Raw genomic sequence first — 72089 nt, 5'->3', positions numbered from 1 at the left:
ATCATCGATATGGGCTTCTGGAGCCGAAGGTCCACTCGTGTACCCATGATGACTGCATGACACAAAGCTTTACACCTCACCTGGGCCCGTCAACACCAACATTGGACTGTTGATGACTGGAAACATGTTGCCTGGTTGGATGAGTCTTGTTTCAAATTGTATCGAGCAGATGGGTACGGAGACAACCTCATGAATCTATGAACCCTGCATGTCAGCAGGGGACTGTTCAAGCTGGTGGAGGCTCTGTAATGGTGTGAGGCGTGTGCAGTTGGAACGATATGGGTCCTCTGATATGTTTCGATACAACTCTGACAGGTGACATGTTTGTAAGCATCCTGTCTGATCAGCTGTATCCATTCATGTCCATTGTGGATTCCGACACACTTGGGCAGTTCCAGCGGAACAATGCGAATCCCCACACATCCAGAATTGCTACAGATTGGTTCCAGGAACTCTCGTCTCAGTGGAAACACTTTCACTGGCCACCAAACTCCCCAGACATGAACATTATTGAGCATATCTGGGATGCATTGCAATGTGCTGTTCAGAAGAGATTTCCACTCCATGTGCTCTTATGGATTTATGGACAACCCTGCAGGATTCATGGCGTCATTTCCCTACAGCACTACTTCAGTCACAAGTCGAGTCCACACCACATCATGTTGTGGCGCTTCTCTGTGCTCATCGAGGTCCTACATGATATTAGGAAGGTATACCAGTTTCTTTGGCTCTTCGGTGTATGTGCAAATTATTGCATACTCCAGAAAAACTTCCCCAGCTCAGAAAAAGAAGAATAAAGTGTGCAGAGGAATCGGTAGTAAAAAACAGATATACGTGTCGTATGACCATATAACATTGTGGAACTGTGCCGTTTAAATGAAATAATGTGATGAAATAAGAAGTAAGTGGACTATGGCTACAAAACCTCCATATATTTTATTTAGGTATTATCAATTGTAAATACTACACTTTAACCAAACAAAAAATTTATGTTGTTCGCAGTGCACTAAGTCTTGTCCTATTGATTAAAATTGGGGCAAATTTTTACAGTATTGTTATTTTTTCCAAACCATTTTTGTTTTGTGTAACTGTATGATACAGTAAAAAAATCCAGTTAGAGGACTTAAAATGATAAGCTAATTTGAGTAAGATATAAATTTTCAGGAGCTCGTCAGTGACATACACAATTAATGCTTCAGTAAATTAATTCTGTTTTCTCTCTTAAGTGGGTCACACTTCTCATTCTTGTGGATATGTAGGTCTGTAGATCTCACAGGAAAAATTGTGCATCAGTTGTGTTAAATCCAGGTGGTCTTAGGTGATCAAATGCTACACATTCCATACTAATATCCTTTTTCCATACAAATTTTCTTTTTATGTCTTTTAACAGTTTTGTTTATTGAAAATGTACAGACATTTGAGGTCATCAAATTTTTTTTCTGTTTTTACACACACACACACACACACACACACACACACACACACACTTGCAGTGATACAGTTTTTATCTGTAATTATGATTGTTTCATCCTGTCTAATCTAGCACAAGGAGTACAGGGAATGTCCCCATTTTCAAAGACTGGCACTCTTTGTGAGCATATGATTAAGTAACAAATACAGTTAGCAGCATGAATTACCAAGAAATTGACACTTCCGACATTCTGTTGGGAATAAAATACAACCATAATCAATCAGAAAAAGTGTCTTGTGCAGTTGTAGACAGAACACAATTGTCACACGTCTACACCTCCTTTCTTCTTGTTGTGTGTAACTATCATTTCTGCTTTGTCCATATCTTCATCAACACTGTCATCATGGTGGAGACTGATTACAAGTACATTTTTGCCTTTCTAAGGAGTAAATGGTATGAGTGTGTGAGATTTTCTGAAGGCGAATTTGTACCCTCTGGATGCTTACTTGACTTGGTGAATTCAAATGGTAGTTCAGTCTTGTGATTCTTAGGTTCAAAGAGATGACAGAAAAGGAAAAAATATGGTGACTACTGTGGGGTTAATATGTACCAAACATCTAATACCTTTGTAGTTGTGACAAAAATGACCAGAATTGAACACTTTACATGGTAACTGTATCAACATTTAACATACTGCATGAAAATCTCACTCCTATTAATGTATTTTGAAATACCCAATAAGAGAACTGAGTGGTGAACTAATGAGTTGAAACAGTACCAGTCCAATACAAAAATGCCATCTTCATTCACACTGTTAATCTTTATTGAATTCTATTTTTATTATTTATTTATTTATTTCATGTTTCGTGAAGCCAGATAGCGAGCGAATTGCAAGGATATGGAATGTGTCGTTTGTTCATAGTTCTGATATAATTTACATCAATATGATAGAGATACAATGTAAATAAGATATCACATATGGAACATATATCAAATTAACAGAAAATGTGTGTTACACTGAGGAAGGATGAATAAAATATCCAGGAAGCAAGGTTAAGCTAAATATTACAATAAATTAATACATAAGTACCAAACCAAATTTTTCTATGTCTATGATAGTGTTCACAATAAAATTAAAAGTATTGCAAAAAAAAAACTGCAATTATTTTTGCTCATAAATTCATCGGCCATATACAAAGATTTCTCTATTAAGTAGTCTCTTTAGAACTTGTTAGAATTTTGGCAGTTGTATGGAGACATTTGATGTGTGGTGGGAGTGCATTAAACAGCTTAAAGCTTGAGTAATAAACTTCTTTTTTTACCCATTTAGACTTTTTCGTTCAGTGTGCAGACTGTTTTTGATTCTTATTTTGTACTCACGATGTTTTCTGCTGTTTTTATGTAGAAATAAATTATTACAGACAAATGTCGACAAGGACATAATACATTGTGAGCAAGTGGTAAGGAGCCCCATCTTTCGAAACAAGCACATGCAAGACTTTCCGTGCTGGACACAACTCATTCAATATTCTGGTGTTTTTTTTTTTACATACAAATTATTTTTATTATTATTATTACTATTAATTTTTTCCAATAGATTAGGTCCCTCAGAATATAGTACTATAAGACATTAATGAAAGCAAGTAGCCAAAGCAGGAAGCCTTAATGGTATCTACTTCAGCCACTTAAACAATAATTCGTAGTGCAAATATTCATGAGCTAAGTCTCCTAAAAAGATAAAGACCAATTACATTGAACCTAGGAATTTTGTATCCTCAGCTTTTTGTATTGGCTGGTCTGTACACTTTATGTTAATTTTTCTGTGACTTCTTTGTGTTGTATGGATCGGATCCTTAAATAGTGGGTTCTATGTGAGAGACCATTTGAAGAAACCCAGTTTAAAATTTCAGTGAAAACTGTTCATAGTATGTTTGAGATTATTATCTGACAATCCATCAGTGAGAATTGTAGTATCATCTGCAAAAAGGGTAAATTTACTTTTTGTGTTGCATCAAAGAGGGAGGTCGTTAATGAAAATGTGAGCCTTGTGGCACACCAAAATGTAAGGTCCCTCACGCAGATGACGCACATTCTCCAGATGAGCCATTCAACAGTATAATCTGTTTTCAGTCCTGTACATAGTGAAGCCATGAACCAACAGTAGTATCTTAACCATAATATTCTGCCTTTTTCAAAAGAACTTCATGATTTACACAGTCGAAAGCTTTCAAGAGATAGTACGAAATACTTCCTAGAGACATTTTTTTGTAATGGATTTCAAAACTTGAACATTAAATGAGATAATTGCTTGTTCTATAGAAAGACCAGCACAAAACACAGACTGACTTTTGTTAAGAATATTGTGGAAGTTGAGATGATCGACAATCAATATGTGCATGAGTTTTTCAAGAATTTTTGAAAAGATAATTAAAAGGGAGATGGAGTGATAGTTTATGCCATTATTTTTCTCACCTTTTTCAAAGATAGTTATAATTACAGCAGATTTTGTTGTAGAACCAATGTAATTTTCTGTGGTAAAGCTTTGATGTAAATCACATTGACCATATGCAACTTTTATTGACTCTCTTAAAATATTATAGTTAATATTATGTAAGGTATGTTACAAGTGTTCATTTGAAACACAGTGGTAGTGTTTTTTTGTTTTAAAATGGAAGCTGATGAGTCAGGTAATTTAAATAGTTTGTTTATACCAAATGTACATGGTATTAGATATGTGATGTATCATGAAGAAGTAAAATGAACAGTGTGCATTGATGAGAGTTAAAACAGTGAGAAAGATGCCATCAGACTTTTCACCATCCAAGAAACTGAATGTAAATTAACTCATTAAAATTATTACCCAGTATACTTGTAGTTTTAGAAATATGTAACTTTTGAAGTATGCAACACAGCTACCAAGTAACTATCTCAGTTGGTTACTTAATAATCATAATCTTTCTGAATTTGTTACATGGATACATTGTTTGAAATATATGGTATAAAAGCAGGTGACCTCTCTCTCTCTCTCTCTCTCTCTCTCTCTCTCTCTCTCTCTCTCTCTGTCTCTCTCTCAAGGGCTGTTAGATACATTAATACATTAGATGATTGGAGAAAAAATGACTAGAGATAGATTACTGAGTAAGTCAGTTCCATTGTTTATGATAATTTATGTAAGAACACAAAGAAAGGAACACCAAGGAGAAAATGAACAATTTTCAGAAGGTTATGGATTGAATTCTGAAAGCTGTTATCTTCATGTTTTTTATAGTATTCAAGAATTACAATATTAGTGAAGTTACTGAAAGCACACACATGAGCAGCCTACTGAGATGGAATAGAGTCCCTAATCACTTGTTCAACTAAATATTTGCAACAATGAAATAAAAAAGATGTGCTGAGTTCTGTGTTTAAGGTATTTTTCTAGGTGAGAAACGGGATATAGAGCAGACTAGTTCAGAAGGGAGTCTTGTGAACATGAGTATCATCTAAAATTACTGAAAAGAAGAAAATTTGTTGTTACAGTTTAATCATGATTGATTTCCATATTATTTTAGAAATTGATTGATTAACCACTAATTGTTATAGATTTTACTGGATTTTGGTCACATTGCGTTTTATCCATAAATTAAATAGATTTTGGAAAAACGATTCACTATAAAACCCCTTTATTGTTGAGGAAGTAATTCTAGTGTTTGGCTAAGGGGACTATGTGATTATGATTGATTGCGACTTAGTTATCCGACACCAATAAATGCCAGTAATGGAGGAGCATATGGTTAGTACATTACTTTTCTGGCCATTATTGTACATGTTCCAAATTAGAGGCGGTGCTTCTGTTCCTCTGTTCAGTGTTTGTTAGTTGTTTGGTTTCATGTTCCATGGGTCATTTGCATGATTAATCGTAATTATGTGGAACAAGTGTCGGAAGATCCATGTGGCTTTTCGCTGATGATGCTGTAGTATACAAAGAAGTTGCAGCATTAGAAAATTGTAGCGAAATGCAGGAAGATCTGCAGCGGATAAGCACTTGGTGCAGGGAGTGGCAACTGACTCTTAACATAGACAAATGTAATGTATTGCGAATACATAGAAAGAAGGATCCTTTATTGTATGATTATATGATAGCGGAACAAACACTGGTAGCAGTTACTTCTGTAAAATACCTGGGAGTATGCGTGCGGAACGATTTGAAGTGGAATGATCATATAAAATTAATTGTTGGTAAGGCGGGTACCAGGTTGAGATTCATTGGGAGAGTCCTTAGAAAATGTAGTCCATCAACAAAGGAGGTGGCTTACAAAACACTAGTTCGACCTATACTTGAGTATTGTTCATCAGTGTGGGATCCATACCAGATCGGGTTGACGGAGGAGATAGAGAAGATTCAAAGAAGAGTGGCGCGTTTCGTCACAGGGTTATTTGGTAACCGTGATAGCGTTACAGAGATGTTTAGCAAACTCAAGTGGCAGACTCTGCAAGAGAGGCGCTCTGCATCGCGGTGTAGCTTGCTCGCCAGGTTTCGAGAGGGTGCGTTTCTGGATGAGGTATCGAATATATTGCTTCCCCCTACTTATACCTCCCGAGGAGATCACGAATGTAAAATTAGAGAGATTCGACCGCGCACGGAGGCTTTCAGACAGTCGTTCTTCCCGCGAACCATACGCGACTGGAACAGAAAAGGGAGGCAATGACAGTGGCATGTAAAGCTCTGTTGGGTGGCTTGCGGAGTATAAATGTAGATGTAGATGTAGAAATTCATATTAGACATTGATATGTCAATACAACTTCATGCTGATTATATACCAAATTATTATTATTGGATATAAAAGAAATCTACTCACCAAGAATGGCTGGAGAATACACATTTTAAAGGTATTACAGTTTGCAAGCTTTCAGAGCGAGTGGCTCCTTCTGGCAGACAGATTGAAAGGGAAGAAAGGGGATGAAGCAGGACTGGTGAGGTTTAGGAAAAGGGGTAGAGTTTGGAAAAGTTGCCCAGAACCCCAGATCAGTTAAGACTTACCAGAAGGTCTCTCCCCAATATTTGCAATGATTTGAAGTGCAAAAGTGACTGAAGTAAGTTGTTTTAGGAGTTCCAAAATATGTTTTTTCCAGTAATTCTCATCAATATGGACACTTAAAAAACATTATTTACCATTTCTTCTGTTGCTGTGTGTATGTTTGGATTGATTAGAATGCTAGTGTCATCCTCAGAAAGAACAAACTCTGCTTTTTGTATGTTACACAGAGGGTCATTTACCTATGCAAGAAACTATAGTGGATCTAGATTGAGCTTTGTGGAACCCCGCATGTGCTTTATCCCCAGTGAGAAGACTCTCCCCTGCTTACATGTTGTTGTTGTGGTCTTCAGTCCTGAGACTGGTTTGATGCAGCTCTCCATGCTACTCTATCCTGTGCAAGCTTCTTCATCTCCCAGTACCTACTGCAACCTACATCCTTCTGAATCTGCTTAATGTATTCATCTCTTGGTCTCCCTCTACGATTTTTACCCTTCACGCTGCCCTCCAATACTAAATTGGTGATCCCTTGATGCCTTAGAACATGTCCTACCAACCGATCCCTTCTTCTGGTCAAGTTGTGCCACAAACTCTCTTCTCCCCAATCCTATTCAGTATTTCCTCATTACTTATGTGATCTACCCATCTAATCTTCAGCATTCTTCTGTAGCACCACATTTCGAAAGCTTCTATTCTCTTCTTGTCCAAACTATTTATCGTCCATGTTTCACTTCCCTACTTGGCTACACTCCATACAAATACTTTCAGAAATGACTTCCTGACACTTAAATCTATACTCGATGTTAACAAATTCCTCTTCTTCAGAAACGCTTTCCTTGCCATTGCCAGTCTACATTTTATATCCTCTCTATTTCGACCATCATCAGTTATTTTGCTCCCCAATACTACTTTAAGTGTCTCATTTCCTAATCTAATTCCCTCAGCATCACCTGACTTAATTCGACTACATTCCATTATCCTTGTTTTGCTTTTGTTGATGTTCATCTTATATCCTCCTTTCAAGACGCTATCCATTCCATTCAACTGCTCTTCCAAGTCCTTTGCTGTCTCTGACAGAATTACAATGTCATCGGCGAACCTCAAAGTTTTTATTTCTTCTCCATGGATTTTAATACCTACTCCGAATTTTTCTTTTGTTTCCTTTACTGCTTGCTCAATATACAGATTGAATAACATCGGGGAGAGGCTACAACCCTGTCTTACTCCCTTCCCAACAACTGCTTCCCTTTCATGTCCCTCGACTCTTATAACTGCCATCTGGTTTCTGTACAAATTATAAATAGTCTTTTGCTCCCTGTATTTTACCTCTGCCACCTTTAGAATTTGAAAGAGAGTATTCCAGTCAACATTGTCAAAAGCTTTCTCTAAGTCTACAAATGCTAGAAACATAGGTTTGCCTTTTCTTAATCTTTCTTCTAAGATAAGTTGTAAGGTCAGTATTGCCTCACGTGTTCCAGTATTTCTACGGAATCCAAACTGATCTTCCCCGAGGTTGGCTTCTACTAGTTTTTCCATTCGTCTGTAAAGAATTCGTGTTAGTATTTTGCAGCTGTGGCTTATTAAACTGATTGTTCGGTAATGTTCACATCTGTCAACACCTGCTTTCTTTGGGATTGGAATTATTATATTCTTCTTGAAGTCTGAGGGTATTTCGCCTGTTTCATACATCTTGCTCACCAGATGGTAGAGTTTTGTCAGGACTGGCACTCCCAATGCCATCAGTAGTTCCAATGGAATGTTGTCTACTCCGGGGGCCTTGTTTCGACTGAGGTCTTTCAGTGCTCTGTCAAACTCTTCACGCAGTATCGTATCTCCCATTTCATCTTCATCTACATCCTCTTCCATTTCCATAATATTGTCCTCAAGTACATCGCCCTTGTATAGACCCTCTATATACTCCTTCCACCTTTCTGCTTTCCTTTCTTTGCTTAGAACTGGGTTTCCATCTGAGCTCTGGATGTTCATACAAGTGGTTCTCTTGTCTCCAAAGGACTCTCTAATTTTCGTGTAGGCAGTATCTATCTTACCCCTAGTGAGATAAGCCTCTACATCCTTACATTTATCCTCTAGCCATCCCTGCTTAGCCATTTTGCACTTCCTGTCGATCTCATTTTCGAGACATTTGTATTCCTTTTTGCCTGCTTCATTTACTGCATTTTTATATTTTCTCCTTTCATCAATTAAATTCAATATTTCTTCTGTTACCCAAGGATTTCTTCTAGCCCTCATATTTTTACCTACTTGATCCTCTGCTGCCTTCACTACTTCATCCCACAAAGCTACCCATTCTTCTTCTACTGTATTTCTTTCCCCCATTTCTGTCAATTGTTCCCTTATGCTCTCCCTGAAACTCTGTACAACCTCTGGTTTAGTCAGTTTATTCAGGTCCCATCTCCATAAATTCCCACCTTTTTGCAGTTTCTTCAGTTTTAATATACAGTTGATAACCAATAGATTGTGGTCAGAGTCCACATCTGCCCCTGGAAATGTCTTACAATTTAAAACCTGGTTCCTAAATCTCTGTCTTACCATTATATAATCTGTCTGATACTTGTTAGTATCTCCAGGGTTCTTCCATGTATACAACCTTCTTTCATGATTCTTAAACCAAGTGTTAGCTATGATTAAGTTGTGCTCTGTGCAAAATTCTACCAGGTGCCTTCCTCTTTCATTTCTTAGCCCCAATCCATATCCACCTACTACGTTTCCTTCTCTCCCTTTTCCTACTACCGAATTCCAGTCACCCATGACCATTAAAATTTCATCACCCTTCACTATCTGAATAATTTCTTTTATTTCATCATACATTTCTTCAATTTCTTCGTCATCTGCAGAGCTAGTTGGCATATAAACTTGTACTACTGTAGTAGGTGTGGGCTTCGTATCTATCTTGGCCACAATAATGCGTTCACTATGCTGTTTGTAGTAGCTTACCCGCATTCCTATTTTCCTATTCATTATTAAACCTACTCCTGCATTACCCCTATTTGATTTTGTGTTTATTACCCTGTAGGCACCTGACCAGAAGTCTTGTTCCTCCTGCCACCGAACTTCACTATATCTAACTTTAACCTATCCATTTCCCTTTTTAATTTTCTAACCTACCTGCCCGATTAAGGGATCTGACATTCCACGCTCTGATCCGTAGAACGCCAGTTTTCTTTCTCCTGATAACGACATCCTCTTGAGTAGTCCCCGCCCGGAGATCCGAATGGGGGACTATTTTACCTTACTTAACATTGGTTGATTTATTATGTATTAATTTCTGCATGCTTTTATTTAGATACGACATTATCCATTGGTTTGCTTATACCAACAATTCCATAAAACCTCAGTTTTCTGGGACAATATTGTGATTATAATTAAATGCCTTAGATATATCACAGAAAATACCAACTGATGCTATTGTGTTATTTAATGCTTCTAAATTTGGTAAGTGAGTGTGTAAATATTAATAAAGGAATTTCCATTATTTTTGATAAAGGAAATTAATTTTCTGCATGAGTCCATCTGCAATCATTGTTATTTTGTTAATAAAACTAATCACTTATTAAAATTTCTTCAATTATTGAGATGTGTCAACTACTGTCATCACCAGAAATCTGCTTTGTTATATAACAACAACATACTAACAAAATACAATAAATTAAAAGTTTAAAAAATAGTTAAAAGTACATACATGTACATATTGGTGATCACAGACACTGTAGATCGTGCGCCGACCTTCAGTGTACCTCCACAGATGGCGATCTTCTGCACTTGGATACAATTCTCATGGACAACCAGCTGCTGAAGGTCGTTTCGAAGTTCATCTTTCCATTGCTTCATTGGTCTTCCTATTGACCGAGTTCCATAAGGTTTTCCTGTATGCACAGCTCTGGCCCAGCATATGTCTGGTCTGTCAATGCGCCCTGCCAGGCTTATTCTCCACACTTTCATCTACTGCACAATGTTTGGTTGTTCATTAGGTCATAGAGTTCCTGGTTCTTTCTCTGTTTCCAGGTGTTCTCTTTGGGGTTTGGTCCAAAGATCTTCCTTGTGATTTTCTGTTCGAAGATCAACAGGCTCTTTGTCTTTTCTGTGGTGCTTAAGGTTTTTCTCACAGGTAACTACACTGGTACTATGACTGCATTATAGACTTTTTAAAGGGCCAAAACTAAAAAGCTTGGTTAAAAAGGATTATAAAAATAAAAGTTGTAAAGCTCTACCCAGAGAACTAAAATACGATCAAAAAATAAGGTAAAGTCTGTATACAGAATAAAACACTGTAATTGTTAAATGAAAATATTTTGGATGGCAGCTTTATCTTTCATAAGCAGCAGCAACTTGCGTCTCATGGGAAGGTGTTTGGTTCACACCAATGGGAGCACTGCGAGCCCAGCAGGTGTAAGGCGAGGTGTGACACATTCACCAAAAGGAGATCACGCCACTGTTATTAATTCTTGAAAAATGTCAAAAAACCAGTTAGGGCTAAACAAATGCTGTTCGTTTAGAATTGTTTGTTGATCTCTAATTTTGTGGATAAAAATTTGTAGGTTTCCCAGTATGTTTAAGCATGTCCCTTTGAGGATCTGTCCAATACTTTGATGCATTCGCGTATCAGGCCTAAATTATGCTTTGGAGTTTTTAAGTGCACCATCAGTACACTACCATTCCTGTCATAGGATGTTCTCTGAACCTTGTCATGACTTTCTTTTTGATTTGTTCTATACAAAACTTATCAGCTTATTTTATAATGTTTATGCATTTTTGTTTTGCATGCTGGTATTCCAGATGCTATGCATTTATTTATTGATTATCATATTTGTTCATAATCCATTGTCGCTATTTGAGTTTACGTATTGTCATTTGGAGATAGTGAGTATAGGTGTGGACACAGAAATTGGAGTGCCACGTGGAGAAATTGGAAAATTTCTGACATAGTCTTCTGTTTGAATTCAATTGAGTGGTGACAGCAGCAGAAGTAATGGGAATCATTTGCGTGGGAAGACCTTTGGGGTTCTATGAAGATCGTTTAAACGCATTAATGATGAACTGTGATCATTCTACCATTGTGCAACATTTGCAAGCAATGGGAAAGGTTCAAAAATTGGGTGTGTGGGTACCGCATGCACTTAAACCAGAATCAGCAGGTGGCCATATGTGCATCTCTTCTTACTTGTCATTAGTTGGCTGGTGAATGACACTGACTATTCCTATCCTGTATTGTTACTGGTGATGAGAAATGGCACCTTTATGCTAACATAAGGGAAAGAAAGGAATGGTTGAGCCCAAAGCAATAATTCCCCATAAAAAGACCTGCACGTGTCCACAAAAGATAATGTTACACATCTGGTGGAACAATGACAGTGTGGTGTACTATGAATTTATTTCCGAAGGTGTAACCATCACTGCTGGCAATTATAGTCAACAACTGGAATGTCTTGCAGATTTAGTCCAAGAACAATGGGCAGGAATGCTGCATGAAGTGATGCTACTCCATGATAATGTGATAATGCCTGCCCACATCCTGGTAGACTGACGAAAAACACTATACAGGAGTTGGGTTGGCAATAAATTCTCATGCACCTTATTCACCTGATCTTGCACCCTCAAATTTTCACCCTTTCCACTATCTATTGAACAACCTTCAAGAAACTTCCCACATTTCTCGATGGAAATGTGCTCTGAAAAGGCTCGACGAGTTCTTCGCCTCTAGACAACATGATTTCTATAGTTGTAGAATCGAAAAATTACAATCATATGGTTCCATTCAAAGTAATCATCACAATAACTGAAACAGACATCCACGTGTGTCTTTCTTCAGGTCACCAAAGATGTGATGAAGGATCTGGGCTGTATGAAGGATCTTGCAGTGTTTCCCAACCAAATTGCTGAAGCATGGCCTTCATGCAGTTGGCAGTGTGGTGCAGGCATTATCATGCAGCAGGATGATTCCATCAAATAGCATTCCAACAGCCTTAGGGCAGAATGGCAAAGCCAGCTGTGGGAACATCCCACATCTCACCTGTCACAGAAATCCAAAGCTGTTCACACAATTTCTGGTAAGGTCATGGTGACCTCTTTCGACTGCAGCAGCCTTCTGCTGATGAGAATACCTCTCAGAAACTACAATGCACCGTAAAGTCAAAATCCCCTGTTGTGGTATGTATTCAGTTTTCATCTGACTGTTCGTTATACTTAAAAACAGTGGGTTCTAAACCATGCCTGACCATCCTGACCTATGACGCCCAAGATTTATGTAAATTATATCAGATTGGTGCCTGGATGGTTTTTTTGATAAGGCCATGGCCAATTTCATCTTTCACTAACTGAGCGACTATTCCATCTGTGATGATCTTCATCTATGATGAGACATGAAACACATGAAATCTACTTTGCATCTTCTGAGTCATGCAGTTATTTTCTTACAATGTCAAGAAGACCATTGTAAAGTTTTGGTATGCGGGAATAGTTGGCAGTGACACTTTTACCTTTTAAACTGTTTGGCTGTTTGAGCAACTCACATCAGTGATCTATGTTCGCGTATGATCCATTTTTAGTAAGATCTTTATCATGATAACTTTATTGACTGAGTCCTCAGAAGAGGGTGGATTTATACATTAATTGACATCCCTTATTGTGTGATATATTAGGAGAATCACTAAGGAGTGATTTTTTGGCGAGTGAAAAATGCTAGCTGTTTAAGTTTCTTTCTCACTCAGAACTAAAATTTTCCTACTGTAGTATGTGGAGAATGACAGGTCTGTTTCAGTATTGACAATCAGGACATTAATTTAGCAATGATGAGCCTTATGTCCAACAATCCATATTTATCAGACCCATGAAGGTTTGGTTGAGAGGCATCACCAGTATACGTTGGTCACAGAAATTAAAATACAAATATCAGCAGTGAAAGACTTGAGCACACAAATAAGTATTGTGACAATACATATCACCTACAAAATGTTCTGTTTAGGTTCATGTGTATACATATTGCCTGCACTTGCAAGTAATTCACAGATATAAGTCATTTCTACTTTTGGGGGGGGGGGGGGAATTATTCTTTGATTAGCGTGTGTAAAGACACAACCCCCTACAGGTTTATTCATTTGTTGCTTGGAACCATCTTTCTTTTTGCAACATGACAGTTGAAGAATTTCCAGTAACTGTATTTATAATGTCTCCGGGCATTATTTTATTTTGGTAAATGTTGTCATAAAACTTTGTTTGAACTGCTTTTCAAACAGTTTAAAATCCAGAATGAAATAAAGACAATATTATGAAAAGCATAGATTGCTACTCACCATATAGCGGAGACGTTGAGTCGCAGACATGCACAACAAAAATATTGCAAAACAAACCAGCTTTTTCAAACAGTTAAAAATCCAGGATGGAATAAAGATGATATTATGAAAAACGTAGATTTCTATTCACTATATAGTAGAGATGTTGAGTCACAGACGGGCACAGCAAAAAGACTGCAAAACAAGTAAGCTCTTGGCCAAAGGTCTTCTTCTGAAGTATACAGCACACACACAGACACAACTTGCAACACATGACCACGTATGAGTTCCGTTTGTGTGAATGTGAGTATGTGCGTTGTCTACTTCAGAACAAGGCATTTTGGCCGAAAGCTGACTTGTTTGGCAATCTTTTTGTTGCACCTGCCTGCGACTCAGCGTCTCCACTACATGGTGTACAGCAATCTATTCTTTTCATGATACTGCATTTGAACTGCTTTTCCTAATTTGTGACCCACTTTGTAAAACCAACTGTGATCGTCATGTAAAATGCGCGTAAAACTTAGCACGCTCACAATAGATAAGGAGGACTAGAAGGTAAATAGTGAAGTCTCACATGTCTTACTAACGGACAGTTTTGAAACTGAAGCTGTATGTGCAGAAATTCCAGTCCTTGTTACAGCAAAAGGAAATATTTGTAGTTCTTGCTCAAATTCAATTCTGCAATGTAAAGGTTTGCATGAGTAAATGGTGCAGCTTTAGCAGAAAAAAAATTGAGAGATAAATAGTGCTTTTTCCTCCCTGTTTAATTATTTCTTTTAACATTCTTCAATTTCTTTCACTGTTTTCCACTTAAATTCCAGAACGTAATATATTTCTATTTTATACAACAAATTTAAGGTAAATCTTTAGAAGGGTACCCCTACATGTTAAAGGGGAATGACTTGAGATTTCTAGATGAAGCAATCCTGTATCACTGATTAAATCCTGTGCCACTGATTAAAGAAAAGAAAGAGAGGAAGAAGAGTGGCAGAATATAAGTTTTGTATCGTTTACTCTGTAATTTGTTTCCACATTGTCCCCCATTTATTTATAACCGTCTTGTTCCTGAGCTACCCACTGTTGTATAGATACGCTTTCCTCCATGTTTTCTGTAGCTCCTAAAGAAGGAAAATCAGTTTCAGATCTTCAACAAAGTTTAGATTGTTGTGGGATCAATGTGGAGTACAGGTGCTGGATGCACTGAACTGTGTAGATTTAGGGGAGTATGTCAGTTGCTTGTAGTTATTATGGATGTTAATATTCACTCATTATTTTCTGCTAATATTTTTTGATGAAAAAATAATACAGTATGACTTCTTCCATATCTGAGGGAAATGTTACTGTTGAAATTTAATGTGAACTGTTCAGTGAGCTTCAGATTTTCACATTAACTATGGCATTTTGCTTTTAAGTCTCTTTATTTTGTAAGGGAGGGCTTAATATCTATAGAGGAATACAGCATCTGTTGGAAAGCTGTAACTGATGATTTTTTTTTTTTCAGTCAGTCACAGTTGTGCTGTAGTACAGGTGATTATCAGTTTAAGCTTTAATGGGCTTTTCAGCTTAGTTGCAGAGAAACACATCGGCTTCATTGCAATGTTTGGATGCCTGGATATTAAAATGCCCCCCACCCCGCCCCTACCCAGTGACATCTCTTTTTATCCTCCATTTAAGGTTCTGAAAGTTAAGATTACTGTGATTACATATTTTTAAGCCAACTCTAGTGAGAGTTAGGTCACCTGGACGTTAATACCAGACGATTGTCTGACCCTTTGTAATTTAACAAATTTCTGAGCAGAAGGAGGGAGGTTGAATGTTGACAGTGACAAATTTTTTGAGATTTCCAATATAGTGCACTAATATTTTCCGCAAATCTTCAGTACCACATTAAGATTGCAAACTGTCAAGAATTATTAGCAAGCTTAATTGTTGATAACCATTTTCACATTACAACGATGTTCAGATACATGTCTCAGCTAAATATGAATAAAATTTGTATAATTGAAAAATTCCATTCAGAGATTTATTCAGTTCACGAAGAGATTGATGAGCTGGCAAGTACTTGCATTGAGGAGATGCAGTTCCCAAAAGCCAAGACACATGTAAAATAAGTAACAACAGGATCCATCTTGTCTTAGGAGTAAAGATGGCAAATATGTAAATATGTGTATCAGCTGCTTGAAGAAACAGGTGAAGTAGTCCAAATAAAAGATAGGACACACCTCAGAAAAAAAAAGAAAAACCAAACCCAGGTGAGGTGATGGGCATTAACGCACTTGTTTGATGTTTACAGTGAAAAAGGCTGACAGAGAATAGTTGTAGTGCATTCTGGAGCACATTAATACTTGTACCCAGCTGAAACCAGTTGTAAGGCTCAAAATCAACTCAGCAGGATAACTCCACAGAACTCTAAACGTACTCAAAGGAAATGTTATTAGGTAGCTGAAGTAAATGGTACCACCAAATTTGCTTTAAAAAACTGTGGAACACTGAGGCCTGCATCTGTGAGTTGTTTCACATGTAGCTGATAAAGTTCAGATTACTAATAGAAATGTGATGTGAGCTTACTGTGTTTTATAACAATAATAAAGTATTCAGCATCAAATGAACTCGTATTGTACACTCGCCATAACCTGGCATTTCGCACGAGGGTGATGAGAGTGGAAAAATTATTAGAAGTTGCCTATCACTTACTGCACACCTTAATTAATAGACAGTACTATATGTGATTCGTTGTAAGGAACTAGTTGGTAATTTGTAGCGAGAAGATCTCCATTTTGACTAACAAAGAATTTAACCAATTGTTACTCATAAGTCACCTTGGCTTTCATTTAAACACATGTGAGTGTGTGTGTGTGTGTGTGTGTGTGTGTGTGTGTGTGTGTGTTTTACACTGAAGAGCCTGATATTGTGTAGGGCCCTCGCAAGCACACAGAAGTGCCAGGAATTGACACCATAGATCCTGCAGAGCTGTCCGTAAATCTATAAGAGTACAAACGGGTGGAAATCTCTACTGGGCATCCCATATATACTCAATAATGTTCATATATGGGGAGTTTGGTGGCCAGCGGAAGTATTTAAACTCAGAAGAGTGTTCCTGGAGCCACTCTATTGCAATCCTGGATGTGTGGGGTATCACATTGTCCTGCTGGAATTCCCCAAGTCCATCAGAATGCACACTGGATATGAATGGATGCAGATGATCAGACAGGATGATTACATACATATCATGTGTCAGAGTGGTATCTAAATGTATCAGGGGTCCCATATCACTCCCACCTGCACATGCCCCACACCATTAAAGAGCCTCCACCAGCTTGAACAATCCCCTGCTGACATGCATGGTCCATAAATTCATGAGGCTGTCTCCATACCCATACAAGTCCACCTGCTTGATACAATTTAAAATGAGACTAATCCGACCAGGCAACATGTTTCCAGTCATCAACAGTCCAATGTTGGTGTTGACGGGGCCCAGGTGAGGTGTATAAGCTTTGTGTCACGCAATCACCAAGGGTACACAAGTGGGCCTTCTGCTCCGAAAGCCCATATGAATGATATTTCGTTGAATGGTTTGCACGCTGGCACTTGTTGATGGTCCAGCACTGAAACCTGCAGCAGTTTGTCGGACGGTTGCACTTCTGTCACGTTGAACAATTCACTTCAGTCGTCATCGTCATCCCTTTCTTGCAGTATCTTTTTTAGGCTGCAGCAATGCCAGAGATTTGATGTTTTATTGGATTCCTGATATTCACGGTACACTAGTGAAATGGTCATACAGGAAAATCCCCACTTCATCGGTACCTCAGAGATGCTGTGTCCCATCATTTGTGCACCGACTGCAACCCCACATTCAAACTCACTTAATGACGGGCGAAGTGGCCGTGCGGTTCTAGGCATTGCAGTCTGGAACTGCAAGACCGCTACGCTCGCAGGTTCAAATCCTGCCTCGGGTATGGATGTGTGTGATGTCCTTAGGTTAGTTAGGTTTAACTAGTTCTACGTTCTAGGGGACTAATGACCTCAGAAGTTGAGTCCAATAGTGCTCAGAGCCATTTGAACCATTTTCAAACTCACTTAAATCTTGATAACTTGTCATTGTAGCAGCAGTAACTGATCTAACAACTCCACCAGACACTTGTTGTCTTCCAATGGCTTTGCTGACTGCAATGCCATATTCTGCTTGTTTACATATTCCTGTATCTAAATAAGCATGCCTATACCAGTTTGTTGGGTTCTTCAGTGTGTTTGCAAGAGTACCCTGTGCAGGCAGCAAGAGGTATCGCTAACATTCATTCGCAATAATTTCAGATTTCTTGATTTTGTGACAGCCAGAGACTTTTGAAAAGTTTGTGATCACATGTAACATTTTCAACAGTTAAGTAAAGGGTAGAGTGCTACTCACCGTAAAGATGATACATTTGACTTGCAGATGGGCACAATGAGAAGACTGTTGCACAATGAGCTTTGGGTGAAAACCTTTTTCAGAAAAGAATGGAAAACACACACAAATTCAGACAATTAGGCGCATCTCACACACATGACTGAACTGCAGAAACCAAAATTAACTTACTCCTTATAAAGCCATTATGAATTTGGGTTTTCTCTGAAGTGTTAATAATCTGTTTTAGATAATTTTCCAAATGATCATAGATAAGATCTGTAGTTAATTGATAGAGTCCAACTCTTCTTTGTAAATATATCACCTTTCTTGAATACATGAGTTTCTGGAGTTATTTTTAACCAAAGCAAAAGAATGCCTGACACTATTATAACATTTATTTTTTAGCAGGGCTAAATATATGATCATAATACATGTATTTAATATGGTGATTTTGAGCCCATGATAGCCTACAGACTGTCATATATACATACTGATTTAAGCCTGTACATTATCTCATTACAATTAGTTAAGGCAAAGTATGCTGTACTTCTGACTGGAGTGCCATGTACATGTGCTGGAGATAATTAAAATCATTTTGGATATGTTTGTGTTTCATGGTAGTGACACTATGTGGTTATCCTTGCTATCTCTTAAGATACCTATTTATTTTGACAGCAACATTATAGTGGATGCCAGACAGATAGAATATTCCATCTCTGAAGCTGTCCAGATCTTGTAGACACTTTAGTTGCCATGATTATAGAAATACTATCATTATTGATAGGACTAGAGTTGAGCATAACTACTTTTTGGAATAGAATCTGTACACAGGAATCACCTGCCTAGCATGAAGTGTGAATTTAGTATTCTGTGTGACCGTTGTATGTTCATCAGGTTCCCTGAATGATGTGAATGTAGGATATGTCAGTGTGTCACAGGAAATCCACATCCAAGTTCAGTCTAGGAAAAATTTTGACTGGGAAAAATTTTCATTTGTCTTTACATTACATATTTGTTACATTTCATACTTAGAGTTTGCTCAAGTTCTACTTTTTTACAGTGAATAGGCACTGGCTCCAAGGCAGTGAATACATATACACCAAAACCACCTCAAAAATCTGTGTACATAGCCCAAGATCAAAGTGAGAGTATCACAACCAGTCCGTAGAGCAGTCCAACACGAAACAGTCCCGATAAGCAGAGGCCGATGCACAAGGTAAACCTAATGTGAGAAGTAGTCAAAGTAAACATGCCATTGACCAAGGTTATATGGTGCTAGCTCTCTTATCTCAGAGGAGATGCCCAGCATATCTGTCACTGGTGGTGCCTGTAGCAACTACTGTAGTTAATGCACCCTTAATGTTGAGATTCCGAGTGTTAAATCAATTTGTGCCATCTCCTCATTATTGTCCAATAAGGATACAAGAGGAGGTGTAACATTTTGGAACAGTTTTCACTGATATCATTTGATGTCATTGTGTTTTCATTGTAATCATTTGAAACTCTATTCACTTCATTTCAATGAATTTAATTCAATTGAAATATGCATGTTCAACAATGGCCAAAGCAATAATTACCCATAAAAAGACCTGCATGTGTCCACAAAAGATAATGTGGCCATGAATCCTTTCTATCTGTGAAGCATTGAAATGTTGGTTTAGTACATCTAGGGAGAATTTTTGATGTCACTTGTTGGTTCAGTTCATCTAGGGAGAATTTTTGATGTCACTTCAGAAGATCTTTCCAGTCTTCTTGTACGATGTGCACTCTCCTAACAATTGGGTATTTCAGTTACATTGTTCTCAATTGTATGACAGTGAATAACTGTACCTGATTTGATGAACGTTGTAGAGCACTTCAGCAAACCAGTGGAGCCCTTATGAGATAGGAAGGGAAATCTGTTCATATTCAGAATATCTGGCAACAAATACCATTGAGCAGAGGTCACCTGTTAAAGTGGAATGACCACAGTGTTTATCCAAAGGCTCTGTTTCCACTTGCCGAACTGTTGTTATATTTCTTGGTATATTGCATCTTGCTGCAGCTTGCTACATTATATTGGGTATCTATCGTACGACTTTTGTTCTATCATTGTACTTATACATGGATGATAAATTTTCAGTCTCTCACAAAATGTTAAAACTATTAGTTTATTTTAAAACTGAAACGACTAAGCAATGTAGCGCATTACTTCTACCTTCAATTTCAGTGTATAGGCCACTTTGAAATGTGTAAAGTCATCAACGAACATGAGAACATACTTCTTTCTGCCAAACGATGCCAGTGAGATTGGCTCACACAGATCTAGTGGCTTGTTTCCTAGTGTGATTATGTGGTGACTATGTTTGTTTTCCTTTGAGGCAATCTGAGCATAATTGTGTGGGCATTGTTGAAGTGTTCAGCTCCATACCATCAACTTGTGACTAGAGACGTTGAATGATATCATAATGCAAAAGGCATAATCTGCTTTGACATCGGTTCACACTGGTTTCAGTTGAAGCAGCTGATAAGGCTTTATGCTGCAAAAAAATTAAAACTTATAGCTGAGATTCATTCCTATTTGCAATCACAGACATTTCTTTCCCTTTTTTAATGAAAAACGTTGAGCTTTTTCAAATGCGTTTCCAAAACCATTCATTTCCAGCTTTTTAACCGACAGCAGATTACACAAGGGTTGGAACTTTAATAGTGGTAGCTATTCATTTACAGCTCATACCAAATAGATACGTGTTTCAAAGTTTTACTGACCTTAAAAGTAGTCAACTGCATTGTGTATAACCCGTTGCTAGTGATGTGTAAGTCGCAGGATATTCTTAGCAGTGCCAATTGCATTGACAGTTCGAGCAGCACGGTCTATTGCGTGACAAATTTGAAGCAGTTCTGAAGCGAATGTCGTGAAGTGTTTCATGCAGTTTATAAATTGAGTTGAACTCACAAGGGCTTAAGTCGGGAGTGCAGTAGGTGGTATAGCACTTGATAGCTCCATCAGTCAAACAAATCAGTAACAACGTGCACTGTATGTGCTTAAGCATTATCCTGCAAAATGATGGTCAGGTCCTGCAGAAAGTGTCACCACTTTTGTATCTAAGCTGGTTGTAGGTTGTGTTCCAAAAATGAACAGCATAGTGACAGAAGTGATGACACTTTCTGCAGGACCCGACCATCATTTTGCAGGACAATGCTCAAGCTTGTACAGTGCTCACTGTTACTGATTTGTTTGACTGATGGGGCTGCCAAGTGCTATACCACCTACTCCACTCCCCTGACTTAAGCCCTCATGAGTTAAACTCGGTTTGTAAACTGAAGGAAACACTTCACGGCATTCGCTTCAGAACTGCTACAAATTCGTTGAGCAATAGACCTCGCTGCTCAAACTGTCAACACATCTGGCAGTGCTAAGACTATCCTACGACTTTCACATCGCTGGCAACGGGTTATACACAATGCAGGTGACTGCTTTGAAGGTCAGTAAAACTTTGAAACATGTATCTATTTTGTACGAGCTGTAAATAAATAGTTGCCACTATTTAAGTTCCAACCCTTGTAATTAAGATCCGGCACAGTAAAAACATCTTTAATTGTTATCTGACTGCCTTTTACAGCATTAGTAACTTTAATTTCTCCTGTTACTTTAGCCTCAAGAAAAATGCATGACTTAGCTACTTTAATTTATTGTTCCAGTTTCTTTAAATTAGTGAGAGGTATTTTACTGTTGATCAACTGTTTGTCACTCCAGAATCTAAGAACCAATTTATTTTGATCACTGATTGAACTTCGCTTGATGTTTCAAAACAAAAATCATCTTCCTCTTTAATGTTAGCCATGGTCACTCAGTTGCTGGTTCTCTCTGTCCACAAATTACACCTTTGTGAGATAATTCACTTGTGCCAGTGGCGAAAGATCCAGTTCCTCGATAACAGTTACCATCCTGAATTTCCAGTTGTTGAAATTTGTTCCATCGAGTAAAGGAATGCAATATTTTTCCACTTCAGTTGACATCTCAAAAAACTTTGGTGAGAGTCCCTCGTGGCCAGGTATTTTAACACAAATTAAAACAAACATGGGCTCATAACCTGATAAATTTTCAGTTTCTCACACTTAAATGACAATCTCAAAATGTTAAAACTGTCAGTTGTCTCAGTTTTTCTTTTTTTCCCAACTGATAGTTTTAACGTTCTGTATTATTTAAGTGTGAGAAACAGAAAATTTATCAATGGACAATGTGGTGTAGATAATCTAATTGCAAGTATGCTACATATTTTAATCACATTTTTTTTCCAGAGGGATGCTACAATGTAGAATTGAGCCTGCTATCAGCAAAGTACATAGTAAAACACTTCTAGATTAAAGCAAGAACAGTCTAAAATATTAAAAGCTGAAGTAACAGGAATAATCATGTGCACGAGATCCCGTTCGTACCAATACTTGAGACGGAAATCATAATATTTTGAAATTATTGGCCACTATATTCAATGATTTTCCCCCCAAAAGTAGCAACACACACACAGAGTACTGTGATACATCCATAGTGATGTTATAAATGTGAATAAATTTCTGTCTCCTACCTTCTCACAATTAAACCACTGAACCGATTTCGATGAAATAGGTTACTATAGAAAGTCTGTAGTACAAGATATTTAATTATTTCAAGAATATTGTGTAAATTAGGAAAAAATAATTACTCCATGAAAAAGCTATTCGCTCGTTGATTTTTTAACTTTATCATATTTGTGAAAATGCATTTATTGGTTGTAACATGATTCAACATAATGAATATAATACTAAAGCAATTTGCAACATGTTCAATCCATACTCCCATACTAATATTATTAAATGCAAAAGTAACTCCTGTTGTTTACATTTTTGCAACTAAACTACTGAACTGATTCTGGTGAAACATGGCATGGAAAGAGCTTGAACCCAAAGGAAGAACATAGGCTACTAAAGGGTGGAAGGTGAAAGGGGGAGAGAGAGACACCTACTTCAATAGCATAACATATAGATGCATGTTCCTGCGTGTGCCCTCAGCCCGCAAATCTTGGCTGCAACACTGTGTGTAGAAGCAGTGTGCATTGGGGTAGTTGCAGGAGGGGCCAGCTGTACTTACCTGAACAGGCAGAAACATGGGGGTAGCTGATGTTGCTGTCCAATAGCTTGCTTACTTACCGTCCCTCATCATATGCAACCACAGCTGCGGGTACAGCTAACTAGTTATAAATTAAAAGCACAGAATTATGGATTTTCTACACTTTATTGTAGAAAATCCATAATTTTGGGCGTTTCATGTTTAATTATGATGCTATTCTATTAAGTGGTAAGGGAAGCCTTAGTTAACATAATATGATAACATTAGGTTTACTATGGCTGATAGTATATATCTCAACAGCAGACATTAGTTTGTAACATGTGAACGTCAAAGATATCACAAATACGCTGCTTGGCAAAAGAAGTGTAGTAACCAGAAGACATGGTCAGATGTCAATGTAATTGTTAGTGTTGTTTCCAGGCCTGTTAGGGTAGATAAGGGTTGTGTACAATGTCAGATGTTGAGTGATCACTGCAAAGGACCTGGAAATGCTGCATTCTCATAGTGAGGCAGTATTATCAGCACTTTCCAGGCTTTGGAAAAATGCCTCATTGTGTATCTCCATTTGGCTGGTTGGTTGAATCACACAATATCCACATTTGTGAGGTTTTCAGATGGGACAGTGGCACAATGTGGCTTTGGAATATGAGGGCATGCATATTCATCGTCAAGGTCTTGGTCGACCTTATCTGGCCACCTTCGTATCTGTGCCAGCAACCCAAGAACAAGTAATGGACTTGCTGCAACATTTTGTGTCATCTCACACTTTTTGTTGGAGACTAACATCAGCCATACTAGGGAATTACCATCTCTTGCATAGGCTGTCATTAACAAAACAGCACAAATGGCTGCTTTTGAAGTGTTGCTGTGATTGGGGAGCTTGGTCTGCTGATGAATGGCATTGTATTGTGTTCAGCAATAAACTGCAATTCCACATTACCCTGGATGACCATTCACAGTGCTTATGACAGCAGCTGTGGAGAGTTTTCATTCTTCTATTGTTTTGGAGAGGCATAGCTGTCGTACCCCTGGTGTCATGACTTGGTGAGTCATCAAGTATGACGTCAGGTGGTGGTCAGTAAGCATTAGCGAAACTGGCAGCACGACGGTACGTCACAAACATCCAGTGTCCTTATGTGATACTTTCCAATCAAAGATATCATGCAGTTTTTCAATTTGATGTGCTCATCCACAAATGGCATGTGTCTGTTAACTGTCTGCATGATGCTTAGGTACTCCTACGGCCAGAAAGATCCCCTTATCTGTCCCCGAGAGTGGGACCTGCTCAGGCTTTAACTCTGTCCCAGTGCCAGGATCAGGGATATCGAGAATATGAAATATGTCATGTACTCTGTCAACCTGTAAAGTTACTCCACCTCTTCTGGGTGCTTCACCTTTTTGGTCAGGCGTTGTATCATTATATTATTGAAAAGCTTAATTATTTTGTATATAATGTTGTTTATAGTGAAATATTTTATCTGACTCAGTGTGTAAAGTAGATAACAACTCTTTTGAAGATCCCTTCAAAGCTCTTGATGATATTTGATGTACTTTTCAGTTTACTTATTTATTTACATTTTCAATGCATAGAGACAAACTGATATGCTACTGGTTCATATCACAAGCAGCGTCGTAAAATTCACTGAATAAATGCAAACATTTTTTTCTAACAGAAAATTTTTAGTTTTGTATTAAAATCACTCCCCTTACATGTTCTTAGAGAGATTGGTAGTGCATTAAACCGAATAAAATCATTGATGTAATGGCTTTGATCTATCATTATTAATCTTGTTCTTTTCCTAAAGAAGTTATATTTTTTTCTGGTAGTATCATGTACCTCACTCCACTTGAAAGCTTCAATTGACTGACTAAAAATATATAACTAATTTAAATATGTATAATGAATATATTGTTAAGTATTTGTCCTGGACAAACATTCTATACGGCCTATCCCATATGTAAGTATTATTGCTGTTTTTGTAACAGCTATATTCATTATAAGTAAACATCAGCTGCAGTCCCATAATGGAATCCCATAGTTCAGAAAGATGACAATCGTTCCATAGTATACGATTTTTAATGTTTGGCTGGGAATCCATATACAAAATCAATGTGGTTTGTCCACCACAAATTTTTATGCCATACACACCCAGAAATTTACAGCAGGTTGATGTTACACATGTTTTTTACATTGGTGTCATGAGAACAGCTCATTTTAAATGACAGTAACTCAGATCTGCTAACTTTCTCATTGAGGCCCAGATCATTGAAGTATTTTGTTAATGCTGTTACACTACTAGCAGCAAAATATCTTAGCTCTTTACATTGTCTACCATAGAATAACACTGAAGTTCGATCTGCAGAGTTTATATGGGAGTTAATGGGTTGTGCAACGTAGTTAATGCATATGAGAAAGAGAGTAACCAAGAATGAAGCCCCGAGGTGCACCTTGTATGACTGTTTCATAGCTGGTTTGAAAATTTATAATTTTATATTTAATTTGTATTTCAATTTAGTGCATTACTTGTTACTCAAAAGATATGTGGTTAGAACCGACAAGGACAGATCCCTGAGGCAATACAACTTCAAGTAACCTATAGTTCTCTCAGTCGAAAGCTTTTGTCAGATCTAAAAATATATCTGCAGTTTGTATTCTCTGGTCCAACAGAAAATATACTTTGTGGAAGAATTGTGTGATAAATAAATTAATTAATAAAAATAAACTGCTGTGGTCATGCTTAGCTGTTATCTAAAGCCTTGATGAGAATCTACTAGCAGTTTGTGTTTTGTGAGAAAGGCACTAAGCCGAAACAGGGTTATACTTTCAAATATCTAAAGGTGGTGTGTTTTGTAAAAAAAGCAGTAAGCTGCAACAGGGTTATACTTTCAAATATCTAAAGGTGGGAATTAATTATATGGGTCTGTAATAGGAAACATCTTCCTTATTTCCCTTTTTGTTTTATACTGATTTCACAAAACTCATTCTTAGAATTTGTGGCATGCAAAAAAAGTTTAAAATAAACTTTAATTTACTGAACTTTGTAAAAAAATCATAAATAATTTCCTTATAGACATGTTTCTTGTCTTAGATTCAGACTGAAGTCCTTTATTTTAGTGCATAGGTCTTTGTCAAGTTGCCAACAGACATAAGACAACAAATTGAAAATCTCTACAAATTAAAAACAATTGTTATTAACATACCTACAAATCATCTTATTTAAAATAAATGGAAATTTGTCACTTATTTGAAGAAGTGTGATGCAGTTCACCATTATGTAAACAAACATTAAAATCATTGCTACGCTTTCGGACAACGTTGTTCCTCAGAGCTACACTTTTTCACATGTATTGATTTTCCTGCCTTGTATGCTGTTATCAAATCAAGATTTCGATCTTCACGATACCTGTGTGGGGCTGATGTATCAGTTGATTTATCTCAGATTACAAATCGAAATGTTGGCTTTTTAGTCCCCTTTCAAAAGGGCACACTGGTCACTTTGGGATTCTGGAAATGGTGTAGATCGATTACCAGGAAGTCATTTGGCCCTTTGCCACCAACAGAAGTCAGGGCGGTGTAGTATGCCAGTTGTTGTATGGAATTAATGGCAGTAAAATCAATCAACATTGTGACATGATAGAATGGCACAAACTAACTACTATGTTGGATGTGCAGCAATTGCTCAATTAATTGGTGTTTCAGTCATTTCTACAAGGAATACTGCACGGCTCGCAACCAAGTATCATAATATTAGAACAGTTGTCGAAAGATCCTACTCATCAGGGACCAGAGACAAGTGTCATATCTTCTGTCAAATGACACTCTGTTTCAAACCCAACAAGAATTGCTGCTGTCACTAAATACAAGTCCTTCTCAAACAGTTTATGAGCATACTTTGCAAAGGGAATGGCTTGCACTGAACATTTGGAATCAGGTACCTTAATAAAGGCCATTGTTATGCATCACATAAAGCTGCATATATTTAGTCAATCAAATAAGGTGTACATTATACAGTAGTTGACTGGAGGCACACAGTCTCATTTAACGAGTCGTGATTTTTCTTCTTTTCAAATGACGCAAGGCATTAAGTGCACTGACAGTCCAATAAGGTGATAATGTGCAATATTTCGAGGGTGTAGATCAGGACAGAGATTGTGATATTCGTACCATGACTTGGGCGCACTCAATTAGGTTACCATGAACTTGAACCAGAATGTTTATTTCAAAGTTTTCAGTGACCAAGTGTTACCCTTTATTTTTGTATGTCTTCATAATTATTATGTTGTGGACACATCTGTGTTTACTGAGCTGCACCCACACACTCCCGGTTCAACTGACTCGCTATATCACCCAATTTTAATTCCATAGAAAACGCCTGGGACTATTTGGGACAGCTGGTGGAACAGTAATTAACGTTCTTCCAGTTTGCTTGCTCTGCTGGATTTAATAGTCAACGAGTGGCATAAACTCGATATAGCACACAAGCAGAAACTTGCAGGCTCTCTTTCTCCCTGAATTGATGCCATTATTATCAGATGCTAAGGAGGAGATATAAGAGAAGTGAAGCTGCAGATGACAGTCTGAGAAGGTTGCAACGAGGAGTGACTCTGAACCTTTACTCTCCGAAAACACCAGAACGTGAGACAATGGCACAGACTTGACTGTTAACCAGCTACCAATGCAGAGAGAGATAAAGAAAATGTGACTGAGTATTGAAATAACATCTGCATGAGAACAGTGAAATACTGTGTGGGCAAGTAATGCCAGCGTGAGGATAGGCCAACACACACTGCACAGAAGAAGTGTGTTTGGCCTGCAGGTATATAACATGGTAATATGGCCCTATTGTATTGGAAGTGGTATGCCCACCCTCATCTTTATAAATCGTTATACAATTGGCATTTACCATTTACATAAATCATTACCAGATATAAAAAAAGAATTAAGTGATGGACAAAAATATTATGCCTGGCAGCAGACATGTGTGATTGAACAAGTTCTTGAATTTTTACTGTTAGGCTAGTTTGGGCTCCTTAGGTGTAATCTTGTTGTTAAATCAGTACACACACCCCAGTCATTGTAACTACTCATATCTCTGTAGTTACGTTAATGTGAAATATTGATCTGTGTTTTGGCAGAGACTGAGAGAAGAAAGCAAGATGCAGCCTTCCCAATGAAGTAGTTATGTATTGGGTCAGTTTTGGAGTATGGTACCTTAGTTGGAGTAGATTTGATATCAGGGCATAACATAAATATTTTTTGCTGTTAAAGTAAATGACAGTAGTGAATATCAAGCTAGAAATTACAGCTGGGATGGAGGGAAAGTTTACGAATAGCATCAAGCATATTGTCAGTTTCATTTTTTACAGTAATGACCTCCATAAAGTTTATGAATAAATTCCAAGCATGTTGTCAGTGGCTCATATGTGATGATGCCTGAAGAAGCTAACATGAATAGGTGTTTAGTTAACAGGTCATGGAGTTTTAAAATGTAACAAGGGACAGCAGGAGTCAAAAGGATGCAATCATTGCTATTTTATTTGTCATTTATTTGTAACGTTACAGGGCAAAAGTCTTAAGTGTGTGAATATAAGCATCAAGCAAAATAAAGTAGTGTTGTGGGAAAGGCAAAGTTATATTAATTCATTCCAATACACTCTTACTGCTTTCAAATAATATTTCCATTTCTGCATGTATTAGTGGTCAACACTGTAAACCAGTAAGCAGAGCTTACTGTCTTATATCTTCCCAACACACCCAATGTATACGTAAGATTTTAGAAAAATACATTAAAGTAAGTCAGTTTTTATATTAGAGATTTAGGCAATATTCGGGTGTCCATGATATCTCTCTCTCAAAACTTATAAAATAGCGACTGAAACGTATCATTCCAACTTTATCATGCTTCCTGTTGTATTCCCATTTTAATTTGTCAGCCGTAAAAGATTACCCGGAGCGAGAAAAATAAAAGTTAAGGACAACTTTAAGGCAACCTTAGTCAGCTTTTATTGCCAGTACCAGCTCCCAGGTATGGGCTCGTAGTTAAAGATGTAAAGAACACATATCTACTACGGGTTTTTATTTCCATTGGGTTCAGGTCTATTCGACATTTGTAGGAAGATTATTTATTTTATTTTACTTTTAAATGGGTCCTGTTGCAGATTTATAGATGAGGAACATTAAGACTTTTTTAAATGTAGTTTGCATTCTCCCGCAAATTGCAGTACGGTGTTAATAAATTCCGTTGACGTAGTTCCTTAAATGCTCAGCTGCAAACCTAAGCATATAGTTATATACATAGAGAACCAGACTTAAAATCTATACGCCGAAAAAAAAACTTTCAAAAGTACTGCAATTAGTACACCGAATAAATCCATCATTTGTTTAAAAAAGATGTTATACATAAGAAAGCTGAAAGGTGTTTTGCACGCCTTCCGTTACAATAGATTCTACTACGCGATCAAATGTGTGTTTGTAAACACACACACGTAACAATTTAAAAGCTAAAAAAATTTAAGTGTTTGGAGTGAAGTATTCACGATGGTATTTAATTGGATACTTCAGTCCATTGGCAATGGGATCTCAAATTTTAAAATATTGTGGTTGTGAAACAGGAAGTAGCATGTTTCCGATATCCGACATAGAGGGCAGCTTTCGCGCCTTTTCGAGGGACGCTAACGCCATTGTGGTTTTTGCTGTTGCTACTCTTAGTTTATGCCAGGATTTTAGTGGTATCTGAGCAAAATGACTGGTGAGTTCCAGTAAATAACAGTTTTATATAACACACAAATGTATTGCATGTATCTCTCAGCGTGCCTGAGATTTTCTTAAGGCTTAATCAAATTTATGTTACCGGCGTGATAGGCGTCGTGTTTCACTTATCGATTTGCAGTGGATAAGTTGAAGTATTTGTGTTATTGTATACGATGTAGATCCCACGCTATGTGTACGGTACGTTCAGCTAATAGCCTGATAAACATCTTTCGTCCACTTTGGGTGATGTATTTACAATATGAACCTTGTCATTATAGGGGAAAAAGTGTCACGCTAGTTTAAGGATTTCAACTTATCAAGCTAATTATTATACAGCAAAACTAAGAGACAGTAACTATATTTGCTTGTAATAATTGCACTGTTATGAATCTGTGTAAATGTTTTCTAATAAAAGTTAGCAGGTAGCTGTTGCATCTTGGATTTAGTTCCGTGGACCTCTAGGATTGATAGATAAAAAAAAAACCTAAAATACTTTGATAAATAAAACTAATCAGTACATCCCAATTTATATAAATACCAGTGTATTTTGTATGCTAAAAATGTTCCTCTATAACCAACACTAAATTAACACTGGCAAGTGAAACTAGTAGACGTGATTTAGTTATATTCGTGCCTTGTGACGTCTAGCGTACCCCCCCCCCCCCCCCCCACACACACACACACACACACACACACACACACACACACACACACACACACACACACACACACACACACACACACACACACACACACACACAGAGAGAGAGAGAGAGAGAGAGAGAGAGAGAGAGAGAGAGAGAGAGATTTTATGACTGATTATTTTGAGACAGTTTTTGCGGTGTTACCACTTCTCTTTTTGATTGAAGTAGTGTTACAGAACAATACTTCCATGTAGTCTAACTCAGCATATAGCTTTGTTGCTAGTGTACCTTTTGTTTTGGTCATGTGATGAAAAGTCTTGTAGAAGTAGGTATTGTTAAGGCCACTCTAATTTCATGATTGGCAGGACAGATTTTTCTCACAAGTTACAGCTGAATAGTGAACAGGAAAAAATTCATGTCTGTATGTTGGGTGCTGCCTGTCTTATGAATTTGTAAATATATTAATCATTGCTTTGAACTCCATTTACTTTCACTCCAAATTAATTTTCTTTCGTGTTTCAGATATCAGGACTTCAAGCACTCCACCAGTAAGTATAACCATTTCCCCCAGATCAGCTATGACATCTGTAAAAGTATCCACTATGTTTTAATTTGAATGGTTCTTTATTTATTAGAAAACAAAAATATTTGTTGGCCGGCTCCCAGAAAATGCCAACCAACAAGATTTGAGGAAGTTATTTGAGCAATATGGCGTTGTCACTGAGTGTGATATTCTTAATCGTTATGGTTTTGTGCACATGAAGACGGAAGAGATGGCAGCAGAAGCTATAAAAGCGCTAAATAATGCAGAATTCATGGGTGTACAGATCAGTGTTGAGGTAAGTATGTCACCAATTTCTCTCTCTCTCTCTCTCTCTCTCTCTCTCTCTCTCTCTCTCTCTCTCACTCACTCATTGAACTGACTTAAGAAAATGTTTCCAGCAATCAACAGGAAAGAAGAGTGGCAGAGGCAGTTCCTTCAGAGGTGGATTTGGTCCTGTCCGTGGGAGAGGAGGGTTCAGGGGAGTTGGAAGAGCTAGCCCATATATGAGGGACAGCAGACCTGATTTTGAAAGACGACCAGGGCTGCCACCACCACCGGGCATAAGAAATGGATTTTATGATGGAATTGATCGTGGCTATGATTCATATTATCCATCAAGAGGGCCTCCACATCCAATGATGGCATCTAGAGATCGGTAATAGTATGTTACTTTCAGCTTTAGTAAGCACAAGTAGCTGTATGTATAAGTTTTTGAATACTACTAATAATTTATAGGGAGGTGGAAAGGCGTCCTGCTTACCCAGAACCTGGCAGGTCACCATATGAACGTCGGTCTTTCTCAGATGTTGGCCGTAGCCCGTATGAACGACCAACTTTGCCCCCTGTTGCTTCTTTTGAGCGTCGCACTGAGTATGGTGCAGCTAGACTTGGCTCTGATATTTACCGGAGAAGAACACCACCGCCAGCATCAAGTTTTGGTACCTCAGGGTGAGTGTTAATTTTGATTGAACTGTTATTTACAACTCATATAAAACTAGATTTGTAGCAAGATAGTAATTACTTGCTAATGCAATATTGCTATCTTAAGAGGGCATTGCTTTAAAGCCAATTCATACTACCCATAAACATAATTTAACTTTCTTCGCTGTCAAATTGTGGATTCTTCGCATGAGACAGAACATCAACATGGTGTCAATTTGCTTAGCTCAATACTGAATTGGGGAACTGAGCTTATGAAATACCAATCCTAATATTTAAAAAAAATGTATCAGAATTAAGGAACTATGATACTTTAAATGCCAGAGCAAACTTCTGAATTGATGTTCTTTACCAGTTCTTTATGGTAAACTAAGAAGTGTAATATTTCACAGAATAGTGAAAATGTGTTACAACATGTCAGACAGTATTTACAAGGAAATACATAGAGCCTGTTTACTTTATCCAGTGTTATCCCCCCCCCCCCCCCCTGCTCCCATGTAACAAGTAATGCCAGTAGAGATGACATTCTTTTAAAACAAGCAAATTTAATGAAAATAACTTGATCATTCTGTGCTGTCAGATATGTGGCTCCTCTTGCACAAGAGAAAAAACTGTTTCTTTCCTCTCTTCCTACCTCTCCTTATGTTGACTTTTCACTGTAATACTTTCTCAATCTATGCTTCATTATGTTTGTACCTACTTACCATATGTACCGTCCTGTTTCAGTGCATTATTTTGCTGTTTCATTAAAGATGATGATAAATGTACAGTGATAATGTTTTAAGAATTAGTTAAGAGTCTTTGGTGTCTTGGCTTCTGAGTGTTGTTGTCAATGTTCGAATTTCACTAACCGAGCATGGTTGTCATTGTTTGGACTTCTCTAAATTGCTCTTGGTGAATTTGGCAATGGCTTTTTTTATAGTTTCAGTTGTTGGCTGAAGCAATTATACAACTCTAAATGACCTGACTGCTGACTAGAAAATTTTTTGTCTATAATTTTCTGCTCTAGATAAATTAGGTTGCAATTTTCTATGAATTGTGGCAGTTAATTATTTGAAGAATAATTTTGTCAGAGATTGTTTCCTATACATTACTTAATTTGTATATTGTATTAAGTAGCCGATGGGTTGATAACCAGTCGTACATTTTGAACTTTCCTTGGTGGTTAGTGAGAATGCAGGTGCCTGATGTATTCTGCACAAAGAGATGGACAATACTTTGCAGCAATGTGCTGTTTTACCCACCCCACACACTCCAGTCATTGCTACCCTGGTAACTGGCTGTGTAGGGCAATGTGCCACAATGGCCTACTGTTTTTTCTTCTGATTTTCCGTAGAAAAATTGTATGCTTATCATAAAGTTTCAAGTGTTGACTCATGCCAGTCACCTGTAACATCACAGTGGTTGTATTATTATACCTGAGTTAGCATAATGCTCAATGCTTATGTTGTATTTGCACACAGAGATGCAACAGAGCGATGCTGTTGTCCTGTTAGTCAATTGGTACCCAGCCCTTGTTACTATGCAGTGCCCAACATTCCCTTCATATGAGTGCATCACTCATAGCGTGGTATGGTAATAGAACGGATCAAGCATGTTCCACCAAGCACTATGCTGCCGTGCTAAGCAAGACGTTGTAGGCCTTCCACAGTACTGGTACTACACATGCTCTGCTTGTTGTCAATAACGTCTCTTGGCAAGGTGGCTGTTCGGAGTTGCACACCAAAATTTGATGGACGGTTTTGAGTGCTTTTGGTTTCTTTTGATACTATGACTCCCAGTAGCCACTGCACACTTCTTGGTGTGCACGAGTTGTACTAATCCCTCTCCCACGACCGGAGCTTCTATGAAAAGTGCACGCACATTGCCCTGTATTGTAACTGCCTCTAGAAGAAGTCAAGGTAACATATGAAATGAGTTATAAATTCACTGATTTCAAAAACGTGCCATGCATCTTTCACTAAATAGAGGTTACTCCAGTGCTTAACATAGCATTTGGATTTGTAACTTGAGAAGTCAGTGTTTGAACTTTCTTTGATCTAGTTCTAGGAAGGCCAGCAGTTTGCAAGATTTTACACAGGGGTTTAGTCTGTTGTGTACCACCATTTTGTCCCAAAGGGAGGGAAGGATTGTTGCCAGCTGTATTACACATTTCGCTGTTAATTCTTTTTAAATTTGTGGTTAGCTCACTCCCCACCTCCCAGAAGTGTTCGGTTAGCTCTTGTGGCGCATGACTTGTCAAGTTGTTGATGGTTTGTATAAAATCTGTATAATTGTTAAATCATTCGGCTGTACGAAATAAGGTGCCCACAAAGCCAATGAAGAATACACGTTGTTTGCTGGTTGGAGAAATTTAAGATGCCAATTGATAGTAATTTTACTAGGGTGGGCGTGTTAGAACTTGCCTCAACACAAGCCAAAGAACCCAGTTTACATTGTGGATGAAAGAGCAAGAAATATGGGTTTTAATGTGCTTAGATTGTCTCCCTATCATTGCCACTTCAACCCAATAGAACTGATTTGGGCTCAGGTTAAGTCATATTTGCTGCAGAAAATTAAAATATGAGGTTGAGCAAAGTGGAACACCTTTCTAAGAAAGCTGCTCCCAGGGGACTGACAAACAGTAGTGGATTGTGTGAAAGGAGTTATGCAGGAAGTATGGAATAAAGGTGTGTTAAAATAATATGTCACTACAAATAGTGACACCTATAGCCCCAATGACACTGAATTAAGTGGTGGTGTCTTCCCATTGTCTGATTAGTATATGAAAGTGTACTTTAATGTCTTACTTAAATTACATCCAGTATTTGTGAATTTCGATCAATTTCTTTACCCTGTTGAGACTTGGGAATACTATTCAGCCAGCCCCCATCAGCTACTTATGGTAAGATAGGCTGCGTTTTAGATATATTTCATTTTGTGTAGACACGAAGACATTCTCATGTTTTCAAGATACACAATGGAGGGGGGAAACATTTGGAATGGAAAAAATTGTCCTGTTTCAATAACCAGTGTAACACTGGCACTAATTAAAATTAAGAAAAAATTTTTATGTGGTTATAATAGAGGGAAACATTCCACGTAGGAAATATATATCTAAAAACAAAGATGATGTGACTTACCAAATGAAAGTGCTGGCAGGTCGACAGACACACAAACAAACACAAACAAACATACACACAAAATTCAAGCTTTCGCAACAGACTGTTGCCTCATCAGGAAAGAGGGAAGGAGGGGGAAAGACGAAAGGATGTGGGTTTTAAGGGAGAGGGTAAGGAGTCATTCCAATCCCAGGAGCGGAAAGACTTACCTTAGGGGGGAAAAAAGGACGGGTATACACTCGCGCGCACACACACATATCCATCCACACATATACAGACACAAGCAGACATATTTAAAGACAAAGAGTTTGGGCAGAGATGTCAGTCGAGGCAGAAGTGCAGAGGCAAAGATGTTGAATGACAGGTGAGGTATGAGTGGCGGCAACTTGAAATTAGCGGAGATTGAGGCCTGGTGGATAACGAGAAGAGAGGATATATTGAAGAGCAAGTTCCCATCTCCGGAGTTCGGATAGGTTGGTTTTAGTGGGAAGTATCCAGATAACCCGGACGGTGTAACACTGTGCTAAGATGTGCTGGCCGTGCACCAAGGCATGTTTAGCCACAGGGTGATCCTCATTACCAACAAACACTGTCTGCCTGTGTCCATTCATGCGAATGGACAGTTTGTTGCTGGTCAGTCTTTAAATATGTCTGCTTGTGTCTGTATATGTGTGTGTGTGCGAGTGTATACCCGTCCTTTTTCCCCCCTAAGGTAAGTCTTTCCGCTCCCGGGATTGGAATGACTCCTTACCCTCTCCCTTAAAACCCACGTCTTTTTGTCTTTCCCCCTCCTTCCCTCTTTCCTGATGAGGCAACAGTTTGTTGCGAAAGCTTGAATTTTGTGTGTTTGTTTGTGTGTCTGTCGACCTGCCAGCACTTTCATTTGATAAGTCACATCATCTTTGTTTTTAGATATTTTTTATGTGGTTAGACGTACTACTGAGGGCAATGTTATACATCAGTTTCAGAATTTTTACATTATTTTACACAGTTGAAACTTCTCATCAATATATATTCCACTGTCATCTATACTGCTCCTTTTGTCAGTTCACTGAGAATCACAGTAATTTGCTCCGCTGTAAAGTCGTGTGAGATTTATGGCTGCACATTTCACATTTGAGTGTGTTGCTCAGACTGTAAGATAAAGCATGTGGTTTCATCATATTTGCGACCTTCCTAACAAATTCCTCTATCTAGTATTTGGTTGGAATATTGCGGACACTAGGAGCACCCGTGTATACACTTGGCTTATTGCTTTGGGGGGGGGAGGGGGTTAATTGCTGCAAAATAATTGAAATTGTAATAGATAGCACAGCTTTCTATTCAGACTTCAGATTAATTTCTGTTTCACAGGTATGAACGTGAGCCACTGGACATGTATGGTCCACCCACTCGAAGGTAAGCTTGAGGAATTAAAATTCATTTTATTCACACACTCAAATTTTTTATGTACTTCTGTTAATGGTTCTTGTCCTGTCAGAAACCTGTTGAAAATTTTTATAAATTAGTTGGTGGGGTGGTAATTTTGGTTATTTGCCAGGCTTAAAAGGCAGAACCTCTAGAAATTGTATCAATTTAAATCTGATGATATTTTTAATTTCTGGCTTGTTGAGATGATAATGATGGTAACTTGTGCTTTTTGTTTTGCACCTGCAAGTCATGCACTTAGTGTTTACTTTCACTTTAAAAGATTGTTCTAAAATGTAATAGATAAGTGTAATGCAGTTCTCTTTCTTTCTTAATTTTAGTTATGAACGTGAGGGCTTGGATCCTTATGGGCCACCAGCCAGACGGTAAGTTAATGTCCAATCTGTTTTTTTCTGATGGGTTATTAGTGTTGTTTTGTTCTTTCGAGCCAGTAAAAAATTACTTTGTTACAGCTATCCATCTGCAGCTCCACTTGACCACGAGTTGCCGCCACACCATTACTAAACATTCCTTACTCCAAGAAACTACTTGAGAGAACTGTAATATTTTTTGTAATGAAATTTCATGATCATCATGAATATGTGATGTGGTTCAGAGATTAACATGAAAATTTACCTCACATCAGCTTCAGTTTGTGAAATTGACAATCAACTATGTAATTGATTACATATATGGCTGGTACAGTTGTACTTATAACATGAAAAATGACAATTGAACTGCATGCATTGGGTATACAATTGTGACACAATACTATACAGTATTCTGTGATACAAATATGTAAAATTTGTCTTGGCTAATTTTTAAAAGTTAACAGATTTTGTACTTTTTCTAGTTTTATTACAAGTAGACATGTAGTCTTCCGTTGCTTGTACAAGGACTTTACCACAAGAACAGAAAACAAATAAATATGCCTATTTTGAACTTTCACATGCTTGTTACATTGATCTTGCTTTAAACATCTGTACATATTCATTTTAAGTGTTCGTGAATTACCTGGGATTGACTGTAATAGCATTTGATAGAATCGTTTTAAAGTGAAATGTCATACTGTACGCCTAAAGAGTATTGTGGTTATTTGTTGAGGAACAGTGTAGTTAACGAGTTTTCAGTGTTCATTTTTCAAAAGATATTGAAACTTCTTTTGGCACCGAAACAAATGTTTTTGTCGTGTGTGTGTGTGTGTGTGTGTGTGTGTGTGTGTGTGTGAGGGAGAGAGAGAGATGCAAGGTTTGCACTTCACCGATAATGTGCAGCTTTTAATGTGGATTAATCAACAGGTCTGCTATTCTTAATGTTAGCTTCTCTTGCTGCCCTTTTCGACAAAATATTGGAAGTGCAATATAGTAGCTGCATAACTAATTGACCCAAATGCACACCATATGCTCAAATTGCTCTCACTCTACAAATGGCATTAAAGAGCATACTCATTATGGTTATTGCTTTTAATCAGCCCGTAAAATTTACACACTCAAATGTAAAATGCTGTATTGTTCATGTGTGTGTGGTTTCTTTTATGCCACCCTTAATTAACACAGTGGCACAATAGCTGTCACTATACATGCAACTGCCTTCAAAATTATCTTGAAGCTGTGAGATCAAGTTAATGAAGGAGGTATATGACCATATTGAAAAACATATACAGTCTGCAAAATGCTGAGGAAAGTCGTTGACTTAAGCAAGTTGACTTTATTATTCCAGTATTACATGTTTCGGACATTACTTTATCAGATATACTGTTGCACATGATACAAAGTTTACATATTGTAATAGTAATGATCATAATTAGTCTTGTTACTACTACAGTTTAACTTTTGTATCAGTGTGCAATATGATGTTCAAAGTATATGATGGCAGTGTTCAAAACATGTAATATTGGTGTAATAAAGTCAGGATGCATCCCATCCATGACCTATTCAGCTTTTTGCTGGCTGCACAATTTATCAAAAGTTATCACTGACGGAGTCGTCATGGGGTATTTCTGCAAGTGCTCAGAAAGAATTGCATAGTATGTGGTTGCCAATCTGTGACTGCAGTGCTTTCCAGCACTAGCTGTTTTGGGTCTGGTACACATGGAAATATACACACCTGACATGATTAACTTTATCAATGGGTAGAGGTAATAAGAAAGAAGATTGTGAAGATGAAGATGTCACAGTTGAAAAGAGAATTTTAAAAATATTGAATTTGCTCTTAAGTTGAATTTCGTTGAAACTGTTTGAATACTTATGAGAAAAAAATTGCCACTTGAGGAACTGAACATTCCAGTTTCAGAACCAATATACAACCAAATAGCAACTTACGGACATCACTCAAGTTTGTAGTTTTGTGTAGTTTGTCTCTATACCTTCTAAATTCATCTTCATACTTAGATTTTGATTTGAATTGGAGCAAAGTTTTGGGGAAGACTTATAATCCTCTTCATTCTTTTGTACTTTCAAATCACAAAGTACAGTTACCCAGATATTTTGATATGACAAATCTTATCAACAAAACATGACATTTTTTAAACCCCTTGTAATGGACTAGTGTTTCGCAACCGCATATTTTATTAGCTCACAAGGTTTGGTACAAGAAACATCTTGTGTAGTGCTTCTGCTTCAAAAAGCTGTAGTACAACAGGCATCTGCTCTGTTAAGCCTTTGATGTAGAAGTAAACCTTATTTTGCATTGATTGGAGTTTGGTAGCGTACTGCAAAAGTCCAACATAGTTAATTTTGTTCACTCTTAAAAATGCTTGGCATTGTGAAATTCCAAATTGGAATGCTACAAATCCTGTCTACAGTATATTTACATTGTCCCATTTAAAGATGGCTGTGTACACACATGTTCACTGCGGTGAGATCACCAACTATCTGCTCTGAATGTGAAAACATTTTACTGCGTCAATCTGCATAGGGAAAAATGATCCTCAAAATGAGAGAAATTGCAGGTTGTACTGAAAGATTTAAAAGTTCATTTTTCCTGTACGCTTTTTTGAGAGTGGAATGGTAAAGAAATAGTGTGAAGGTGCTTTACGTAACACTCTGCCTGACATTTCAGCATGAATTGCAGAGTAGTCGTGTAGAGCTACTGATGTCACTGTGATTCTGTTGGCTTCGGTCCCATGATCTAATACCTTTCACTACTGTCCACCCACATTGTGTGTATGTTGCTTTAAAAGATTCAACTTTAAAAAAAAGTTTTGTTACATTTTTCACAATTTCTTGCAATTTTCTCATTTGCATTCTTAGGCTCTTTACATAAGTTGGGATTTACCTTTCAAATTCCTTGGGTCTTAATTTTTGGCAGTTATCAGAATGCTAGATCACACTAGCCTTGTATGTCATTTTTCTTTATAGATGGACTTCGCATAACTCTGTGTTGATTTTACATAATTTAATGTTTATTCATAGTTTATTTCTGTATGTAAATCATGCAATTATATCAGGAGATTAATTGCTGATGCTAAAATTTGAGACTTCCATTGTTTTGTCTTGGCTATGTGTGTTAACTTGCACTTAACAATTTAGGAGAGATCTTGTACAGTAAACCAAATGGAAATAGTAGTTATTCTTGCAACTGAATAAGAGAGATTACAGATTTATCTACTAGATATTTGTACTCTGTGGCATAAAAGCTCTCTCATCACCCCATACTTTTTATGGAAAGGGGATACATTTTCATTAGTACAATAAACAGCTCATTTCCCCTTTGTAGCTGTGTGGTGAGTGTGTATGACTGCCAAGTGGAGGAACCTGGTGCAATTCTTAGTACTGCCACGGATCTTTCCTTGGAGGTAGTACTGGAATGGGAGACAACTGTCCTGTGATGCCACATCAGGAGCTACTTAAATGAGAAGTATTTAAATACTTTAGCCCTGTGAACAAAGGAAAAGTAGGGAAAGTTTTGTAGTTGCAAACTTTGTACCACAGTAGGAGGGAGTGCCATGAATGATGTACTAAAAAAAATCGTGACCAGTGGGTGGGGAGTGTTGGGGTGGGGTGAGTATTTAAAAGTTCACTTTCTTACGGTTTTCTTGAATAATCTGAAAACCGTGGATCCCCAAGGGAAGTATTTCCTAGTACAAAATTAAATTTCCTACAAAAAGGTCCTGTTCATTTTTGTCTAGGACGGATATCAATGTTGGACGGTATGGAAGAATTGCAGATTATTAAAGATGTTTTTTAACGGTAAAAATATTATGTGGTAATGAAGTAAGTTAAAAACAAGCTGTATTACAGGATAGATTGTGTACTGTGGAGTAACAGGGTTGAGGGTGTGGTGTAGAAGCACGAGGGAAGGTAGGTTGCTGGATCATGGTCGTGCATTCCTTCACAAGTGCAAACTAAAGAGAGCAGGTGATTCCCCACTGTCTACCCCACCACATAACAGGAAACAACTAGGAGGGTGTGGCTGCGTATTTTGAGGCGCTGTCACGGATTACGCGGCCCCTCCTGCTAGGGGTTCGAGCCATCTCTCGGGCGCGCGTGTGTGTGTGTGTGTGTGTGTGTGTGTGTGTATGTGTGTGTGTGTGTGTGTGTGTGTGTGTTGTTAAGCATAAGTTAAAGTAGTGTGTAAGTCTAGGGGCCACTGACCTCAGCAATTTGGTCCCTTAGGAATTGATACGCATTTGAACTGTGTTTCAGAAGTTATACTGACCCTTCACAGTGCATCTTATTGATCAATCCAATTCGGTGGGCATTTTCCACCAAGTGCATTACCAAGTCATTCTCCACTTTTTAGAACACTTATAAAAAAGAAATTACTCATGGATGTCAGGAGAAATGTTGAAAAAAAATACATTCTGATTACTGGAGAAATATTTTGCATTTGTGTGAAGTTTACCATGTTCTTATATATGATACTGCACTTAATGCAAAGCTGTATGAAATTTCCCCCATTAATAAACATTTTAAAGTATAAAAACATGGTTTTAAATACCAAGTGAACAACAGTAATAATAGAATTAATGGTGCTATCAAAAATGATGGATGGCATGTGTGTGAATGTACTATGGACTGCAAAAAAATTTATATTTATTTAAACAAGTCCACTTTTCACTTCTCACAACAAAGGTATAGCCTTTGTAGTTATGGAATTCCCACGTTTCTCTTATTCTGCACTGGCCAGTGATTAAAGGGATCTAGAGGTAGCAATGATCCCTCGTGTTTAAGCCTGTTTCTTTGCTTGCTGGTCTGCCTTAGTCTTTTGGTCCAGGGCCAACGTGGCAATCAGTTCGAGCCAATTCAATTCTAAACTACTGGTTCACCAGGGTGTCTGGCGTTCGTTCTCAGTGAATACCCTTCAGTAGGTATTCCATGAATTTATTACAATTATATTGGATGGGAAAAGTAACAGATTTCCCTCGATTTTGATCTAATCTTTTGTGTGAAATTCGCCAATGTTTCTGTTAATAAACCTAAATTTCCCATCTGTGAGTTAATAGAAACAGGACCCTATAGCATTATCACCCTGTCAATCCTTTTCACTTCAGATTTTGCTGACAAAAGTACTGTTTGGCCATTATAACGTGACAATTTCGCTAGTGCTGTCAGGAATGAATAAAATCAGCACTACTTGAAAGATATTCATTTGTCTCTGGGCACCAGAACAAAACTAACTCAAGTTTACTTCGTCAAGCCACTGTTGTAAATTTATGGACTTCACTGCAAGTACTTGTTACTGCAATGTAGTTATTCTAAAAAAAACCAGAGCAGTTGCCACTGTTGTATTATTATTAATGAATAAAAATCATGATGAAGCACTAAAATAGAAAGAAAATATTACAGTGCGTAATGATACCGGGAAACAATTTAGCTAATTAAAATCAGATGACTTCATTTAGATGAATAACTTAGATGATGGATGTATGCAAATTTTGAACATGTCTTGTCTGTTGTATAATCCAATATTCAATAACAGGAAAAAAAAATGCATAGCAGTACCTCACAAAAAGACCATGTTTTAATTACTCTTTGAGTTTTGCAAGCAATATGTACTGCTTTTGTCACAAATGTAATGCATTTGTGTTTACAATAACTTTGAAAAATTTACTAAAATTTAGACTTCTGTACTGCCATTCTACTTTCATTTCTGGTGATATTTTCGCACCAGTACTGAACACACAAAACTTCTGTAAGTTATAGTACAACTTTCACAAAAAGACAAATTGAGCAAGTATTTACAGCAAGATGTAAGAAACTAGGAACGAATTTTCACCCTGCAGTGGTTGTGTATTGATTTCAAAATTTCTGACAAATTAAGACTGTGTGGTAGACCGAGACTCAAACTTGGGAACTCGATCTGGCACACTGTTTTTAATTTATCATGAAGTTTCATGCAAGAAATGTTTCCACTAACTTGTGAACTTCTTGAATTTGACAGAACTAGCAGACGTCTGCTGGAAGTAAGGGGGGGGGGGGGGAGATGCAGATAAGGTGATTTCGTAAATTCCACCCAATTCTGTGATTGTGTGAATAATGCACCATACCATAGCAGGGAGGGTGTCAGAATGTGTAGTAAATACAGTTTCAGGATTATGATGATAAAGAGTGGTTGCAAGACAGGCAAATGAAGTGCAATGATGACTCAATGGGAAGGGCTGAACTTATCTACAATAAAGGATAACAAACCATCCATGGGAGTGTACATCGTGTATAAAATCGCTGAGAGCAGTGGCCACAAAGAAAAGCGTTTACTGCCCTAAAACTGTGATTTAAACCTGATAGAACTGGCATAGGCCAAAATAGAACACAGTGTTAGGGAGAATAATATCACAGGTGACATGCCAAAGGAAAAAGTGCAGAGTCTTGTTTAAGCTACTTTCTTTTTAGTTACGGCGCAGGACTTGCAAGCTTGCTGCAGGAATGTTCAGCAACTAGAGCAAGAATATTGGTCAGAAGATGGAATAACGGAAATGGTCATCAATGAAGTTATCAGTACCATGCCCTTGAGCAACGGTGATGACGATGATGATGGTGATGATGATGACGACGATGACGATCTTGCATCAAACACAAATGATACTGATAGTTGTGAACATGGTTTTGACAGTTCTTTAAGGCACAATCACACTTTGTAAACATTATTGCTGTGCTGTGTTAATAAATGCAATGTGCAAAGAGATTCCAAAAATCTGTTTTTGACTTTGTCATACATTCAGCTACTTTCATTTTCATTGTTTTTGATAAATAAGTGATACGTAAATAGGTAAAACTCTTCGAGCATGAATATATCAACAAACTAGGTGATCTTTAATATGATGGAAGTGTCCCTTAAGTGGGCAATATTTCTGCCAGTGTAATCTCTGATTTCATGTTGAGCACAAAACACAGGTAGTAGTGCCTGCACTGCTGCAAGCAGTCGCACTGCCTTCCCCTCACCTCTTCACTCCCGTCAGTTGTCAACTTATCCTGGGCATACAGGAAACACTATTGTCTTTATACAAAACGGAGGAAATGTCTATTTTGTCAGTGGTAGTAAAGTGTTCCTCAGAATAGTCAAGAACTTCTTTTTCAGCTTCTTTTTGTTCTAAAATTTACAGCTTCACTATATTATGAAAAGGATGGAATGCTACTGGATTAATTAAAATTACGGAGATTGGACATTGGTAAGTTGAAAGAAACAGACGTTGAGAATTTCAAAGGGGGTGTTGGCCAACATCTGAAAAGAACAGGGGAAAGGAATACAGGAGAAGATGAGTGGTAGCTTTGGAAAATGAAATAATGAAGGCATCAGAAGATCAAACAGGTAAAAAAAAGACTAGGACAAGTAGAAACACTTGGATAACATGGAGATATTGAAGTTACATGATGAAAGGAGGAAATATAAAAATGCATTAAAAAGTAGACGAAAGGGAATAGAAATGTCTAAAAGTGATTGGAAGGAACTGCAAATTGGCCAAGCAGGAATGGCTAGAGAACAAATGTAATGATGTAGAAGCATATATTACTAGGAGAAAAGGAGATACTGCTTACAGGAAAATTAGAGAGCCTTTTCGAGAAAAGAGAAGCAGCTCTATGAACATTAAGAACTTCGTTGGAAAACATGTCCTAAGCAAAGAAGGGAAAGGTGGTAGTATATAGAGGGTTTATACAAGGGAGAGGAACTTTAAAGAAGTACTATAGAAAGGGAATAGGACATAGATGAGGTGGGAGAAATGATACAGCGAGAAGAATTTGACAGCACAGAAAGACGCCCAGGAGTAGACATTCCATCAGAAATACTGATAGCTTTGGTCGAACCAGCCATAATAAAACTCTCCCATCTGGTGTGCAAAATCTATCAGACAGGCAAAGTACCCGCAGTGTTCAAGAAGAATGTAGTAATTCCAAAGAAAGGCGCTGCCAGGTGTGAAGATTACCAAACCATCAGTTTGGTAATGGTTGCAAAATACTAACACGGATTCCTTGAAGAAGGATGGAAAAACTGGTATAAGTCAACCTCAGGGAATTCCGGAGAAATGTAGGAACACACAACCCCACAACTTCTCTTGGAAGATAGGTTAAGGAAAGGCAAACCTATGTTTATGGTGTTATAGATTTTGTGAATGCTTTGAGAATGTTGACTGGAATACATGGAGTGACAGGCTATTTACAACTTATACAGAAATCAGACAGCAGTTACAAGTGCCAAGGGTCATGAAAGGGTATCAGTGGTTGAAAAGGGAATAAGACAGAGTTAGCCTGTCTCTAATGTAATTCAATCTGTATATTGAGCAAGCAATAAAGGAAACCAAAGAAAAATTTGGAGTAGGAAACATCTGAGTTTTGCCAATGGCATTGTAATTCTGTCAGAGATGGCAAAGGACTTGGAAGAGCAGTTGAACGGAATGGACATTGTAGTTGAATTAATTAAAGTGAAGCTGAGGGAATGAGATAAGGAAATGAGACACTTATAAGTAGTAGATGAGTTTTGCTATTTGGGTAGCAAAATAACGTGTGAAGTAGAGAGGCTAAAAAATGTCAACTGGCAATGGCTGGTAAAGGCTTTTTGAAGGAGAGAAATTTTTTGACATCAAATATACATTTAAGTGTTTCTGGATGTATTTGTATGGAAGTGAAACATGGACAACCAACGGTTTGGATGAAAAGAAAATAGAATATTTTTGAAATGTGGTGCTACAGAGGAATGCTGAAGATTAGTGGGTAGGTAACATAACTAATTAGAAGATACTGCATTGAATGGGGAGAAATTTGTGGCACAACCTGCCTAGGAGAAGGGATAGGTTGATAGGACACATTATGGTATGTCAAGAGAGCACCGATCTAATACTGGAGGGAAGTGTGTGGGTAAAAATCGTAGAGGGAAACCAAGAGATGGATACACAGTAAGCAGATTGAGAAAGATGTAGTTGCAGTAGTTACTCTGAGATGATGAGGCTTGCAGAGGGTAGAATAGCATGGAGAGTTGCAGCAACCAGTCTTAGGACTTACGACAACAGTGTAGATTTCAGTTTTGTGTGCAAACCTCATTTCTCCATACAAAATGAAAAGTTTATATCCCCATTTATGAGGTTTGTCTGACATTTTCATCTTCATGTAGTGCTTTGCTTTGGTTGCACATATTTGTTCATCAATTGACAGACGCTCACTCATTGCAATTGAAAGGCATTTTGTTAATCACATGATGAATTATAAGCCTAATTTTGTACACTTTATCGTGATCTCGACTTTCAGGTTGCATGTATTATCATTAAAATGTAAAATGGTCATCAGACATTCAAATTATCTCTGAGGCGTTGTTTTACTAGCTCAACACCGAGAACATCATCCCTTTTTTTTTTTTTTTCTCCCCACTCCTAAGGGGCAACATAGGGAAATACAGGTTTTTAAAAATTGTTGCTATTAAGGCAATTTTGAAGCTAGAACCAGGAAAACTGGCCCTTAGTTTCTCAGTTATAAGTATTTTAGCATTTTTGGAAATTCAACCACTAAGGGGTAAAATAGTGACTGAAATATTTTTTAAAAAAATAAATCATTATTAAAGTACTACTAAAGCATTTTCAAAGCTACGTCTATGAAAATTGGTAGACTGCTCTGTTACAAATAAAACGATATGTTTTTCACTGTATTTGGAAATTCAACCCCAATACAGGTGAAGTATGAGACGAAAGGTTTTATGGTATATTTCATTACGCAAGCCTGTTTGAAACTAAATAATGGAAATTTGTATTTGGCATTTGGTAAAAAAAAAAAAAAAAAAAAAAAAAAAAAAAAAAAAACAACGCATTTCGCTGTTTTCAGAAATTCGATTGCTAAGGGGATGAAAATTTTTAAGAACATATTTTGATATATTGTCACGTTGAAGAAGGTGTAAGTAGATGAATGACAAACACTAATTTCACTTAACAAAGGTTTATTCAACACTTGCACATACAAGAGCGCGAACTGCCTCCGGCCAGAACACAGACAATATACAGGGCTATACAAATGATTGAAGCGATTTCATAAATTCACTGTAGCTCCATTCATTGACATATGGTCACGACACACTACAGATACGTGGAAAAACTCATAAAGTTTTGTTCGGCTGAAGCTGCACTTCAGGTTTCTGCCGCCAGAGCGCTCGAGAGCGCAGTGAGACAAAATGCCGACAGGAGCCGAGAAAGCGTATGTCGTGCTTGAAATGCACTTACATCAGTCAGTCATAACAGTGCAACGACACTTCAGGACGAAGTTCAACAAAGATCCACCAACTGCTAACTCCATTTGGCGATGGTATGCGCAGTTTAAAGCTTCTGGATGCCTCTGTAAGGGGAAATCAACGGGTCGGCCTGCAGTGAGCGAAGAAACAGTTGAACGCGTGCGGGCAAGTTTCACGCGTAGCCCGCGGAAGTCGACGAATAAAGCAAGCAGGGAGCTAAACGTACCACAGCCGACGGTTTGGAAAATCTTACGGAAAAGGCTAAAGCAGAAGCCTTACCGTTTACAATTGCTACAAGCTCTGACACCCGATGACAAAGTCAAACGCTTTGAATTTTCAGCGCGGTTGCAACAGCTCATGGAAGAGGATGCGTTCAGTGCGAAACTTGTTTTCAGTGATGAAGCAACATTTTTTTTTAAGGGTGAAGTGAACAGACACAATGTGCGAATCTGGGCGGTAGAGAATCCTCACGCATTCGTGCAGCAAATTCGCAATTCACCAAAAGTTAACGTGTTTTGTGCAATCTCACGGTTTAAAGTTTACGGCCCCTTTTTCTTCTGCGAAAAAAAAAACGTTACAGGATACGTGTATCTGGACATGCTGGAAAATTGGTTCATGCCACAACTGGAGACCGACAGCGCCGACTTCATCTTTCAACAGGATCGTGCTCCACCGCACTTCCATCATGATGTTCGGCATTTCTTAAACAGGAGATTGGAAAACCGATGGATTGGTAATGGTGGATATCATGATCAGCAATTCATGTCATGGCCTCCACACTCTCCCGACTTAACCCCATGCGATTTCTTTCTGTGGGGTTATGTGAAAGATTCAGTGTTTAAACCTCCTCTAGCAAGAAACGTGCCAGAACTGCGAGCTCGCATCAACGATGCTTTCGAACTCATTGATGGGGACATGCTGCGCCGAGTGTGGGAGGAACTTGATTATCGGCTTGATGTCTGCCGAATCACTAAAGGGGCACATATTGAACATTTGTGAATGCCTAAAAAAACTTTTTGAGTTTTTGTATGTGTGTGCAAAGCATTGTGAAAATATCTCAAATAATAAAGGTATTGTAGAGCTGTGAAATTGCTTCAATCATTTGTAATAACCCTGTATATAGAGCTACAGAACATTCCAGTACAATGATTCTTGACATTTGTGGATACTTCTAGAATGTACTTGAAACAAATATAGAAATTAAAGTTTTAAAGTTCAAGTGAGTTTTGAACTACACTACGGCGACTGTGCTGCTCGGCTTCCTGTGCGACATTGCTCTTTCCTTAAGGGAACAGAATCTTGGTGTTAATGTCCTCCTAGTCTGGGAACAAGTCATCGATCCTGCATACTCTTACTACCAATGATTGATGTTCGCCCTGGCGGTGATCATCTTAGAACTTCCCTTGCCGCTACATTCTTCATCACCTTTCCGCTTGTTGCCAATCGCTGGAGCTTCGAATTTAACCTGGGTTGTGGGATCCTTATAGGGCTTCATTTGAAGGATGTGGACTGTATCTCTGACCTTTCGTCGCCTTGTGTCGGGGTCGAAATCTTCAAATTCATAAGTAACATCAGACAACTGTCTTACAACCTTATAAGGTCCAAAGTAGTACCTGAGGAGCTATTCAGAGAGACCGACCTTCCAGACAGGAGTGAAGATCCAGACGACGTCATCAGGCTGATAAACAACAGGGCAGTGTCTCACGTCATACCTTCGGCGATCGTTTTCTTGAGCCTGCAGCATGCGGAGTCGAGCTAACTGCTTAGCTTCCTCAGCTCTGGTTAACACCTGGCCGATGTCGTCGTCCACGTCATCAGGATATAATGGAAACACAGTGTCCATTGTCTTCGTCGCCTCACGTCCATGCACCAGGAAAAATGGCGTAAATCCTGTGGTGTCTTGTTTGGCAGTGTTGTAGGCAAACGTCACGAAAGGTAGCACCTCATCCCAGTTGCTCTGCTCAACATTGACGAACATTGATAGCATCTTGGGCAAGGTCTCATTAAGTCGTTCAGTAAGCCTGTTAGTTTGCTGATGGTAGGCAGTCATCATGTGATTAGTAAAGTTGCACTGACAGTTTATCTCTGTCACAAGATTTGATGGGAAAACTTTCCCTCAATCCGTAATTAACGACCTTGGGGCACCGTGTCTTAATACATTGTCTTCTACGATGAATTTGGCTACCTCGAATTCTTCAGCCGTTTTTACTCCTTTTGTAATGGCATAGTGATTCAGATAATCAGTGCAAACAATAATCCATCTATTGTCACTAGCGGACGTTGGAAATTGTCTGAGGAGGTCAATCCCAGCACGCTGGAAAGGCGTTTCAGCTCGTGGAATTGGTATGAGTCGGCCAGGTGGTTTTTGAGGAACTGCCTTCTCCTCTGGCGCTCTCAACAGTGCGACACACAGTGACGGACACTCCTAAATAAAACCGGCTAGAAAAATCTGTTGCAGATCCTATTATATGTCTTAATAAATCCTAAATGTCCGGCTTCAGGTGTGTCATGGAATTTCTGTAGAACATCTAAGCGCATGTGTTTAGGAATCACTGGTAGCCACCTCTTTCCAAACGGATCAAAGTTTTTCTTGCAAAGTAATCCATTAACTACCATAAATTGTCTTTTCACATCCTCTGACCGATTTAAGGCAAGCATAATTTGAAATATCGTGGCATCCTTCTGCTCAACGGAGGGTTCCTGGAGTGTAGCGAGACAGTCACTATCTTCATCAAAGTCTTGATAGTCTTGTACAGGGTTTCTTGAGAGACAGATGGCATCTTGGTATTTTCTTCCACTTTTGTACCCTATGGTAATGTCATACTCTTGAAGACGTAATGCCCACCTGGCGAGTCGTCCTGTTGGATCCTTAAGACCTGTCAACCAACAAAGTGAATGATGGTCTGTAACATCTGTGAATGGCCTTCCATAGAGATACTATCGAAATTTGCACATGGCCCAGGTCACAGCAAGACATTCTCTTTCTGTAGTTGAGTAGTTTCTCTCAGCTTTTCTAAGTGTCCTAGAAGCATAGGCTATAACCTTCTCTTTTCCGTCTGAAATCTGCACCAGAACAGCACTGATCCCATACCCACTGGCATCTGTGTGTAGTTTTGTAGGTGCTCTCTCATCATACAGACCAAGTACAGGGTCAGTTGTCAGAGCTTTTTGCAGCACATCGAAAGAATCTTGTTGAGCACCACCCCAGATAAATTTAGCATTGGCTTTTAACAACTTTTGGAGAGGCCTGGCTTTGATATGAAAGTCTTTGATAAAACAACGGTAATAAGAACATACTCCGAGGATCTACATCTACACTCTGCAAGCCACCCAACGGTGTGTGGCGGAGGGCACTTTATGTGCCACTGTCATTACCTCTCTTTCCTGTTCCAGTCGCGTATGGTTCACGGGAAGAACGACTGCCAGAAAGCCTCTGTGCACGCTCGAATCTGTCTGATTTTACATTCGTGATTTCCTCGGGAGGTGTAAGTGGGGGGGAAGCAATATATTCGATACCTCATGCAGAAACGTACCCTCTCGAAACCTGAACAGCAAGCTACACCGTGATGCCGAGCGCCTCTCTTGCAGAGAGTGCCACTTGAGTTTGCTAAACATCTCTGTAACGCTATCATGCTTACCAAATAACCCTGTGATGAAATGTGCCACTCTTCTTTGGATCTTCTCTATCTCCTCTGTCAACCCGACCTAGTATGGATCCCACACTGATGAGCAATACTCAAGTATAGGTCGGACGAGTGTTTTGTAAGCCACCTCCTTTGTTGATGGACAACATTTTCTAAGGACTCTCCCAATGAATCTCAACCTGGTATCCGCCTTACCAACAATTAATTTTATATGGTCATTCCACTTCAAATCGTTCCGTACGCATACTCCCACATATTTTATAGAAGTAACTGCTACCAGTGTTTGTTCTGCTATCATATAATCATACAATAAAGGATCCTTCTTTCTATGTATTCGCAATACATTACATTTGTCTATGTTAAGGGTCAGTTGCCACTCCCTGCACCAAGTGCCTATCCGCTGCAGATCTTCCTGCATTTCACTGCAATTTTCTAATGCTGCAACTTCTCTGTAAACTAGAGCATCATCCGCGAAAAGCCGCATGGAACTTCCGACACTATTAGGTCATTTATATATATTGTGAAAAGCAATGGTCCCATAACACTCCCCTCTGGCACGCCAGAGGTTACTTTAATGTCTGTAGACGTATCTCCATTGAGAACAACATGCTGTGTTCTGTTTGCTAAAAACTCTTCAATCCAGCCACACAGCTGGTCTGATATTCCTAGGCTCTAATACTTTTAGGAATAGGGAATTTCGTTATAGGTATCAGCTTTTCTGGGTCTAGCTGCACACAAGGTGTCCAAGTATTTTGATTTTCTTTTGCTCCAAAGAGACACTTTCTTGGATTAAGTTTCAGTCCGGCTCGTTGGAGACACTTAAGAATGGCCCTCAGTCTTTTTGTGTGTTCATCAAATGTCTCTGAGAACACTATAATGTCATCTAAATAACAAAGACACATCATCCACTTCAGGTGACTTAGAAGATTATCCATCATCCATTCAAAAGTTGCTGGTACATTACACAAACCAAACGGCATTACCTTAAACTCATACAGGCGCTCAGGGGTGATGAATGCAGTTTTCTCACAATCAGCCTCATCTACTTCAACTTGCCAGTATCCCGAGTACATGTCCGTGGTTGAGAAAAACTTAGCCGCCTTCAGACAATCTAGTGTATCGTCAATTTGTGGATGAGGGTAAATGTCCTTTTTAGTTATCTTATTAAGCTTCCTGTAGTCAACACAAAAGCGCCAACTGCTATCCTTCTTCCTGACGATAACCACTGGTGACGACCATGGGCTCTGTAAAGGCTGAATGATGTCATTCTTCATCATTTTCTCTACCTCATCGCAAATTATTCAACGTTCTGTTGCTGACACACCGTATGCTTTCTGGCTTATTGGTTGATGGCCTCCAGTGCTAATCTGGTGCCTCACCGTCAATTTGTCTAATTTGCTCTTCACCTGTGGATTGAAGCATTCAGAGAACTCTTGACGAATGGCAAGTAAGTTCTTCTGTTGTTTCTTAATGAGATCTGGTGATAGTCAAGCTAGAAGATCTTGTCTCGTAGTGGTAGCGCTAATTACGCCCGCAGACTCAGCGTGGGAGGTTTCTATGATGTTCAGCTGTCCTGCAATTAATGGCTCAGCGTTTACTACGCACATGCATCTTGGGAAGGATCTGCGGTTCTTGGCGACAGTTAACTGTCCACAATTCACTGAATCCTTTCTTAAACGAGTTGACAGAGGCTGGGATGACAGTTATTCTTCAGTGGTATGCTTTTCTTACATTCCACTACAAGATCTATGGGTTGATGCATTGCATGACACATGACAGTTGCCTTTCTAGCGCTGCCTGCAGGAATGATCACTTCATCCAGCTCGCTTAGTTTCAACAGACTCGGATGCGTATTGTCCTGTCCACAATATCTCATCTAGCATACTCTTCGAGTGACCACAATCTATAATTGCTTGAGAAGCTTTCACAAAGTTCCATCCGAGAATGACGTCATGACTACATTCTTGTAAGACGATGAATTCTAAGGGCTGTGTATGGCCACTTATACCCACACGAATGATACATCTTCCTGCAGGTTTTTTCATATTTCCCATTAGCCACCTTCAGCAGAGATGTTTTGTTGTCGATGAATACGGTTTTCTGCAACTGGTGACGGTACTTCTCTCAAATGACGCTCCAGAGTCCACAAGAGCTTGGGCTGGTCGGCCACCCATAAGGATATTGATGTAGTTTCCTATCATTTTTATCGTGATCAATGGCGGGGATTTTTCTCTTCGACAGCCTCATCTCCAAGGAAGTTCACACCCTTTAGTTTTCCAGGTTATGGCGGCTAGGTGATCGGCTTCTTCTTCTGTCTCCGATAGATTATAATCTGTTGAATATGGCTCGAACTCTGGTTTCTCGCCACGTAAACAGCGGCTCCGTCGTGGCCTGATGGGAGCCACTGTCGTCGATAATGTGCGGCATTACAAGTTCCAATACCCAGTGTCTCCACCAGAATAATGCCACGTAGAAGAAGGTTTAAGTAGATGAATGACGAACACTAACTTCTCTTAATGAAGGTTTATTCAGCACTTGTACATAACAACAGCTTGGAACGAACTGCCTCCAGTCAGAGCACATACGCCATATATACAGCTACAGAACATTCCAGTACAATGATTCTTGCCATTTGTGTATACTTCTAGAATATACTCAAACCGAATATAGTAATTAAAATTTTACAGTTCAGGTGAGTTTTGAACTCGCAACCCTCCAGGCGATAGTCTACTAGCTTACCCACTACACTACGGCAACTGCGCTGCTCAGCTTCTTCTGTGACAATATTAAAGAAAATTGTGAGCTAAATATATGAGAACTGGTATTTCACTTCGTGGCTAGGTATAAAGGAGTATGTGTTGGGGACGAAAGTTTCTACGGACATACCACAAAAATGCAAAGAGCACGTTTAACAAAAACTTTGAACTCCAGCTACCAGAATTGCTTTATGGTCAGAAGTACATCGGAAAATGCTGTGTTTCTATGGCCTTAATTATTGTGAAAAGTTTAAAATTTGTTGCAGTTTGTGAAAAAAATAAAAATTTGATTAAGTAATAACAAAAATCTGTGCAGACCATACAGCCTGTGTGAGTGAAGCAGCTAGCTCTAACCTAGTAACACATCTGCCTATAAATCTCCGAATGTCATGGATGTTAAAACTGAATGTTTTGTCTAGGTTTTTTGTGTTGTAGATTAGTTTCATCTAAAATTCTTGCCAGTAGTTAGTAAAAAATATTTGAAATGCTGATACAGTGTAGACAACTTGAGCATTGTTTGGGGCAGTGTGCTATTTCCTTTGAATCCAGAAAGGTCATTTACAAATGAAGCACTTTCATTTTACCAAATAATTTGATTTTTTAGATATCTTTGGATGTTTCTCATAAACTTGTAGCACTGATATATCAGCAACAAGTTCATTATCATCCTCCAAAAATTATTTTGATTATGTGTAGTCCCTGTAATGTTTGTTTTTATCCCACTTGACTTAAAAATAAACACCCATTTCAAATACTTTCCATCCCCTGCAATGTGAAAACTATTAGTCCTCTCTGTAGATTCCAGGTCATTTACAGTTATTATAGGGTCTTCATCTTAGTTGTCAAAATCTAAACCATCTTCACTGTCAGACAGATGTTCCAGGGCCATCAGTTCATCACTTTTTGCCATCTATTTTTGAAATGCAACATTCGGACTAGCAAGAGTAAATAGAATAAAGCACTAAATACAACACTCAGGTTAGCAAGAGAAACTAGAAAAAAGTACAATTAAATGAGCACTAATTTATTGTCGTTACTACAAACAATTGCACATATACAAACAAAATTGAATCAAGTAGTACATGTGTATTTTACACAGATTCTGTCTGTATGCATTACTTGTGTTAGCATTATTAGTATGCATCTGTGTTCCATTTAGTGTTAATGCATATTGTGGGAAAGAAACACCTCCAGGCATGATTTTGCACTTTGTTGTCATTGCTTCATAAGGCACACTGTGGAGGATCAGTATAACTTTGTGAAATGCCCTGTAGTTGCTTCTTGTGATGCAGTCAGATAGATGGAGTGAGGAATCACCTGCTCAATCTTGTTTCAGACCTATGGAGAAGGGAAGTGCCTGAACACAGACCGACAACTGACCTTTCTTTGCATTTCTACACCACACGTCCCCCATACCCCTTCCCTCCAACATGTTACACCCACAGTACACAACATATCCCTTAGCTAGACTTTATTGCACTTAGATGTGATACACACATTTGATGTTTGTTTTTGTCCCACTTTTCTTAAAAATAAACACCAATTTCTAATAATCTGCAATTTCCATCCCCTGAAATGTGAAAACTATTAGTCCTTGATAAAAACGTAATAGGACCTTATTAATAGGAAATTTAGTGTAGTTTAATTTTTTACTGGGAACCTTTTTTGCAAGAAGCTGCAGTTTTCAGGTTATTTAATAAAAATATAAAGTGACCTTCAAAAGCCCCTTCCAAGCCACGCTCCACCAGTCAGGATTTTTAGTATGTTGTTCAGAACACTCCCTCATAGCACTGCACAAATATCTGTGGTTACATGATATCTCCCCCCCCTTCCCCCCTCGCTGATTGATCTTCTTATGTTTTGTTGACTGGGCTATCTGGGTAACTGGGAGAGAAGTGTGCTGACCCACAGGTCCTCTCCACAGTGTATCCAGATAATGACACATTGACTTGGAGATATCGCTTTGTCCTTGGGGTTGGAACAAAGTCAATAACTTTATTTCAAAAGTTATTCACAGAGTACAGATTCTGATGTGGAAGTAGATGTGGATGAGATAGCAGTTCGCTAGAGGAGAAAAGGAAATAAATACAAAGGAACACATTCTGTGGTTATTTTTAATGTTGGATCCTTTTTTAATTTGAAGTTCTGCATCAAACACACAAACATAATGTGAGTACACTGCTTAACTATTAATAGTAACATTATACATGGTCCAATCACATTAATGTAACCACTGCCTATGTTCATCGGCAGTGACTAATAACCACTTAGACCTCGGGTGGCAGTACTTGCAGTGGAGAGCATAGGAAAGCATGTCAGAGGGCCACGAGAAACAGTGCAGTTGTTGTAATGCAGAAACGGGATGATTTATCTTATGTCCAGAATGGCATGATCATTGGCTTTTGGGCCAAGAGTGAGAGCATTTCTGAAACAGCTAAGTTTGTAAACTGTTTGTGTGCCACCATGGTTTAAAGTATATTGTGCGTGGCAAATGGCACTGATCCAAAACTGGCGCCAAGAGAAGTGTGGTGCACTATGAGCCATAGATGTCAGGTGAACCTCTCTGGAGATGTGTACAGTCAAATAGACATGCAATTGTTAAGCAACTGACTGCCCAGATAAACCAAATGACTGCCAACAGTGTCTCCTCAACAAATGTTCGTCATGCATTGCTGCATGTGGGTGTTCACAGTAGGCATCTGGTTTATGCATCTGTGCTGACTGCTGCTCAGTGGTGACCAAGGCTGGAATTTGCACACCAGTATCGCAAATGGATGTCCACTGAATGGTGACAGGTAGCCTTTTAGGTGTATCACGTTTTACACTTCATTGCACAGATAGCTGTTGGCATGTACAACATGTAATGCCTGAAAGCAAAGGGTCCAGGCCAGAGGGAGTATAGGCTGGCGAATGTGTTTCCCTGGGTGATCTTGTCGGGCTTGTGACAGATGATCGTGCTGTGACTGGACCGTGCATATAACTAGTAGGTAAGTCTGCATGAGGGTGTGCTGAAAGAATAACACCAGCTTCCATATTTTATTAAAAATAAATTGCTAAATGAAGGTCTGAATACATTCACTTGCATAAGAAATATTAATGAAGAGCATGACTATAGCATGAAATTTATAGTTCACATTTTTGATGCTGGAACTGATTGAGAAGTTTGCTCAAGTTCAGTTTTTAACTCTTGCTTCATGAGATCATGTTACAAGCTTCTTTCTGTATTCAAGTATTAATGTTTCTTGTAATCTAGTGTAGGAAACACACAGGCACATGTAGATAGTTGTAAAATTGTCATATGTTTAATATGTTCTTTAATAGAGCAGGATAACCAAGTAAAGAACCTTAAAACTTGAAAAATATTACTCCCCACCATTAGTCTTACAGCTCCAGTGCTGATAATTTGATACTAGTAATGGGTCTGTATGATTGGATCCCAAACTTCTTGGCATTAGGCATGGAAAGCATTCATACTCTCGACTGATTACTGCAGATACCTTCTTGAAAGTTTGTTGGCACCTACACTGGGGACTCAACAGAAGGCCTGTGGTCCTTTTCGTTGACTGTCTGTGATGGTGCAATGTAGGGACAGAGAGACCTGACAATATTTATGAATCAACATTACAAGCTTTTGCTGATAAAAGTAAAACTAAACAAAGATTACACAGGAATGTTTTTAGAAAAATGTTTCTTTTAATGTGGGGAAAAGAAGACTTTGCTCAGCAGCTGTGAAATGTGTTGGCAAATAATTTGATTTACAAGACAAATTTCTGGCAGGCCAATTAGATGTATATAGATGGGACCAGTGAAACTTCTACATATTGTGGAACAGTCATCCTGACAATTCCTTGTGTTTTGTACCTCCATGTCTTGATGAAAGAGTTGTAAACTATTTTGAAGCATCATGCAAATGTACACTACTCTGCTTATAATGTTATGTGGTACTATTTCGTTTATTTGTGCTGTAAACAATGTAATTACCACATTCAGTGTCAGATTCACATGTCTTACACAGACTTGGATATTCACATTTCTATATGTCAAACTGATAAATCAGCCTTAGTGAAGTGACAGAATCAGTGAATACAATAATAGCATGGCATGGTGACAGAATAATAAAAATAAATAAAGTTACATTGATGAAAGAATCAAATGACAAACCAATCACTGTAGAAATCCAGATGTCAGGTGGTAATTATTTGGACATACTTTTGTGAATATGTGGTATTGTCACATGAATGTTACATGGCGCATGTTATGCACTTACTTCCCAACCGCAGACTATCATATGTACTTTTTGCAAAAAGATGTTGGCAATAGAATAGTTAGGTGGAAACTCTTTGACATAGCTGTTACTTGTGAGCTTTTGGACCACGGACTGCAAGCTGACGTAGTTGTTACTTCTGTGATATTTAGCCAGACTCTACATGGATGTCAGCATGTTCACACTCGAGCATTGACTTTATGCTACATAGTCTTAATGTTTGGTCATTACCAAAGTCAGACAGCATTCTGAGTGGCATCCAACTCTTTAAAAAGATTCTCATATAAACAGATTATTATTTCAGGAAGTACAAACACATTTGAAAAATGGCATGTTTAGATTTTGTTACCCATGGTGGACAACAAGTATTGGTAGCAATTTGGTTTGTGAAATATTTGAGCGTTTTTGAATTTAGAAAAGTTCATGAAACCACTTCATGCACATGTGCTGGGAATACCCTACTTAACAAGTATTATTGTAATTTTGTAAAATGTTTTACATTACAATAAGTTATGAAAAATCTTACTTAATGACTTCAGTTAGTGAAGTATGAAGTATAAAATCTTCATAAAAATTACGGCAACAGAAGTCTGTCAAAATTCAGCATATAACAACCCAAGGTGCAAAATCTGCAGTGAAAAATTAGAATAGTACTGACCTTTAACACACTGACTGCCAAGAGGCACTAGCCACAGCAAATTCGCATGCCTGACATCATGTGGCTGCCAGCAGCTACAGCAGAGCCTCAGTTGGCTTGGTAGTGAAACAGCCATCATTAAGCATGCAGCAGGCAACATTCTAATGAAAGTTATTTCACGAGTTAATTAGTATTGTGAAAATTGAAATTGTTACTGCAAACTTTCTAAAGTTATATGTTAATTTGTCTAAATGTGTGGATTTGCTCACTAGAAATTTCTCATGATGAACTATAGTATTTTCTAAACTTCCTGGCAGATTAAAAATGTGTGCCGTATCAAGATTCGAACCGAGTTCGAGTCTCGGTCTGGCACATGTTTTAATCTGCCAGGAAGTTTCATAACAGCCACACTCTGCTGCATAGTGAAAATCTCCTTCTGGAAACATCCCCCAGGCTGTGGCTAAGCCATGTCTCCACAATATCCTTTCTTTCAGGAGTGTTAGTGCTGCAAGTTTCGCAGGAGATCTTCTGTAAAGTTTGGAAGGTAGGGACGAGGTACTGGCAGAAGTACAGCTGTGAGAACGGGGCATGAGTCGTGCTTGGGTAGCTCAGTTGGTAGAGCACTTGCCCGTGAAAGGCAAAGGTTCCGAGTTCGAGTCTCGGTCCGGCACACAGTTTTAATCTGCCAGGAAGTTTCATATCAGCACACACTCCACTGCAGAGTGAAAAACTCATTATAGTATTTTTGATCAGTTATTTCTCCTGATTAATGGATTTCCCAGTAAAACTAAATATAGCATTAAACTTGGCACATAGGAAAAGTTGTAATTGAATAATGAATTTAAGAAGTGAAAAGCTTAGTTAAGATTTTGAATTATCTGAACATCTGGCACTTGTATACTATGTAGAATGTGTGGTGGCATAAGCTGTCACCAGCACACTGGCCAGCAAAGATGCAGCACGAAGATCGATTAGTAGGTGCTGAATCAAGCGTGCCTATCGTGAGGGAGGCCAGAGAGACACCCACAAGCAACATGTCGTCAACGCCCTCTCGATAGCATGTATTTAGGCCGCTGCAGTTGTCCAGAGTGCCTCACTCATTCATTCAGCTTGGCATTTGTCAATTTACGTGCAGAGCGGGTTTAGTTCCTCACAGGCTATGACAGTACATAGCGTCCAGATTAGTGACTGTAGTGGGTCTAGTTTACCTCAACTGGAGTTGTACTTTACTAGCACTCAGAACTAAAGTTTATAATAGCAAGACTATCGATATTGACAGTAAATCAGTCTGCAAGGGGACTATTACTGATGCGATTTTACCACAAAATATGGGCTCTATTCAAGTTAAGTATTTCCAGTGCATGCAAATAAAGAACCGTATTAATCCATGTGTGTATTTGTCTTGTAGATAGACAATACCGGCCACCCATAACATCATCCTCTCCTTTGCTTCCTTGTGGTAGAAAACTCTACAGATGAAATGTTTAGGCTGAATGGCTGTCAACAAAATTGGTAACACATCCCAAATGCCAGGAATGCAGTGTATTTCCTGCAGCTGCGATGTTATATAATTTGCTAAAAGCTTAAACTCAGATCCACAGAGGTGAATACGGATACCCCATCAAAGTTTTGTAGTAGTTCCTATAATCTTTCAGTACAGTTTGTCTCAGGATCAATGATCGTGTTTATTTGCCGAGAGTCTAGCTCGAGACGAATTCCGCCATCCACCTTGTCGAAAATTCTCAAAGGATTGTTGTATGTCAACCTCACTGTCTCTATGATTCCCTCCCTTAACATGTGGGTAATTTCTTTTTGTACTCTCTCCCTGTAAGACATTGGTCTGGCATAAGGTGGCACAAAGAACTTCTTGTGCAGGTGCACCTTGAACTCACACACAAAATTCTTTATGGATCCAGTTTTTGGAAGGAATACTTCCATATTTTCGAATAACATATCGCATAACCCCCTGTGCCCGGTAAGCTCTATATTCTGTATCTCTTTGCCTTTTCTCTCGATGACTGCTTTAATTTCTTGTGTCACCACTTCAGTTCTGTCTTCTTCCTCCTCTCTCTCGGGCTGGTCAGACACATTTCCTACCTTCGTAACTATTGTTGTGTAATTGAGTCTAACACAATTGGTGGGAAGTTGCGCTTGGATCGTGTGTTTTTCAAATTTGATTGTCCTTTGTAGTGCCCCCAGAATTTTACGAAAGTCTGGAGACACTTGTGAGCATGGAATACTGCAACCATTTATTGTTTGTGCAGGCGAAACGGGAAGGGAGATAATTCGTCGGCGCTGGCAAGTGTTCAGCGCGACCTGCCAAGAGTAAACAAATCTCGGGCATGGATGTGTGTGATGTCCTTAGGTTAGTTAGGTTTAAGTAGTTCTAAGTTCTAGGGGACTGATGACCTCAGGTGTTTAAGTCCCATAGTGCTCAGAGCCATTTGAGCCAATAAACAAATACGGCCCGGAAGCTCCGTGGCCGGCTGCAAAGAGTAATGTAGCGGAGAGACTCGAAATAGTGACTGTTTATTAGACGTTGAACTGCTGTTGAGAGTACGTGGACTGGACGTGGATAGTCAGCCACGATGAAAGCTTATGTATTAATTGTGTTCAAAAATGTGTAATTAACTGATTCTGGGTGCTCGGTAATGTGTGGGCTTACGTCATAAAGTTTAGTTATTTTTTTGTACAAAGTGGAAATAAATATGTTCTGGTGCATTGAATGACATTCCAAGAGTAGCGTATTTTTTAAATAAGAAGAGAGAGAGAACGATAGACCACTACAATCTCTGGTTACTATACTACCCTTTCCCTTTGGGTTCCAATCTACGTAAGGGTTGATACTATGAAAACATCTTCTTCCTCATCCTTGAGTAGGTACGCCCCGTCAATTTATACGTAACTATGGTACAGGTCAATCCCTGTTTGGTGCCCCTGCCCGCACAGTATAGGTCAGCCTCCTCTGGGTCTGCCTACGTGCCTCTCTTTCTCTCATTTCATCTATATCGGATGCGCCCTCCCTATCTTCTCTAACAGTGATTCATAGTTCGTTCTTGCGGTGGCCCGGTGTAATGTTAAGCTCTCTCTATACAGCTTAAGCGTTTTCGTGTACTTACTTGTTGAAGAATGCTGGTTCTGCTTTCTTGCAGCGCCGATGTCTTCTGCTAGCACTGGACGCTTCTCCGAAGATTTCACCGCTACGAAGGGGAAATTTTCACTCTCTCATGTTCTCTCTCTCTCTCTTCTTATTTAAAAAATACGCTACTCTTGGAATATCATTCAATGCACCAGAACATATTTATTTCCACTTTGTGCAAAAAAACAACTAAACTTTATGACGTAAGCCCACACATTACCGGGCACCCAGAATCAGTTAATTACACATTTTTGAACACAATTAATACATAAGCTTTTAGCGTGGCTGACTGTCCACGTCCAGTCCACGTACTCTCAACAGCAGTTCAACGTCTAATAAACAGTCACTATTTCGAGTCTCTCCGTTTGTTTTTTAACAATAAAATGCTACATTACTCTTTGCAGCCGGCCAAGGAGCTTCCGGGTCGTATTTGTTTATTCTTGGCAGGTCGCGCTGAACACTTGCCAGCGCCGACGAATTATCTCCCTTCCAGTTTCGCCTGCACAAACAATAAATGGGTGCAGTATCCCATGCTCATCCTTACGCCCTGCTTTAAAATAACGCGTGTTCGAAACGGCTGGAACACAAGTGTCTCCAGACTTTCGTAAAATTCTGGGGGCACTGCATATCCCTCCCCTTAGCTCGAACACTCGTTATTTTGCACACAACATATATTTTAATAATTTTTTTCTTAACACTTATCTTGTTACTTTGTACTACACAAAAACATTAGGTACAAAAACCCTCTTCCATCTCCGCTATTTCATTAAGCTGTTGGTAATATCTTTCATAGACATAGTAGTACGATAAACTAATAGTACAACAAGTATTAGCTATTTCCAGTAGATTTATCTACTCTTGCTTCCAGGATTGAGCCAAAATAAATCCCTCCCCTTAGCCAGTTTCAAAGTTCAGGCGTTATTCTGAGTAGCGTCTTTACTTTTTTTAAGAAGCTGTTGCAATGATAACCACCGGTTTTCCGGATCTGAAAGAAATTAGTTGTACTGGGGGTTTTCTCGTTTTTCTATCTCCTCGCGCAGGACTCGTCTTTTCTATTTAAAAAATTTTAGAATTCAAATTTACCAGGAGAAACTTTCCACTACAATCTCAGGTCACTATACCACCCTTTCCCTTTGGGTTCCAATCTACGTAAGGGTTGATACTGTGAAAACATCTTCTTCCTCATCCTTGTGTAGGTACGCCCCGTCCATTTATACTAAACTATGGTACAGGCCAATCCCCTGTTTGGTGCCCCTGCCCGCACAGTATAGGTCAGCCTCCTCTGGGTCTGCCTACCTGCCTCTCTTTCTCTCATTTCATCTATATTGGATGCGCCCTCCCTATCTTCTCTAACAGTGATTCATAGTCTTGCCTCTTTCGTACTCCTCTGCACACTATTTTATTTAAAATTTCCTGGTAAAATTTCTATCTACCTCTCCTTTCCACCTCCTGAGACCTTCAGCCTACCTGCTTAAATTCTTTGCTTGTTCATTGCTTGCAGCTCACTTATACAGGGTGTTACAAAAAGGTACGGCCAAACTTTCAGGAAACATTCCTCACACACAAAGAAAGAAAATATGTTATGTGGACATGTGTCCGGAAACGCTTACTTTCCATGTTAGAGCTCATTTTATTACTTCTCTTCAAATCACATTAATCATGGAATGGAAACACACAGCAACAGAACGTACCAACATGACTTCAAACACTTTGTTACAGGAAATGTTCAAAATGTCCTCCGTTAGCGAGGATACATGCATCCACCCTCCGTCGCATGGAATCCCTGATGCGCTGATGCAGCCCTGGAGAATGGCGTATTGTATCACAGCCGTCCACAATACGAGCACGAAGAGTCTCTACATTTGGTACCGGGGTTGCGTAGACAAGAGCTTTCAAATGCCCCCATAAATGAAAGTCAAGAGGGTTGAGGTTAGGAGAGCGTGGAGGCCATGGAATTGGTCCGCCACTACCAATCCATTGGTCATCGAATCTGTTGTTGAGAAGCGTACGAACACTTCGACTGAAATGTGCAGGAGCTCCATCGTGCATGAACCACATGTTGTGTCGTACTTGTAAAGGCACATGTTCCAGCAGCACAGGTAGAGTAAGTAACCCGTATGAAATCATGAGTGCTCCGTTGAGCGTAGGTGGAAGAACATGGGGCCCAATCAAGACATCACCAACAATGCCTGCCCAAACGTTCACAGAAAATCTGTGTTGGTGACGTGATTGCACAATTGCGTGCGGATTCTCGTCAGCCCACACATTTTGATTGTGAAAATTTACAATTTGATCACGTTGGAATGAAGCCTCATCCGTAAAGAGAACCTTTGCACTGAAATGAGGATTGACACATTGTTGGATGAATCATTCGCAGAAGTGTACCCGTGGAGGCCAATCAGCTGCTGATAGTGCCTGCACACGCTGTACATGGTACGGAAACAACCGGTTCTCCCGTAGCACTCTCTATACAGTGACGTGCTCACAACGTTACCTTGTACAGCAGCAACTTGTCTGACGCTGATATTAGGTTTATCGTCAACTGCACGAAGAATTGCCTCGTCCATTGCAGGTGTCCTCGTCGTTCTAGGTCTTCCCCAGTCGCGAGTCATAGGCTGGAATGTTCCGTGCTCCCTAAGGCGCCGATCAATTGCTTCGAACGTCTTACTGCCGGGACACCTTCGTTCTGGAAATCTGTCTCGATACAAACGTACCGCGCCACGGCTATTGCCCCGTGCTAATCCATACATCAAATGGGCATCTGCCAACTCCGCATTTGTAAACATTGCACTGACTGCAAAACCACGTTCGTGATGAACTTGTTGATGCTACGTACTGATGTGCTTGATGCTAGTACTGTAGAGCAATGAGTCGCATGTCAACACAAGCACCGAAGTCAACATTACCTTCCTTCAATTGGGCCAACTGGCGGTGAATCGAGGAAGTACAGTACATACTGACGAAACTAAAATGAGCTCTAACATGGAAATTAAGCGTTTCCGGACACATGTCCACATAACATCTTTTCTTTATTTGTGTGTGAGGAATGTCTCCTGAAACTTTGGCCGTTTCTTTTTGTAACACCCTGTATAACCTTAATAACTAAACATGTTTCGTCCATGGTTGTAACTATTTCTTTTCTTCGGGCTATTCGGTCTGCACAATCCTATTATTCATCAGAAACTTATTTGACTCGATACCTCTGGCTTAATATCTATTTCTTTTTATCTCCATTCATATTACTTTGCACTACTATAGCTATGTTCCTTTAGCTAAGCTTACTATACCATTTCACTTGAGATGTGCAACCGTCATTACTTAGCACATGTGCTCGAGCCCTTCCTGAGCACTACCTCCCCCCTCATCTGTGATGGTTGTTACATCTCCCTGTGTATTACTTGTCTGTGTCTTTGTATTTAATTGTTTGAGTGTGGAAGTGTGATCGTGCATCCTGATTCTTCGACCCACTAAGCTTCTTCGTTGACGATTTTTAGAAATCATAGAAAAGAGAAGTACTTCAGCGATAGAAGTATATGAATGTGGACAGAGGGAAAGATAGATTGGTACCCATTAAGAGAAGTAAGAAAGGAAATAAAAGAATTGGTTGCTAAGATCGAAGAAAGAAAGAAGACACCTTCAAAGACAGGAGACCCTTCCCACCCCCCCTTCCCCAGGATCCCCACTTTGCCGGTACTTAAGTGAGAAGCCAGAGGAGGTATGTTGTTCGGCGTCTCCTACAGATCGGACATTCTCACCGTCACCTTTGAAGTCCCCGAAGAAGAGACCTTAGCAACTCCTATTGAACGGCAAATGATGAAGAACCAGTCATACTTGTTTGCGACGGTTGTATGAAGGGCGTGGTGTGTAGGTCGTGTCTGTGCCTATGCTATCACATCATACTTTACAAAAAAATTCTATAAAAATAGAAATTATATACACTATAATCAAATAACTTCACTTTATATTTCATACACATGTTCAGTTTATGTCATCTAGGTATCATTCTTCCTGAACAGTACCATCATATTATATCTCCTGTTAGAATGTTACCCTGCTTAGAGATTACTGTTTATTGTGACTCCTTAAATTAGTCATAATCGTGTAGTCATAATTGGTCTCTTTTAATACTAATATGATAGGATAGCTTAAGGGCTATAAATAGATTACAGGATAGGCTAAGATTTGAAGGGAGTTCGGTGTAGGAAACCTAATGTGGAAGTAACACCAAACCCAACTCGGGAACCGACGGACGTCACTCCGCCCGTTGACACAGAACGTCAACGTCCCTGGGGCTTTGTACATATCGTTTTATATCCTTAACATTATACATTCCCTTTTCCTCTCCCGTCACAGGATCTACTAAATATAGGTTTTTTTGTGTACTATTGATTGAATACGATAAGGTTCTACGTATTTCAGAAAAAAATTGTGTGTTTCTTTTTTCAGTGCTGTGGCTTAGTTAAACCATTTTAAGAAATGGGTGGGGTGTACCTTCCCATCTGGTTTGAATTTAGGAAACTGTCTCGACAAGCCTGAATTTGATCCCCAATGCAAATCAGTTATCATGTCCTTATTTAACATAATATTTTGGGAAACTGTGCCTTTCTATAGTTTCTCCTGCATAAGCTTGAATTCTTTCCTCAACGTTTCTAAACCTTTCTTGGTGTTATTTAAATCCGAAGTTACTATAGGCGAAGAGATATCAGCACTTAGTTTCTCTTCAACCTTTCGTCCTGTTAATTCTTCTACTTGTTCTTCTAAGCCATTCAAATTTATAAGCTCTGCAGTCATTAATTTTTCTTTGAAGTTCTGTTCTACGGTTTCCACCCGTGATTTGACCCCTGCAATTTGCGCCTGTTCTAGGAGGAGTCACTTATCTTGTTTCTGGACATTGGTTTTTAGCATAGTTAATTCTCGTTCGACCACCTCAAATGTAACATTACATACATGTTTCAAAGAGTCGTATTTTTCGTTAAATTGTGTTTCCAAATTACTACATTTACAGTCTATATCATATTCTAATTTTTGAACTAAACCTTTTAGATTAGCTTCATTTCTCTGTTCTAAATCCTTAAATAAAATATTTGTCTGTTCACTAAGGGAATCGGACAGTTCTTTTTTCAATTCTTTTTTCCATTCTTGCATCTGATTACTTAGAATATTCACTTGAGCCTCTCTCTAGTTTTGTGTTTTGCAAATCTAACTTAGAGTTTAATTCTGCCTTCAGTTCGTCCTGTTTTGTGTTCTGTGATTCAAGCTGCGCTTTGATAAACCTCATTAATTCACCTAAATCTGGCCCCTGTTTTTCAATTCCCATAGCCCCAATAGACTCTACGGACTGAAGTTCTTTTTCCATTGTGTTTTGTTTTGCATTTAATCTAGTTATCATTATGAAAGGGTACAGTACTGCCCGACATTGAAAATAGGTACAACATTCTTCATTATTCTTGTCAGAACAACATATTTTCTGTAATAATAACTCAATTTCACTTAATACACCAAAGCCGGATACCAGTGTAGGAAAGAATGACAATTTATTTATTTAATTGATGACATGTGCACTCCCACAAAACAAATCCCTACATCCAATTTGATGAGATCTGCAAAATGAATGAATGTATGGTCGTCTGCTAAACGCAGATAGTGAATGTGCAATATATGATCATATTTGAGATGGTCCTTTGGTGGAACCAAAGAGATGAAATTTACCTGAGCTTTGAGCGCCTGAAATGTGGCTGACCAATACGGTAGCGTGGTGCTCCCCCACCTTGGCGGAGGTGCGAGATGACCTGAAGAACAGTCATGTTTCAGCGCTCTGGCGCTGGATCTTCTGTTGGTAAGACTTGTCTTCGGTGTGCTCCGTAAAGACAAAAGAGTGGAGACAATGGTATGCATGTGAAATACTTAAGAGTAGTTTGGAATAATTATTTCTCTATTTCAGGAACTTTTGTGGGGAGAATTAAATGTCAGGCAGGTAATATTAAGGGGATTGTAGTAATCTTCAGAAGTGACCAACGGTCACAATGAAACCACGTGTAGCAATAAGTTGAAATACTTCCGTGTGCTTAAGTTAAGCTGAATTACTAGCGTGTGTACTATAAGTTGGAAATATTTAAGAAATGACGTGTGCAGGGCTTGAAATTAGGGACGAGCACTTCCACGTGGTAAGTACTGTGTGAGTCTCAATCTGTGTATGAGACAAAGGATAAAGGGAAGTACTCGTCCAAGGTATCAGTTGACGACTCGCGTGTGTGATGAATATGATCTTAATATTACTTTGCGTGTTATGTTTCTGTGTGACGCTAGATTCAAACTCTAATACCCTGAGAGAGAAGAAAGGCGAGTCAGCCGTCTATCCAGCAATGCCACTTGGCTTACATTGCTCATGACGACGTGCATATATCCTCCAGAGTTCGTAGTAGGAAAGACAAGTTACGAAGTGGGGCAGTGTCATGTGAAACTGGGATGAATAGTAATTGAAGTGGGGAAGCTGAAATTGAAGTGATTCTAACGTTGTGACTATTCTTTGTGATTGTATTCTATGTTGCCAGTGTGATGTATTTCACGTAACTTAATTATGTGTGGTTTGCATGGGAGAGTAGCAAGATAGGTTCAGAGGCAGTGAGTTATGCATGTTCCTTTTTGTACCGCCCGGTCTGGAGGAAATTTTCGTGATGATGGGTGTGAAAGTCGAAGTGTGAGATATAGCAAAAGATCCACCATCCTATCCAGAAAGTGCACTGTAGCGTTAGATAATTACGAGACAATAAGATAGAGAATCACCAATGTAAAGCCATGCCCACTGGGCGGAGTTTCTCATTTGTAATTGTTGTACAAAATATAATGGTGTGTTTAGGTTATCTTTGAATCATAATAGAATTTATCGGAATAAAAAAGATAGTGAAAAGAAAAAGATTGGTGGCCTTGTTCTTCGAATAGTGTGTAGTCATGATATCCAGAATTTATAATGTGTGCGCCATTCATATTCAGTGCAATGGCCACGTGTTGATCAAAGCCGTTGGGTAAGAAAGAAAATGTGGTATTGCTAGTGTGTAGTGAACAATCAAGAGTTGTGTAAATTACTAATAGTCAGATGTGAGTTATCCGCTTCCGTTGCGTATTATTCAAACAGGAGAATAATTTGTAGCTTCACTGTAGCTAGAGCTCATAATCAGTCATTGATGTTTTTGCGAGAAATAAGAATAAATCCACCTGCTTGGCAGACCACTCATCTTGCTAAAATGGTTCAAATGGCTCTGAGCACTATGGGACTCAACTTCTGAGGCCATCAGTCCCCTAGAACTTAGAACTACTTAAACCTAACTAACCTAAGGACATCACACACTTCCGTGCCTGAGGCAGGATTCGAACCTCCAGTCCCGAGGTTCCAGACTGTAGCGCCTAGAACCGCATGGCTACTACGGCCGGCCTCATCTTGCAGGCCTGATTGCTTGATGCCACAGTATGAGCAAGGCATGTGGGTGCCTCTCAATTAAAAGTACACTCGCTTATTTCCACAAACCCCCACACTTCACAAACAATCAAAGGTCAGTAGTAGCTCACCCGGCGTCGGTGGAAGGCGGCGTCGGCACCGGTGTACGGTGGCGTCAGCGTCGATGGACGGCGACGTCGGAGTAGGTGGACGACGGCGTCGGCTTTTGTGGACGGCTGCGTCGGCGTTGGTGTGTTGCGACGTCGGCGTTGGTGTACGGCGGCGTCGGCGTTGGTGGATGGCGGCGTCGGCGTTGGTGTACGGCGGCGTTGGCGTTGGTCTGCAGCGGCGTCAGCGTTTGTAGACGGCGGCGTCGGCGATTTGAGACTAATTGCTGCGTTGTGCGATTTTCTTGATTCTCTTAATCATTTCACCATTTATCAACACGATATTTCTGGATAAGTATCGTGGAATCGCTCTTCAGCCTCCCTGTCATTGGTTGCTTTGGCAACTCCCAACTGTTTTTTTTTTTCTTTATTTTTCTTATAGCGTCTTCTTTAATGTTTCCCCTTCTTTCTCAGGTCCTTTCTTTACGGTCGCCACGTTCTTGCGGTGGCCCGGTGTAATGTTAATCTCTCTCTATACAGCTTAAGCGTTTTCGTGGACTTACTTGTTGAAGAATGCTGGTTCTGCTTTCTTGCAGCGCCGATGTCTTCTGCTAGCACCGGACGCTTCTCCGAAGATTTCACTGCTAGGAAGGGGAAATTTTCGGAGAAGCGTCCGGTGCTAGCAGAAGACATCGGCGCTGCAAGAAAGCAGAACCAGAATTCTTCAACACGTAAGTCCACGAAAACGCTTAAGCTGTATAGAGAGAGCTTCCTCTAGCACAACCTCTCCCCTTACTAGGTCGAGGACAGTGTGGTGTTCATTTAGAAAGTCCATGCCATGCCTACTATCAGGTCGATGGATAGATTCAGCATGACTAAGACATTGGTCTCTAGCCTAACCTTGTTTGCTTGTTGACCTCAGTGCATTTTCCCGCTAGCGCTCCCTTGACCTTCGTTTCTCTTTTTTTTTTTTTTTCATTGGACAAGATGGACTAGCTTTCCTTCTGTGAGCGTTTTTGAAATGCTGAATCAGAGATCGCAGTTATGGGACTGCTACAGTCCAGAATTCTGTGTAGTTGCTCCATACTGTCACAGTAATCATAGAATAGAGATCCTTTCTGATGGGAGTCTCTTGCTGCCTGAGCAGCAGCTCTGATATTTCCTCATATTTCAACACATGTACACAGATCTCTCCGAGTATTTATGCGGATTTTCCGCGAGCCGAATCCACACGGTTCTCGCGTCAATCTCGCCCTCCATTTCTGTTCCCGTGATTGGAACCAGGGTTAAAACCATGTATTTCGATTGAGGCATCCCGCTGTTCATATGAATCTCTGTGCCTCCGGTTCGTGTCGTACTGGCAGGTATCATTTTGCCTCTGACAGTTACTCTGCCATCCTGAATTTTGACTCCCATAGTCCTGCCTCCCGGATGTTCCATCACGCTCATTCCTCCTATCATTGTTGTTGTTATTGCGCGGTGCTCCATGAAAGTCGCCATTGTAATAGTTATATTGCCCTTTCCTTCGATCATGCGCTGCGTCTTTTTCAAAAATTAACTTTAACTCGCGCAGAAGGCTTTTGAATGTTTCATTATTCGATCCGTACTTTCCTACAAGCGCTTTATAGTAGTTGCTTGGCAGTTCCGCAAAACAGATCTTAATTATTTCATCATCAACATATGGCACATCAAAAAAACTGATTCTTTTTAATTAAAGCCTCAAAGAGCTTTGTGGGGCTATTGTATCTGATGCCTCCGGGTCTGGACACAAAATGATTTCCGATTTTATTTGGTCTTTCATTTTGCACAACCAATACATTCCGAGAAACGCGCTGGTGAATTCTCGGTACATTCGGCATGTACCCCCAACACCGCGTATTTTCTCAGATGCTGTGCTCTCGATGTGCCCACAGATAAATTCTGATTTTGCTAGCAATGGCCAAGATACTGGTAGCGTGTTAGAAAATTGTGACAGCCAAATTTTTGGGTGAAGTGAGCCTCTATTTTCCCGTAAATTTTGGTACTTGACGACCGATAAAAAGTGTTTGTAATCAAACTCTGGTCCCCCTTGCACATTTCCATTGGTTCTAGTATCAAATGAGCCTGTCTGTTTGACGCTAGCTGACACCTCCTGGTGTGTGCTGTGACCACATAGTCCTGCCCCATAATGGTACTTTAACTGTGCGTTAGTTGTTCCAGTTGGGCTGTAATTTTGCGTCTGTTCACTCCCTGGGCTGCTGTGCGAGCTTGGTAGTCCGCTGGCCCACTACCTTGCGCCAAGCCGGTGTACGGTGGGGCGCCTTCCGGCGCCACAGTTTCATGTCCGCCAGTCGTCGCTTCTGGACGCGATGTACCAATTTGGACTTGGCGTTCCAGGTGTGCTACACGTTCTTCTACGCTTTTGCATCTTTGGGTGGTACCTGCAACACGTTCTTCAACACTTTCCATTCTTTGCGTCGTATTCACAAGTGCTTTCTTCCCCCGGGCTTTTATTACAGCAATTTCTACCGCATTTCGCCACGCGACTCTTGCACTGTTATTTGCGACTTTTGCCAATTTTTTGGATCCAGCTGCCTCTAACCCTGCATCTACTCTGGATCTCTCTCGACTTCGACAGCCCTTTTCTTTGCTTCGACATTCGTCTTACTGACCACTGCAATTTCACTCTTGACTTCTTCCACATTTGCAAGTATCTTAGTCTCTACTTCGTCCATTTTCTTTTCTAGGTTCTGCTTTGTGTCCTTAACCACCCCCAAAATCTCTAATAATAAATCGTTGGCTGACTAGGCCCGTCTTCACCAATTGGTGATGTTACTCTAGACACTTGAGCAACGTTATACTGTCGTGGCAATGGATCGGTAAATACATAAACTGTGGCACCACTCAGATGGCTCG

The 72089-nt window shown here is 39.1% G+C and overlaps 1 protein-coding gene across 1 annotated transcript; it reads left to right on the top strand.

Annotated features, from left to right (window-relative positions):
* Positions 1-29805: 29805 nt before the first annotated feature.
* LOC124785695 (RNA-binding protein lark-like) lies at positions 29806-37519 on the top strand. Its single transcript, XM_047254202.1, has 8 exons — positions 29806-29934; positions 31103-31128; positions 31216-31419; positions 31523-31779; positions 31860-32072; positions 36518-36562; positions 36913-36957; positions 37045-37519. The coding sequence occupies exons 1-8, from the start codon at positions 29928-29930 to the stop codon at positions 37094-37096; spliced, it is 849 nt and encodes a 282-aa protein (XP_047110158.1). The 5' UTR covers positions 29806-29927; the 3' UTR covers positions 37097-37519.
* Positions 37520-72089: the final 34570 nt, after the last annotated feature.

The sequence above is a fragment of the Schistocerca piceifrons genome, chromosome 1 (genome assembly GCF_021461385.2).
Source record: "Schistocerca piceifrons isolate TAMUIC-IGC-003096 chromosome 1, iqSchPice1.1, whole genome shotgun sequence".
NCBI classification, from domain to species: Eukaryota; Metazoa; Arthropoda; class Insecta; order Orthoptera; family Acrididae; genus Schistocerca; species Schistocerca piceifrons.
This window is presented reverse-complemented; position numbering and strand designations above follow the sequence as displayed.

What these genes read in the sequence shown, in the direction of transcription:
- LOC124785695 (XM_047254202.1), top strand. An exon ending in GGACTTCAAGCACTCCACCA is followed by an intron (nt 31,129 to 31,215) that starts GTAAGTATAACC and finishes TTTATTTATTAG; the next exon opens with AAAACAAAAATATTTGTTGG. An exon ending in ATGATGGCATCTAGAGATCG is followed by an intron (nt 31,780 to 31,859) that starts GTAATAGTATGT and finishes AATAATTTATAG; the next exon opens with GGAGGTGGAAAGGCGTCCTG.